The following is a 72089-nucleotide window of genomic DNA, read 5'->3' on the forward strand; positions in this document are numbered from 1 at the left end:
AAGAAGTCTAAAACCAAAAACATGAAATTAACAAATAAAAATAGATAAGAATTATCACTAAAAACAAAAATAAAATAGAATAAAAATTATTCAAAAATTTGGTGTCTACAGTTTGCCCCTCTTTGTCTGAGTTTTGGAAAAACTTGAGACAAAGAAATAGACACCAAATACTTACCTGTGGTTATCCGGCTGCAAACTAGTCAAACGACTGACGCTTTTGGAATGAGGACTGACCTGAAACAGGAATTTACAATCGGGACTGACCTGAGACAGGAATTTAAAATCGAGACTGACCCAAGACAGGAATTTGAAATCGGGACTGACCCGAGACAGGAATTTAAAATCAGGACTGACCCGAGACAGGAATTTAAAATCGGGACTGATCCGAGACAGGAATTTGAAATCGGGACTGACCCGAGACAGAAATTTAAAATCGGAGAAATTCCAGTATACTTACCTGAAAAAAACCCAAAAATTTTTTTTTTTTTATTTTCAAGGTTAAGTTTTTGCTTCTGAGCCAAAGGTTGATTCTACATTACCGTTTTGTTGTGCCTTTGATCAAACCTGCTTGCAACTTTTCCGATCCGCCTTTGTTTGCTGGAAAACTTTCCGATACCGACTCCAGTGCGAGATGTGATTATTTTCATCCATGCATAAAATTTTTCTGCAAAAGAGAAAGAATAAGGAAATTGCCACCATCATTTGATCCGGTTCCCTTTGAGAATCGTGTAAACATGAGTCTTTTGATGCCTTTGTCAATCTTTTGCTGTGGTATCTGATTTAGTTGGATTTGTCACTTCCAAACGTTTCTGCTTTTCTCAGACTGACCGGGTATGCATTTTGTCATATTGTGAAATCTGCGTAGCCAGCTTTGCTGGATCTCAACCATTTTCAAGAGATGACTGTATCCAAGTATGCTTCGAATAAACCACGGGGATTGTTATTCACCCAAATTCAATGACCAAAAACGACGTGTGCAAGGTAACTTCACATGTCATGCAGGAATGAATATGCAAAAGAATGAAAACACAACCAACTGTGCCTAATCCTACAAAATGCCATGAATACAAGCAATTGAGGAAAAAATGAGTTTCATAAGAATGTATTTGCAAAAGAATATTTTTTTACAAAGTGACACAGTTTTTGGCCAACGGATGTCATATTTGAAACTCTGGATATCTTTGTTCCGGAATTCAATATTGACAGAAGTATTATAAAACGAAGAGAAATCCGAATGAACCAAGTCACCAACTATTTTTCCTCGTGCTTGCTTGTTGCAACCCTACCTCGGCGCCCTTTCAGGTTTTCACCAAGGTTGCCCCCACCCTTTTTGCTCTTGTTTTTTTTTTCTTTTTTTTTCTTCTTTTTCTCTTTTTCCTTCTTCTTCTTCTTCTTTTTTTTTTTTTCTTTCTTTCTTTTTCGAGGTGCCCTTTCGGATTTTCACCTATAGAACAAAGGAAAATCTCGACCATAATCGACTCAGGAATATAAGTTGAAGATCGCTGGCATCAGTAAAATGCGCTTCCCTTATAAGCTTAGGCGAAGGCATTATGGACATCACTTGCCAGTTGATTAGCAATTTCTTAATAGAAATACAGCAAATGACGAAAGCCAGGACTTTGGGCTTTTATAATGAGGCCAGGTGGGGTGTTTTCAAAAAAAGTTGAGGCTTGAAAGTAGATTTGATGAGGTGTGAAATAACCTGAGATTGCAATCATTTTGAAATGATTTCCACTTTTGAACAAAGCTAAGGAAAATTTGCCCCAGTTTGATTGGATTTTCTCTCTTTGCATTTTTCATTGCATTTTCCTTACTTTTGCATTTTTCTTTAGAGAACTAAATTTGCCCCAGTGTGGGGGTTTTCTTTTTTCCTGATCATCTCTCTTTCACAATAAATTTGCTCCAGTGTGGGGTTTGCAATCCTCATGGGTTGCCAAACGAAAATTATTAGTCTGATAGCTCAAAAGGGACGACTAGAGATTGAATGTTTCAAGTGAAAAAGAAGATGGCCTGACTTGCATTTCATCATTTGCACGAATTTCTAAAAGAAGTTTTGCATAATCAAATGAAGAATTTCTTGCACATGTCTGAGTTGATAGGTTGAGGAAATGTTTGTCCATCCATTTCTGCCAAAATGAGTGCTCCGCCAGGTAATACCTTCTGAACAATGAATGGCCCTTGCCAATTCGGAGCAAATTTGCCTTTGGCCTCATCTTGCACTAGCAAAATCCGTTTCAGCACTTTGTCGCCTTCCTCAAACGTACGCTGATGGACTTTCTTATTGTAGGCCCGGGCCATGCGATTTTGATAACATTGACCGTGACAAATAACATTAAGCCGTTTTTCATCAATCAAAGATAGTTGTTCATGACGCTGCTTTATCCAATCAGCTTCTTCCAACTTAGTTTCCATAAGAATACGCAGTGAGGGTATTTCAACTTTGGCTGGTAGTATGGCCTCCATCCCATACATGAGTGAGTACGGGGTTGCCCCAGTCGATGTTCGGATAGAAGTCCGATATGCCATTAGTGCATAAGGGAGCTTTTCATGCCAATCACGGTGCCTTTCAGTCATTTTGCTAATGATCTTCTTCAAATTCTTGTTTGCGGCCTCCACGGCTCCGTTCATCTGCGGTCTATAGATGGCAGAGTTGCGATATTTGATTTTGAACTGTTCGCATAGCCCGTCCACCATATCATTGTTGAGATTCTTGGCATTGTCTGTAATCAACGTTTCTGGCACCCCAAATCGGCATATGATGTGATCTCTTAAGAAATTCGCCACCACCTTCTTTGTCACGTGCTTGAACGATTCCGCTTCGACCCATTTGGTGAAGTACTCAATTGCCACCAATATAAATCGATGCCCATTTGAAGCAGGAGGGTCAATTGTGCCAATCACATCCATACCCCACATCGAGCAGGGCCATGGGGCAATCATACTGTGCAATTCGGTGGGAGGAGCGCGTATGATGTCGCCATGCACTTGACATCTAATACATCTCCGGACAAAATCTATGCAATCGCGTTCCATTGTAAGCCAAAAATACCCAGTTCTCATGATTTTCTTTGCCAACAAATGTCCATTCATGTGAGGTCCGCAGACACCGCTATGCACCTCCTTCATCATGTATTGAGCTTCATCTTCATCGATGCACCTTAAGAGGTTCAAATCTGAGGTCCTTTTGTATAATACCTCTCCATTTAAGAAAAACTTCGAGGCCATTCTGCGCAGGAAACCCTTGTCATTTGCACTAGCTTCTGGAGGGTAAGACCCGGTTTTGATGAATTCCTTAATATCATTGTACCAAGGGTTTTTGTCAGATGTTTTGTCTACGACCCAACAATGAGCAGGCTTGTCTTGGAGTTGAATTCGGATAGGCTCGATTTCTAATTCGTCCGGATATTGTATCATAGAAGATAAGGTGGCTAAAGCATCGGCAAATACATTTCGGGTTCGTGGGAGATGTCTGAATTCCAAACTTTGAAATTGTCTAGCCAAATTAAGCAAATTACAATGGTATGACAGGATCTTTGAATCTTTAGTTATCCATTGTTTCAATGTTTGGTGTACGAGTAAATCTGAATCACTGAAGGCTATTAACTCTTTAACTTCCATTTTCAAAGCCATTTTAAGACCAAAAATACATGCTTTATACTCGGCCATATTATTTGTGCAAGCAAATTGCAATTTAGGGGCTCCAGGATAATGCTTCCCTTCCGGGGATACAAGAACTGCTCCGATTCCAACTCCAAAAGAATTAGCTGCACCATCGAAAAACAATCTCCATTCAGGGCACCGCTCACTCATATCTTCTACGGCACCAACAAATAAAATCTCCTCATCAGGGAAATAGGTATGGAGCGGTTGATAATCATCGTCCTTTGGATTTTCTGCCAAATGATCGGCTATCTTGTCCCTTGACGGCCTTTTGCAAAGTGAAAACAATATCAAACTCTGAAAGAATCATCTGTCATTTGGCCAGACGCCCAGTTGGCATCGGCTTCTCCAAGAGGTATTTCAGAGGATCGGAGCGGGAGATGAGATAGGTGGTGTGATTTAGCAGGTAGTGTCAAAATTTTTGAGCTGCCCAAGCCAATGCACAGCAGTTTTTCTCAATAAATGAATAATTAGCCTCATACTGCGTGAATTTCTTGCTAAGATAGTAGATGGCTTGCTCTTTCCTTCTAGAGTCATCGTGCTGCCCCAGAACACACCCTACTGCTCCGTCGAGCACAGATAAGTATATGATCAAAGGCCGGCCCGGTTTGGGTGGCACTAGAACCGGAGGCTGCAGCAAATAATCTTTAATCTTGTCAAAAGCTTGTTGGCACTCCTCATTCCAATGCAACGGCACATTCTTTTTTAACAACTTGAACAGCGGTTCACACGTCACGGTTAATTGGGCAATGAATCTCCCAATGAAATTAATCTTCCCCAAAAAACTTTTCACATTTTTCTGCGTCTTTGGCACTGGCATGTCTCGAATTGCCTTGATCTTTACCGGGTCTATCTCTATGTCCTTTTTGCTGACAATGAAGCTTAACAATTTACCAGCTGGTGCTCCAAAGGCGCACTTTGCGGGATTTAACTTCAAATTGTACTTTCGCAACCTTTCAAACAACTTTCTTAAATCAATCAAATGGTCCTCGGCTTTCTTGGATTTGATTATAATGTCATCCACGTAGACCTCCATCTCCTTGTGGATCATATCGTGAAACAAAGTAGTCATAGTCCTTTGATAAGTAGCTCCGGCATTCTTTAAACCAAACGGCATTACTCGATAGCAAAAGGTGCCCCAAGGGGTGATAAAGCAGTCTTTTCTCTATCCTCCTCAGCCATTAAAATCTGATGATATCCAGCAAAATAATCACAAAAAGATTCAATTTCATGTCCGGCAGTGTTGTCTAGAATGATATGGATATTTGGCAAAGAAAAGTCATCTTTAGGGCTGGCCTTATTAAGGTCCCTATAATCAACACAGACTCGCACTTCTCCATTTTTCTTTGGAACAGGGACTGGATTCGAGAGCCAAACAGGGTAATGGGATACAATGATAATATTAGTCTTAAGCTGCTTTTCAATTTGCTCTTTTATTTTGAGGCTCATATCTGGTTTGAATTTACGGGGTTTTTGCTTCACTGGTGGAAAAGCTGGGTTTGTGGGTAATCTGTGCACCACTACATCAGTCGAAATGCCAGTCATATCGTCATAAGACCATACAAACACATCTTGAAACATAGACAAAAATTCAATCATCTCCTCTTTCTGCTTTTTGTTCAAATGAATGCTGATTTGTATCTCCTTAACCTCAGTCTCAGTGCCAATGTTAACAACTTCTGTTTCTTCTAGGTTCGGTTTAGATTTCTCCTCATATTGTTCAAAATCTTTTAAAAAAGAATCAAATACTTCCTCACTATCACTCTCGCTTTGAAATTCGGATTCCATAACTTCCAAGTCGTGAGTGATATAGAGATTGTCATCATCAGATTCCAAAACAGTGATATCCAAAGGGTCAAATAATTTTATTTTTGGCCATCTGAAAGAATTAAGAAATTCGAGACAATAAGCAAATAAACACATAAATGAACAACATGATAAAACAAACTATGTACTTTTCATAAAAACTTCAAATCAAAGCGGAAACAAGCTACGAGTATAAGTGCAAAAAATGCCTTCATTGAACTATTTACATATGCAAGAAAAAGTTTTCATGAACTTTAGTAAACGACAACCCCCTTTAGATTTACCGAAACTCCTTTCGTACGGGGAGGTACTCGGCAGTCCAATTGTGTATAGCTCCTTCGGGAATGTTTGGAAATTCCGCATCATTTGATGGACCATCTTCGGATATTGCTCCCACAAACAATTGAGTCAGGCTTGTCTCCACTTCGTCAATTGGACTAAACTCAGATGTAATCATTTCAGCTGGCCTTGGAAAGGTATAGCGTAATGGCGGAATGTCTAAAGCACCTTGCTTGCCTTCTTTTTCTGCCCTTTTGCGTGCTTTCATCTCTTGTATATCGCTGGCAGTCGGACGGAATCCCAAACCAAATAGGTCCTTCTTTTCGATGAGTTCCATGGGCTTCAGAATGCCTTGTAGATTACGTCCCAATCCCTTATCAAATTCATATCCTCCGCGAATCATCTCCTTGGCCATCATAACACTGGCCGCCGGCAAAACCATTTCGTCTTTTGAATCCTCACTTGTTATCCAACTCACGGAGACAATATCAACTGTACGGTAAGAAGACACTGAAGCATTTCGGTTACCATCCTCCTCAGGCTCAGAATCGGAAATTACAATGCAATCTTCTTCAGCAAAAATGGTTATCAGCTGGTCATTCACTACAAATTTCAATACTTGATGCAAGGAAGAGGGCACAGCACCAGAGCTATGAATCCACGGCCGCCCGAGTAAAACATTATAGACACTAGGAAAGTGCATAACTTGGCAGGCTATCTGAAATTGAGCGGGCCCCATTTTAACCACCAAATTTACTTCTCCTATGGACTCCCTCCGGGCTCCATCGAATCCTCGTACTACGGTCTCTGAGGGTTTTAATTTAACATCTTGCAGCCCTAACTTCACCAGAGTGCTCCAGGGACAAATATTGAGAGTAGACCCATTATCAATCAGTACTTTAGGCAACATTTTCCCATTGCACCTCGCGGCTACATATAAGGCTTTGTTATGACCAGTTCCTGCCGCAGGCAGCTCTTCATCGGAAAAAGTGATTTGCTTAGCAGTCAATACATTTCCAACTATGTGCGAGAAATTATTGACCGAAATATCTTTGGGAATCTGAGCCTTAGTCAAAACTTCCAGTAGTGCATCCCTATGCAAGTCGGAGGAGAAAAGCAAGTCTAAGATGGAAATTTGGGCAAGCATTTTGTTCAGCTGTTCAACCACATTGTACTCGCTTCTCTTAAGCCTTTTAAGAAAATCCCATGCTTCTTCTTCGGTAACTGCGGGTTTGGTAGTCGGCTCACGATTGCTTACTTGAGTTGGGGCGCTAGCAGTGGATGAACTTGCAATCCTTCCTGACCTCGTAACAACAGACACTTCTTCATTCAAAACTCGTTTACCCCCAATTTGCAAAACGGGTTCATTATAATTCCACGGCACTTGCCGTAAATTTAAAACCGGCACTTGTTCCGGGAATTCAATTACCACAGGCTCTAAAGCCGCACTTTCGGATGGAGTTAGATCTAAAATGAAGGGTTTTTTGTCTTCCTCATACGATGCTTCCTCCATCACAAAATTTTGATCCATTATCCCAAACACTTCTGTCTCATTTGACATGCTTCGGACAAGCTCTTCGATTTCCTCATCATCCATAATAATTCCGACAGTATCAGTATGCTCCGGCAAGGGGTTCTTGCTCACATTTGGTCCTTGCTCTTCTCTTTTCCTAATCACGATTTCCCCTGCTTCTAACATGTCTTGAATCTTATGTTTGAGGAGTCGACGGCAGTGGAGTGACCAGGTGCTCCTAAATAATAAGCACAAGTAGCCTGTGGATTATACCCAACCGGCATGCCATAAGGGTAAGCTGGAGGGGGAATCACACCTATTTTACCGGCAGCCTTTAATTGCTCATATAACTGATCCAAAGGCCTGCCTAGGTTGGTGAACGTTCAGGTACGATTTTGATTGTAGGTTTCAGTAGGTTGGGGATAGTTGTAGGTGGGTCTGTTTGGTGGGGGAAATCTTTGGTGGTAAGGAGGTCGATGACGAGTTTGTTGAAAGTTAAGTTGAGATATTTGGAAAGGGGCCGTAGGCGGGTTGGCGTAGTTTGGGCAAGGTCGGGGGTAAGAGATATTGGTATTGTAGACAGGGTGGGGATTGGATAGTAGGGATAAGGTGGCGACTATATTGGTTTATGTTGAAATCTGAATCTTGGTGTAGGGTTTTGATCCCAGATAAAGGCAGCTTCCCCCTCTTTCTTTTTAAATTGTGGCTTTTTCCCACTACTCCCTTGTCCCTGCAGAGCATCCAACTGCAATTTGAGGGCAGAGACATTAACGATCTTCCCAACTCTTACAAAGTCATCGTACTCTTCAAGCTTATTGACAATAGCGGCGAACGAGCATCCAGTCATGCGGAAAATTTCTTCAAAATACGGCGAATCATGTGCTTTAATGAAAGTGCGTATGATTTCGTCCTCAGTCATTGGTGGCTCGACTTTTGCAGCTATTTTCCTCCATCTCTTGGCATAAGTCTTATGGTCCTCAGAGGGTTTTCTCTTTGTTCCTTCCAACATGGTTCGTGTCGGAGCAAGCTCACAGTTATACTCGTACTGCCTCACAAAAGCATTGGACAAGTCAAGCCAGGTCTTTACTTCTTCGGGTTTCAAGTTGGAATACCAATCGAGTACATCTCCCTCCAGACTTTCTGGGAACAGCCTTAGAGGTAGATTCTCGTCATCTATGGGCCTTCCCAACTTGTTAGCAAATAGACGGAGGTGCGTTTTGGGATTGCCAGTTCCATCGTACTTGTTAAACTTTGGGGTCTTGAACCCCACAGGCAATTGCACATTTGGGAAGAGACAAAGTTCATCATAGTCTAGCACTCCTTGCTTGTTTAACCCTTGACTTTTCCTCATAAATTCATCGAAACGGTCTAGGCGCTTGAGCAGCTTCATATCAACGGGAGCAGAAGATTCTCCTATCTCTGGTTTAGCTTGGACAGTATGGTCTGGCAGGAAGGGCTCAGCAGCAGTGTGATAAAGGGTATGTGGCTCAGGTGGTATATTTGAAGTGACTTGGGGTTGTGGATCTCGCATGTGAGTAGGAAAAAATGAAGGATTGGGAGGGTAAGTGTATGGCAAATTTGTAGTGGCATAGGTGAAAGTTTCTTCAGGTGAAATAGGGAATGACGGAGTAAAGGTTGTTTGAGTCGAAGGTATGACAAATGGTTCTTGCTCAGGTTGTCTGACGGGTACGGGCTCGGGTTGAACTCCGCTGCTGATAAGCTCATCAATCAATTTCCTTTGGGCCGCCATCTCGGTAGCCATTTCACCAAACTTAGTAAGCATCTCGGTTAGCTGAACCCCTAAATTCGTAGTCTCAGGTTGAGCTGTAGTAGCAGACCTATCCGATGGTTCCGGTTGTGAACTCATGTTTACACGACTCCTCTGGGCTTGACTATGGGATCGTGTTATGATGGGGCTTCGACGAGAAGCTATGTTTAAATATTACCTGAAAATTTTGAAAGGAATCGCCTTTAGATTTAGCCCTTGCTTAGCTTTTCCAACAAAAAATACCAAGAAAAGGAAAAAGACAAGAGTTAGTAAATATCCAAAAATTCGGATGCATGTCCTATTGGGGGGCCCTTTTTACGCCTAGGGTTGTCCTAATATGATGCAACATCTTCAAAATGGGACCTGTGACACAAACCTATTTTTTACAACAATCCTGTATGAATGCAAAGAAAGATCAATTTCATTGATAAACTTGCCAACATGTTTACATCATGTCAAGAAGACGATTCCGTACAAGATTGCCAAAATTTCTGAGCCTATCCAATACAGAATCCCTAGTTTCTCTATCATATGGAATTCTAACATGTTCAGTTTGATCATACAATTCTCCGCATTTCCTTTTCAGCTCTTGACGCTTTCCTCGCTCATTTTCGTACAATTGCTTGTTTTGCTCCGCTATTCCCTTGTATGTTTCGACAGACTTACTTAACTGCAGAATTTCCTTATCCCTTACTTCGATGATGGCTTTCAACTTTTTTACCTCCTCGGCTGGTTCATCTTGTTTTCCTTGTGCAGCGGATCTTCTTACCCAGTCTTCGTATTGTGGAGTCGTCAAACCCTTCTGCTTGAGTTCCGGGGTGTATTTAAAATACTCGTCATCAGATAGCGTCACCCATGCCTCAATAATTCGATCTTTCATAGGGAATTGGCTCGGGCACGTTTCTTCATTAAAAATGATGGTAAACTCACTTACATCAAGTGCAGGCGGCACTTCTTGGGTACGTCCTAACTGTCTGAGAAACCTCTTTGGGGTGTATGCGGTGATTCCTTAGGTACCCAGTAAGAGAACAAATTTGGATGCTTGGGTGCGAAGAACAGGTTTAATACAATTGGTCCAATCCAATACCCATCTAATATTTTGATCGGTCACATTCTTCAAGAAAACCACAAACTCAGATGTATTACATGGTAGACTTTTTCTATTAACCCTCTTGTGATGTGTGACTATCCAGTTGTACGCAAATATTGGTAGACTCTCAGGAATAGACGACCGTCTCATGAAGTGCTCCATACCCCATACATGTAAAATCCAATTTGAACCACAAAAGAACTTTTTTTCTCTCTGATAGGTAGTGCAGGCTACGAAGATATCGGCCAAAATAGTCGAGATAATAGAACACTGCTTATCTTTCACTCCTAGGAATAGGTCATACAAGATTTTAGTGAGCTTAAAGACTATCTTTTTGTCTTTTCTAGGGAAAAGATAGGTTCCAACCATAACCAACCCATACACCCAAACTCTCTTTCGTTTCCACATTTCCTTGAAAGTGAACGAGAAATCTCCTAGGTGCCTCTCAAACCCATCCCTTAACGCGAATCGATCAAATAAGAACTTTGCCTCTATATTTTGGTCCGAATCTCGTATTGCTGATTCCTTTAACCCGGTGAAACGATAAAATTCGGCCTTATTAGACACTAATGGAAATATCACGGCAGTTCCCTGAATCGGCAAATTGAGAAATCCAGCGACCTCCTCAATTGTTATGGTCATTTCCCTTTACCCCTAGTCTAAAAGCGGAACAAGTGGGGTCCCATAGATGCACCAAATCTTCTACCAAATAGCCATCGGACTTAATGTCCTTGAAATCCCCGATGTGTCCTAATCGAGCGGCCACTTGGTTAATCTAGCTGGGTGAAAGCAACGTGGGCCATTTTTGTACCTCAAATGGTACTACTAACATCCGTTGGACTCGGCGAGGACTTTCCATCTAAAAACAAAAAGCTGTTGTCAAGTACCTTACCTACAGGCCCCACTTTTCCGATTGGCAAGAATTTAAACATGCAATCCCTTGAAGGGTTACGTACCCACGGAAAAATCAAGGTGGGTTTAATCCTAACAACGGGATTCCCTAAATGGCATTCCCTTTCTAGGGTTTATGCATGATGCCATTTTACCAAAGCACGTAAACATGTAGTATACAACTGAAAACGTGACCTAAAGGGACCCCTTTTATATGTCGGGGTGAGGCTAAAATGAAATGTATTCATGTTACAAATGTGAAATATTGAATTTAAACATGTCACATCAAACGGGGTAGGCTCCTAGAGAGTACCATGCCAGGACTCTTATTTCCTAGGGTTGATGAATGCAATAGAGACGAAAACCAAGAAAAGTCAGCTCAATCAGATAAATACACATAACACATTGCAGCAAAGCAATACAAAGAGATAAAGCAATAAGAAGGTTTGGATCCCTCCCTTCGTGAATAGTGTCCGTAATAGGGTAAGGCAAACTCTACCCTAGGTAAACTATCATGGATGCATGAGGTATTGGCTCACTAATGCATCTAGACTCAATAGGTTTGAGGTCCCCGAGCCCTCAGACTTGGAAACCAAAGGTCATCAATCCCAAGATTCTTTGTCGGTGGCTCAAGCGATTCCCCAGACACTGCTACGCACACGTCGTGTCACGGCTACATGTCTGAGTGAATCTATCAAAAATCCTCAACCTTCGACTAAAAGCTAAAGGCTATTAACCCAAAGCTTAAAGCGGAAGATTGAGTTACCCCTCGGATCATGCTCCGCACACGTCGTGTCGCGCTCACACGTTCAAGTGGGTCGCCTAATCCTAATAGGGTGGAGTGGCGTGACAAGCCACTAAAAGAAAAATAAATGCGGAATAAATAATAAAGCGTATGCACGTATGCTAGTGCTCAATTTGGAGGGGAAGGATCGAGAACCAACGCGAGACTCTAGGGTAAAGTCCCCCTCATCCCAAATGCAATGCAAATCGTGGGATCACATAGATAAACCATTCATCCATCAAATCAATCGTACGCAAATGTGTGAGGGAGTGAGTTGATACGCGCGAAATGCAAAATCCTAAAAAAGGAAAAATGCAACCCTAAACATCCAAATGCTAAATATGAAAAGGTTAAAAGAAGAAAAAAATTTGACTAAATCAAATTTGCTCGGACTCTCTAAATCCCCAGTGGAGTCGCCAGCAGTCGCGCCCCATTTTTTGAAAAAGAAAAAAGTATGAGTTTAGAAAAATGGCTTTTGATTCAATTTTTGATTAAAAAATGGATTTTTGATTTAAAAAGAAAATGGAAAAATGTGGGTCTAAATGGGACTTGAAAATGCGACGATTTGACCCAAAATAATAGTTTAAAAAGGGTTTTTAAAATAAAGTTGGAGTCGCCACTTGGTATAGAGTTAAGGTGTACCAAATCACCTAAAAATGAATTTTTCAAAGGAAAAAGTAGAAACACCCCTTTTAAACGACTCCTAATCTACGTAAATCAAAGAAAAAGGTTCGGGAGTCACATTTGAAGAAAGGGAAGGCAAGAAAAAAAATCCGAGGCACCCTTTCGACCTAGTCAAGGCTAGTTGCGTGATTTAGTCAAAAATTTTCTTATTTTAACCTAAAAATTTATCACATTTGGATATACTATATGAATGCAAACCCTAGATTTAGGAGGGTATTGGGGGGTCAAAATTTCTCTTCAAAGCTCGAATGGTGCCCATCACATTAATCGTGGCGCCCAATAGTGACTCTTTGGAGAAGTTACGAATAATGCAAAAATATGAGACTCTAAGAAAAGAAAAGGGATAAAATAATTATATAAATATACATGTCTTAAAGGGGTGAATCATGTCGGGTACGGGGGACTAATATTCGTGACTCGATTTTTTCTTTAATAGAGGGAATACGAGCGTGCTAAGGTTAGAAAACCAAACTCGTCTATATCCAATATTCAAGGGGTATTTCCTAATCTAATCAAGCAAATTCACTACCCTAATCTTAATTTTAAAATGAAATGCAATTCTAATGTTATGTATCATACATAGGGGTATATATATAGGAAAATTAGGGATAAGGGTTATACGTATAAGGGGAATATCATACAAAATGATAAAAGACCCTAGAAAGTGAAAAATATGCATGAGATGAAGTGATTTTATCATACAATCATGATCTAACGCGCGAAGGGGTCCTAAGGGTCTAGCGCTGGACTAACCCATATTCCTACTTTCTCACTAGCGTTGGACTAGTGAGAAATCGAATAAGGAAACCACAACTAGCGTTGGACTAGTGTGGTATCGAGAAATGGATCACAACTAGCGTTGGACTAGTGTGATAACGTCACACATTAATTATAATCTCATAAAAACATAATAAAGCGAGTAAACACATAACATCAAATAAACACATAACACATAGTCATGATATCTAGATGCAAGGCCCTAAGAAAGCGGTAACACATAGCACGTAAGCATGCAAATCACACAAGCGAAAAGAAAACGAATAAAACCCTAGTTATTACATTTGAGGGGGGCCTACTACAATCTAACGGAGGAAAAATGAAAATAAATAAAATAAACCTAACTATTACAACTTGGCATTTAAATGCCTTTTAAATAATCAAAATGAACTAAAATAAATATACGAAGTTAAGACGACTAAAGCGAATAAATAAATAAATAAAATGAAAATATCCAAAAGGCATGCGATTAAACACATAAATCACATAAGTACACATAGGGTCAAATAAAGTAAAAATAAGGGATAGAGTGTACCTCCCTTGAGTTGGTGTCCTAATGAAATGAATTTACTTATTTACCCTCCAAAAACAAAGAAAATGTCAAGGCATCACTTTGATTAACAAAATAATCACACGAAATGAAAATAAACATGAAATTGAATCACCCAAACCATTCAAATAAACTAAACAACTCATATTCATCAAGTTGAAACCAACAAGGACCCAATTGAAACAATTAAAGAAGTTAAAGGGGCCAATTTGATTGATTTTTCCAATTTTCTGGCCTATAGTAGAATTAAACACAAATTAAGGGGTTAAAATGCAATTTTTCCTTTTGGTTTTCATGCATGTGCACGTAGAAGAAGCTCTGTTTCTTCAGCGCTATTTTCCTTCTGCAATTTCCTGTTGTAAGCTTATTATTCGTGCCTTCTTGCACAACCAAGGAAAAGGAAACTATAACATGGAATTCCAACAAGAAAATGATTCCGACCCTCCAATATAATGACCAAGAACATCAGCGAAATTACTCAATTCTGTCCATTGAAGCTTCTAAAACAAAAAAGAATCGTGCAATGACAGCAAAGACACCACCGATAAGAAAATGAAGGAAAGAAGAAATAAAACAAACAATCAACACGTATGGCCCAAGATAACTAACGGGAAACTACCTATAACCTGAGTTGATAGAATCCGGAAACATAACAAACCCAAAATAAGAACTATGAAACATCAAAATCTTAAACCCCTTCAAAAATCTGGATTTTTCTGGTTAAAAAAAACTTTGGGAAGGAGAAACCATTTCAACACTCACCCCTGCCAAACAACGAACCCCAAAATAACAGAAAGCAGAGAGGCTACACCCTGCTATGACCAGAACAACTGATTGTGAGCTTCAACCTCAATTAGCACAACTGATGCTTCAAAAAAAAATGCAAGGGACTCTACGGCTGCAACGAATGGGCTTGCCATGTTGCAGCCTGCTGTGACACCGCACCTTGCTGCTTTAAATTGCAGCAAGCATATACACAGCATCACTAACACACAGCAAACAGACCCAAATGAAAACTCAGGCCAAACCAGAACCTCAATCACCAAAAAAGAAATTCAGTTTTGTCTAATCGCTGGAACAAACCAGAAGCTTCGAGCTTGTTGCTTGTTGCAGCAGATTTTCGTGCACGAATCCCAGCCGAATCATGCAGCCGATGCTTTTTATTTCAAAAATCATGCCCAAGATACACAGGACAGAAGAAAAAAGGAAAACAATGGCAAGAGAGACATCAAAGAGTAAACATGATAAAGTTATGGAACAAGCTCAATAAACCAGCGGCAAAAAGGTTTGACAGTTCATGCATCTTCTTAGCAGAAACTTGGTTTCCTACACTGCAATTTCTGGGTTTCATGCCAAAATCCAAACAAGTACCAAACTTCCAACCCAAGCCAACAATCAAAATTGAATCTTGTAGTTTGTACTCCTAAGAATTCTCAGACCCAACTTGTACACACAAACAAGGACCCAAGGTGCGACCTTTAGTTCATCGGATTACATATATGGGAAACATGATCGGTTCATGGATTTTCGAATGGCATTTCTCTGGTTCAGATTCACTTTAAATGAACCAAGGGGGCGCTACCAGGTTTATCAATAGCACAACAACATCAACAAGCAAATCCACAATCATCGCTATCAAGCATTGACAATCACAGAAACTTGAAAAAAAATGAACATCTTCATGCATAGGGGACCCAAAACTCTATAAAAACAGTATTAAACCAAGAGTTTACAATCACCTGATGATGATTCTTTGACGAGGCTGAGGCCAAAGAAGATGAGCCGGAGTTGACTTCTATGGAATTTCTGGAAAAGAAGCCTCCTAGTTTCTTCCTTGCTTCGGTTCTCCTCCTGCAACTTCTTTTCTTCCTTTTGCTTCCACAAAACCCCCTCTCTCTGTTTCACTCTCGGTTCTCTCTAGTTCTTTCCTGTCTCTTCTCTCATTCTATCTCCCAACCCTAAAGCTTCCTCAGCCGTCCGTGTTCCTTTTTCATCCGCCCTCCCTTTCCTTTCTTGCCGTCTCTTTTCTTTTTATAGGGAATCACTAGGTCCCTAAAACCCTCAAAGTTCATCTTGATGGCTCACAAAATGATTTCAACACCCCAACCCCCCTCCTAGCCATTGATCATGGCTTTGAATTGGAGCTCCTAGATGGAGCCAGATGGCCGGTACTTGTCTAATCTAATGGAGCCAGAAAACACAGCAAGAAACTGCAGAAGCTATCTTTTCTTCATTTTTTTTCATTTTCATCATTCATTTCATTTTTCATTTTTTTTAACAAATAAAGCAGTAAAAGTCAAATAAAAATAAGATTAAAACAAATGAAATGCCCTAAAAAATTTAATTTTGATTGATGGTTTTTTTTTCTTTTTCTTTTTTTTTCATGAATCATTTAATTAAACAACAATAACTAAAAATAACAATTTAAATAAAAACTTGAATAAAATGAACAAAACTAGGAACAAAAGATAAAACAAAAGGCTAAGATTTTTTCTGTGTTTGATTAATGATTTTTTCCTCTTTTTTTTCAATTATTAAACAGTAAAAAAGAAATAAAACATATTTTATTTATTATTATTATTATTATTATTTTGTGAATAATTTCTCTTTTAACAAATTTTATGCTAAAAGTCTTAAAAATAAAGATAAACAGCCAAAAGGGCAAAAACGAATACAAAATAATTGTTAGGCCTCTAATCTCTTTTCATCTAAAGTTTCCAATTCTTCAAGGCACAAGTGAACAAAGAAGGAATTTGTTACTCAAGGGGCAAGACAGCTTCTACACCATAGACTAAGGCATATGATGTGGCTTGCGTTAGAGTTCGATATGTGGTGCGATAAGCCCAAAGAGTTTCGTCTATTCTTTCGTGCCAATCCTTCTTTGATTTAGCCATCACTTTCTTCAACAAGTTACATAAAGTTTTGTTGAATACCTCTGCAAGGCCATTGGCGGGGGCATTATACATGGAGGACTTACGTTGCTTGAGATTAAATTTTTCACACAACTTATCCATCAAGCTATTGGAGAAGGATTTTTCGTTATCAGTAATAATGTACCGGGAAACTCCATAACGGTAAATAATATTCACACGAATAAAATTCACCACATCTTCCTTTCTAACTTGCTTGAGCGGTATGGTTTTAGCCCATTTAGAAAAGTAGTCGGTCGCAGCCAATATATATAAATATTGACCGAACGACTTTGGTAATGGTCCCACAACATCAAGACCCCAAGCATCGAAAGGCAAAGAAGCAACGGTCAAGTGTAACGGCTCAGGTGGTTGATGAATGTAATTTGCATGAAACTGGCAAGTTTGACATTTTTGAACATATTCTATGCAATCTTTGACCATAGTAGGTCAATAGTAGCCCATCTTTTTAATCCAAAAATGTAACTTGGGACCGGATTGATGAGCTCCATATATTCCAGAATGTGCCTCGTGCATCGTCCAATATGCCTCGTCTTCGCTCAGACAGTGCAACAACACACCTTCAAATGATTTTCGGTACAGCGTATCCTTGTACAAGATAAAACGAGGGGCATGACGACGGATGTTAGTTTTCCTACGTTACTCTTCAGGTAATTTTTGATACTTGAGATAATCAACGAGGGGTTGTCTCCAATTTTCTTTGTCAATTTCATAGGTTGAAACCACATGAGCATCGCTTCCTTCAATATTTTCATCATCAATTAGTGATGGAACTATTCACTTTTGGCATACATGAACTTGTATATCATGATTCGACATGGTAAGTGAAGAGGCTAGCGCAGCTAATGCATCAACTTACTTATTGTCCCTTCTAGGAACATGGTTAATACTTGCACCTCCAAGCCGCTTCATAAGTCGCGTTGCATATTTGTGATACGGAATTAATTTGGACCTTTTGACTTCGTAACTTCCCAAGAGTTGGTTAACCACCAATTGAGAATCACCATAGATTTGAAGTTTCAATTGTTCCATGTCAACAGCTATTTCAAGTCCGAGTATAAGACCTTGGTACTCAACGACATTGTTTGAACAATGTTGATTTAGAATAAAAGAGTATAACAATATCTCTCCATCAGGAGTCACGAATACAATCCCCGCTCCAACTCTATGACGATGAGCCGCACCATCAAAATACATCTTTCATGGTGGGCGAATCTCAACACGAAGTACATCCTCATCTGATAGGTCATCATTTAACTTCCATTCAGCAAGTATCGAGTGATCAGCAAGAAAATCTGCCAGAACTTGTTCTTTCACAGCCTTTTGAGGCACATAAATAATTTCAAACTGTTGTAGTTGAAGATACCATCTAGTTAGATGGTCGGATAGTACTGGTCTGCTCATCACATATTTTATGGAATTCGCCCTGAAAATGAGTCTTACGCTATATGCTTGAAAGTAGTGTTTTAACTTCTGTATTGCAAAAATAAGAGCTAGACACAAATTTTCAATCGGTGAATAGTTTAGTTCGTTGGGGGTCATCATTCTGCTTAAATAATAAATGGCAACTTCTTTTCCTTCATTATTTTCTTGTGCAAGCAATGCCCCCACTGAGCGTTCCTGGGCAGCAATACAAAGAAGTAATGGCTTTCCATGTATAGGTGCAGCCAAAAAAGGTGCTTTCATAAGATAAGACTTAATGCTATTGAATGCATTACTACATGCCTCATTCCATTGAAATGGCACACCTTTCTTCATCAAGCGACTAAATGGTTGACACCTTCCTGCTAAATTTGAGATAAATCTCCGCAGATAAGCTAATCGCCCTTGAATACTTTTCAATTCATGAATGTCACGAGATTCAGGTATCCTCAATATAGCATTAATTTAGGGCTGATCAATTTCAATACCTCGATGGGGAACCACGAAACCAAGAAATTTCCTCGACGTGACTCCAAATGCACACTTGAGAGGGTTCATTTTGAATTGATACCTTCTCAACCGATCAAATACTTGTCTCAAGTCCTCCAAGTTATTACTTCTTTTCTTTGATTTAACAACTAAATCATCTACATAACACTCGATATTTTTATGAAGCATGTCATCAAAGATGCTTTGCATTGCTCTTTGATATATGGCTCCAGCATTTTTGAGACCAAAGGGCATTATTTTATAATAATAAATACCCTTAGGAGTACGAAATGCAGTGAGCTCTTCATCCTCAGGTGCCAATCGAATTTGATTTATCCAAAAGAGCCATCTATAAACGACAGAACTTCATGCCCAGTAGTTGCATCAATCATGAGCTTAGTGATCGGTAAAGAAAAGTCATCTTTAGGACAAGCATTGTTAAGATCTCTGAAATCGACACAGATACGGATTTTCCTATTCTTCTTTCGCATGGGTACGATACTCGAAATCCATGTGGGATATTTAATTTCACGAATAAATCTGATTTCAATAAGTTTATTGACTTCAATTTTGATCAACGAAATCAAATCGGGTCTAAATCGCCGTTGTGCTTGTTTCACCGGTCGAACTCCCTTTTTAACAGCAAAATGGTGGACGGCCAGCTTTGGGTCTAAACCCGGCATTTCTTTATAAGTCCAAACAAAAACATCTCGATACTCTTGTAAGAGGTCAACATATGCCTTCTCTTCGTCAGGACTCAGTGAAGCACTTACATATATTGGACGTGAGTCCTCTGAAATACCAAAATTGATCTCCTTTAAATCATCCACAGTGAGCTTAACACTTTCTTCCAATTCAGGTGGAGCGTCTTCAGCATCTTCTTCTTCTTCAGGAGAGTTATCGTCAATTATGATTATACGATTGCATGAAACAACACTCTCTTCATCATCCTCTTTTGGTCTTGTGTACACTACGGTATGCTCCCTGACCCTCAATTCAGTCCCACACTTTATTACAAGGCTTGTGCATCTTCTCATTATCGAAGGAATGATGCTACCAAATTTATGAGAAAAATCAGAAGGTTCTTCAAGATTTTGCAATGACATTGCCATTTTTCCTTTACTCTTATGAAAGTTTTGAGGCTTTTGTCTTCTTTGTGGTTCTAATTTCTTAAAAACAGATACCCGTGGAGTTTTATTCTCCTTTTCATGAAAAGTTTCAAATTTACCAACTATTTGAGAAGACTCATCCTCCACAATAATGTATTGCCTACTAACTCTATTGATCTTGATGCGGATTGGTGTAGGGGAGGAATAGCCAAGACCAAATTTAGGATTTTCAATAGCATATTCTTTTTCCTTCAACATATTTTGGGTAGGATTCAACCCATGAAGCATGTCACTAGTAGATTGAGAAGGTGAAACATTTAACACTGCAGATTCTTTGAAATCGTATCCAGTCTTAGCGAGAAGCTTATACGCAATAGGATCAAAACCTTCTTTGGTTCTTGACTTTGGTATGGTGTTTTGGTTGCCTTCAGATTCTTTGCTTAAAAGGTTAGACCTTTTAAATGGAGGAGATGATGTCTTCTTTGTATCAAGATGAGCTACCGGAAGAGTCAAATCTTTTAGAACTTCATGCTGAATTGCAGGTGACTGTCCATGTTCCATTCTTGACTTGATAGGACAGCGAAAGACAACTGATTCATTGTTTAGCAATGAAACATCAGCTTCTTCATGAATTTCCTCTTTTGACTTCGAAATTATCACTTTCTCCCCTTTTACACTTGGAGATTCGGGGTTCTGGATTTTATCCGTAGATAGAGGTTAGTCAGACTTATCCTTCACATTGTGCCTTTTGATATAAAATTTGACATCAGCGATATACGCTTCCGCCTCCATGAAAGGATTGTCATCGGCTTTCACACTTCTTGTCACTCTATTTCCCCAGTATTTGAAATATTGATGAAGTGTTGAAGGTACAACTCCATTTTCATGAATTCAGGGCCTTCCCAACAATACATTGTATGTTGTTTTAGCATCTATCACATACAACAGTGCTCTGGACGTCATGTCATTAATGACTATCTCCAAATTTAGTGATCCAAGAGCTCTTTGTCCTCATTGATTAAAACCTTGAATCATCAGTCGGCTGTTGGAGAGTTCATCAACCGGGATGCCGAGCTCCTTCAGAGTCTTTAAAGGAAGAATATTGACTGCGGAACCTCCATCTATCAAAATTCTATTCACTTTTTGCTTATTTGCATAACCAGTCACAAACAAAGGACGGTTATGCGGTGTTGATCCAAGCAACAAATCTTCACTAGTAAAAGCGATACTTGTGACGTTTACCTCTTTATTGCCGGTAGGCACACGACTCTCTTCATTGCCGGTAGGCACACGGACTATCTCACAGAGAGATTCGCGAGTATTATCTTTTTGTTCTTCGATATGATCTATTCGCGTTGTGTGACTTGCGATCACATCTTTTAAAGTGACCAGAGTTCGCGACTTTTGCTTGAAGATTACGACAGTCGTTATTTTTCTTTACACCTTTCTTTTTTCCCTTCCAGATCACCATACTTCTTGTTAACATCTTGTTAGCCTTACTAAATGGACAAGATTTTCGTCTCTTTTTTCGCGTGACTAGAGTCCATTCTTCATCTTCACATCAGGTCGTAACGCCTTCTCATCTTTATATGCATGTTCTTGAAGAGTTAAAGGAGCACCTTCTTGTTTGATTTTTATGGGATCAAGTGATCCAAATTGAATTATTGGCAATGCAAGTACCCTGACCCTTTTAACCTCTACAGACTACAGAAAATCAATGGACGTTTGGTTCACACTCGTTTTGTCTTCTTCAAGGAGAATTTTTCCTTGTCTAGCCAACTCCATTCTTTGTCTTTGAAGACAAAGCATTTTTGAATGGGATGCCCAACCAATCGGTGATACTTACAGTAGTTTGGATCGTCAGTGTTCCTGGCCTCATCAGATCGCTTCATCTCAGAAAATGTGATCAAATTTATACTTAACAAATCGTCAAACATATCAGGGACATCAGAATCAAGGAAAGGGTACTCTTTGTCTTGCATCTCCTTGAGAGTCGGTTTCCTCTTTCCTTGCTCTTGATACGCATTGATCTTCCTGTCTTCTCTCCTGACAGTTTTGAAAATGACCTTAAAAGGTGTTATACTTGTAGCCATAACCTCCTTCTTTTCACTTTTGATCGGTGGCTTGCCCCCTTCCTCATGTCTTGTCTCTCTTTGGCCTTGTGAGGGTCAGGAACTGGCGGTTCTTGTCCATCAAGATTAATCTCTAACTTATGAGCTTTTGTGGATAATTCATCAAATGTTTCTGGTTGCACACCTTGCAAGATGTATCTGAATCCCCAGTGCATGCCTTGAATACACATCTCGATCGCGAAAGATTCAGAAATTTGATCTTTGCAATTTAAACTTAGATTCCTCCAGCGGTCGATGAAATCAATGACAAGTTCATTCTTTCATTGACATGTATTAGAGAGTTCAGTCATGCTGACAGTTCTCTTTGTGTTATAGAAGCGACTGAGAAATTCATGCTTTAACTGCTCCCAACTGTCAATAGTTCCAGACTCTAGATTTGTATACCGATCAAAGGCATTTCCCTTCAACGAGCGAACAAACTGCTTAACGAGCAAGTCACCATCAGTGCCCGCATTGTTACAGGTTTTCACGAAGTGTGCAATATGTTGCTTAGGGTTGCCCTTACCATCAAATTGTTAAAATTTTGAAGGTTGATACCCTACAGGCATTTTCAAACTTTCCACTCTAGCGGTGTAAGGTTTGGTGTAACCAATATATGACTTGGCATTTCCACCAATCTTGTCCTTTATTGTGCCCTCGATAAATTCCTTCAAATTATCAACATGAATGGTGTCATCAGGGGAGATTGAAAATTCCTTCGCGGCTTGTGACTTCGCATCCTCTTTCTCCTTCTCCTTTGATGATGAGTCCCCTTCATCTTGCACTTTGAATTTCTGTTTGGATATACTAAGGCTATTTTCGCCTATATTTTTCACCATATCCATTAATTTAACTATCTTGACATCTTGACTTTGCGCATGCACTACTAGCCCTTCGACAATTTTGGCTAGATTCGAGATCTGGTATTCCACAGTTGTGGTATTGGTCATCATGACGGGCATCACCACAGAGGCAGCAGAATCACTTGGACTATCAATGGATTCATCATGGGTTCCTTCCTTGTTGGGAAGCATCTTGAGGTTTGTTCTTTCAGTCAAAACGTCCGCCTTAACCCTTTCTGCTAACTTCTTGGCCTTGCTCCTTGTCAGCGGTGCAATATACTGCGTCTCTTAAATTGTTGAGACATCGGCAACTAAGCCTTCAAGAGAAAAGTTCACCTTCTTAAACTCCATTGAATTTTGAGACTGGTAAGTTGTTGGAAGAAAAGAGATGAGAGACAGAGATTGTCCCACCGGGCGTACCAAAAATTCGTAAGCACAAATTTCGTTACCTAAAATAAAAGACAAGAAAACTTGCACAAATATCAAATTTATTATATTAAATAATAAGTAGGTTACAATCTCTGAAAATTCTTGAATCAAAGAAATTAATCCCCTGATTCTTCTCTTCAAATAACTTCAATTGAAGGGCCGAAAAGCTTGTTCTCCAATCGAAAGGGTGTTTCCTACAATTTCGGCGTAGAAAACGATTGACTTGAGGATGACATCGAACACTTGGAACTCTTAAGTTTTCAACACCAATGGCAAGAGGATTTGTTTGACTTGATTTGGACTTGGATAGAAGGAAAAGCTTTTGAGAGAATTTGACAGAATTTCTCCGAATGTTAGAGATTTTTCTATATCTTTGCCTTGAGAGAAGACCTCTATTTATAGCCAAAATATGTAGGCTAAATCTTCAAGAAAACCCTCCAGAAATTTTCCTGCATTTTGGGTAACTTGTAACTCAAGAAACCCATTTAATTTGGGCTTAACTAGTGGGCCAACCCAAATGGTCCATGGTGAATTAATAAAGCAATCAATTCACTCTAATTTAAATGGACACTATGAATTTAATTTGATTTAATAGCCCATATAATATTGGCCCAATTTGCCAGTCCAAAACATAATGGACTTCTATAATTTAATTTAATTTAATCAAGATCGATTTAATTTAAATAAATCTTGACTAAATAAATTAAATAAATTTTCTTTATCTACACCAGTCTCCGCCGCTTCACGAGTGTTACCAAGAACCATCTCGTCAGTAGCAAGAGTAGAAGCAGAAGCTGCATGCATGCCATCAATAGGATCATCTTTTCATCAACCAATCTATGCTCTTTGGACTCTAAGCAGTGCTCCTTTGTTTCTGCTGGTTTTCCCTTTTTTCTTGATCTTTGTGGGCTTAGAGTTAGTGGGACAAACTCGATTCACAGAGTTTTGTTTAGTGTAGAAGTGCCGTTTTTAGGCCTTCAATCTGCAAAGGATGTTGGACTACAACTGGCTTATTAGGATGGGCTTAGTCTTAGGCTCGGGCATGGGCATCATTGGGGTCTGCATTGGTGTCAATATCCAATTGCATATCATTAAAATCTGTTACTGGAGCCCTTCCTGTGCTGCTGCTTGAGCCATGATTTGAGTTATGATCAGTTTCCTTTTCAGAAACGATATTTCCAAAAATTTTAACATTTCTCTATCACATTTCAATCATCATGACAAGTGGATTAACCTTTTCTCAAATGTTAACATGTTTTATTAGTTTTTTTTTTTGTGTCGAATCGTTAGCTTTTATGTTTGATTAGTTAATGGTTAATGCTATCTTCTTCTTCTTTTTTACCTCTAGTCCTCCTGGGAGTCGACACATGGATATCCTAGAAAGCTGATGAAATGCATGTATCAAACCCATAATGAATACCCGAAATGGATATATGCATATATTTGTCTATTTTCTTGAGCACATATGTGATTTAATAATCATTGATACATTTCCTCTATTTTTTTTTTCATTACTAAATGATTACTTTTCTGTTTGAGTCTTAAATTTATTCTGCTTGTAAGCTTGATTATGAGTGGTTGAGAAACTTGAGTCCTTGTCCATCGTGTCGTCTGCCTAGACAAATCAAATGTCAAGATCTTCCCATATCATCTCTTAATTCTATCCTAGGTCAGTTGTCTTTCCCTATTATTCCTAAAAGATTAAATATAGGAGATTGAACCGGGAATAGTCTAATGCTATGCATTACAAGTGTGGGAAAAGGGCTTTAATGGGGTGACATGCAAAAATAGTTCGGACTTTAGTTGCTTCAACTCTAGTATTTGATTATCTTTGTTGACCTTGGTCGATCAATCCTTGGTTTTGATGATTAACAAACCAAAATGTAGATTTGGGCTAATATTTTTATGTGAGCAATTTGTTAGAACAGATTCTTGTGGCACAAAAAAAGAAGCAAAAACAGGGCACTCATGTGGGACGTCCGAAAGGAAGCTATCGGACGTCCGAAAGGATGAAGAACATCAGGAAGGATATTCTGTCGGACGCTCGTGAGGAAGCATCGGACGTCCGGAAGGATCGGACGCACCCCTCGGACGTACATCAATCGCATCGGACGTCCGAGAAATTTCGCAAAGATTTGATGACTCTCTGATGACGTTCGGACGCAGGGTTCAGACGTCCGACAGGTGGTTTGGACGCAGGGTTCGGACGTCCGACAGGTGGTTCGAACGTCCGACAGGCCAACGGCTAGTTTTGACAGCATTTAATATTTGACCGTTGGAGAGCCTTTTGGAGCCATTTCTCACCTTCTATAAACACCCCAAAGCACAAGAAGACATGGGACTTTTGCCAACACAATATACAAGCTTACAAGTGAGATTTTTGAGTAGAAAGATTCTTTGTTGGTTGTATAAGGGGTTGGGGAAGTTGGGTTGTGAGGTTGCTCAAGTGAAGGTTATTCTCTAGGAGAAGTAAAACCTTGGTGAAGGTGAACCTATCACTTGAAGTGGTAAAACCTTGGTGAAGGTTGCCTCATTTGTATAAAATAGTTCTTAATTGGGTGAGTGATCTTTCAAGTGTAGGTTGTTGAGGGTTAACTAGAATTGTTGTAAAACTCCTTGGCTCAACCAAAGTGTGTTTGGGGTGAGGAAGGAGTGAGCTTTCACTTGTACATCTTGGTTAGCATCGCCATCAATTGAAGAGGCTATTGGTTTGATATTTGGTTTGCATTTCTTATCCTTTCTCTTTAATTAAGTTTTCTTTATTGTGCTTAAATTTGATATATCTTTGTGCATCATTGTGAATTTGTTTGTACTCATTGGGTTGCACCGGGCACTTACAATTGGTATCAGAGCTTGGTCTCCTTGAGACTAAGCTCAATCGGCTTGGAGTAAAGATCATGGCAACCATAAAAGTTTCCTTTTTAGAAGGGCAATCTATTGATAGACCACCTATATTTAATGGTTCTCATTTTAGCATGTGGAAACAAAGAATGATGATTTTCTTACAATCCGTTTATATTGAATTATGGTATGTGGTAGAAGATGGTCCTTATGAAGCTAGAATAGTTGACTCTACCACCAATTTGAGTAGATTAAAGACTAGACAAGAATTGAATGAAAAAGACAAGAGATACCTTTCTTTGAATGCCAAGGCCATGTGTATATTGTACAATGCATTAGATGTAAATGAATCTAGTAGGATTAAAGGTTGTAAATCAGCTAAAGATATTTGGGATAAATTGTGTGTATTTCATGAAGGTAACCAAGATATTAAAGAACAAAAGAAATCTTTGCTTTTTTCTCAATATGAATTTTTCAAAATGCATCCTCTTGAAAATGTTGATAAGATGTGTAGTAGATTTTGTGACATTATTCAAGATCTTAAATTGCTTGGAAGAGAATATTCTTTGGGTGAGAAAAATAGAAAGATTTTGAATGCCTTGCCAAAAGAATGGGAAAACAAAATAAATGCTATAGAAGAGGCAAAGGATTTAAATTCTATGTCCATTGAATCTCTTGTGAATTCCCTAACTTCTTATGAATTAAAGCTGCAATTCAAAGTGCAAGAGGAAGAAAATGCAAGAATGTATAAGAGAGGCATAGCTTTTAAAGCATCTCAAGTGGGGGATAACCCATCCTTCATGGGTAATGAAAACATGGAAGTGGACAATGATATAACTCCTCACATCAAAAGTTTCAAGAAGATCTTCAACAAGAGAAGTTCAAGAGGAGATTGCAAAATTACATGGGATGAATACAATTCAAAAAGAGAAAAAGAAGAGTTGGCACAAATGGCACTAATGGCCTTTGGAGAAGATGAGGTAAATTCTTATCACTCTTCTTGTGATGAAGATAATGAAGATGATGATGTGAAAATTCTTATGATTAAAATGCATAAAAGTTTGAGAAAATCTTATGCTAAAAATAAAGATTTGAAAACAAAAATAAATGATTTGTTGGAAGAAAACTCCAAACTTTTTCAGGAAAACAAATGTTTGAGAATGGAAAATGATGATTTAAAAAATCAAAAAAATGTTTTTGATTGCAAAAATAATTTGAAAAGGAAGTTGGAAGAGAAAACAAAGTTTTATGAAAAAATGTTGGAGGAACAAAATTTGTTAAAGAAAAGAATTAATGACTTGAACGAGTTTCTCCAAAATGAAAAACAAAAGTTTTCTCAAACAAAAGAAAGCAAATCTTTTCAAGGCACAAATAAGTTTGCTATGATAAGAAGTAAGAAAATTAGTTGCATTAAATCCACTTATGTGCAAAATACTTCTATCATGTGTCACTTTTGTTGTCAATTTGGACATATGCAAAATGATTGCTATGTAAAGAAAAATATGAGAAAAGGTATGAAATCCATGTGGATTGCTAGATCATGTTGTACTAACTCCCAAGAACCCTATAAAAACTTACAATTGGTATCATGACAGTTTTGTCATTCTATATGGTCTTGATTTGGAAAATAAAGGGGGAGTTTGCTTTTTGATTGATGTCAAAAGGGGGAGTAGGATTTATTGAAATTTCTTTGTATGTTGGCATTTTCTAAGGGGGAGTTTTATTTGAACTTATTTGATCAAAGAAATCTTCATTTTGTTTGTCATCATCAAAAAGGGGGAGATTGTTGACCTTGGTCGATCAATCCTTGGTTTTGATGATTAACAAACCAAAATGTAGATTTGGGCTAATGTTTTTATGTGAGCAATTTGTTAGAACAGATTCTTGTGGCACAAAAGAAGAAGCAAAAACAGGGCACTCATGTGGGACGTCCGAAAGGAAGCTATCGGACGTCCGAAAGGATGAAGAACATCAGGAAGGATATTCTGTCGGACGCTCGTGAGGAAGCATCGGACGTCCGGAAGGATCGGACGCACCCCTCGGACGTACATCAATCGCATCGGACGTCCGAGAAATTTCGCAAAGATTTGATGACTCTCTGACGACGTTCGGACGCAGGGTTCGGACGTCCGACAGGTGGTTCGAACGTCCGACAGGCCAACGGCTAGTTTTGACAGCATTTAATATTTGACCGTTGGAGAGCCTTTTGGAGCCATTTCTCACCTTCTATAAACACCCCAAAGCACAAGAAGACATGGGACTTTTGCCAACACAATATACAAGCTTACAAGTGAGATTTTTGAGTAGAAAGATTCTTTGTTGGTTGTATAAGGGGTTGGGGAAGTTGGGTTGTGAGGTTGCTCAAGTGAAGGTTATTCTCTAGGAGAAGTAAAACCTTGGTGAAGGTGAACCTATCACTTGAAGTGGTAAAACCTTGGTGAAGGTTGCCTCATTTGTATAAAATAGTTCTTAATTGGGTGAGTGATCTTTCAAGTGTAGGTTGTTGAGGGTTAACTAGAATTGTTGTAAAACTCCTTGGCTCAACCAAAGTGTGTTTGGGGTGAGGAAGGAGTGAGCCTTCACTTGTACATCTTGGTTAGCATCGCCATCAATTGAAGAGGCTATTGGTTTGATATTTGGTTTGCATTTCTTATCCTTTCTCTTTAATTAAGTTTTCTTTATTGTGCTTAAATTTGATATATCTGTGTGCATCATTGTGAATTTGTTTGTACTCATTGGGTTGCACCGGGCACTTACAATCTTTATTTTTCGCTTGTCTACCTTTTTTAACTCTACATTTAAATCTCTTAAATTGTTGTTTGTTGGACTGGTATTTTCGTCTTCGATTGCTTCATCGGATTAGTATCTAATAATTCTATATCAGCGTTTTTTGGCAACAGATATGCCTAATGGGTTTGAATAAAGAGCACTTCTAATTGAATGATTGTGTTATGTTGTCTAAGAACTGAATAGATGTAGGTATTTAGGTTTTCAATGACTTGATAACAAGTCAATTGCAGAGTTGACACAAGCCTGAGCTGTAATTCTGATACTATTGCAGTGGTAATTTCCATTAAATTAGACTGATTTTTAAGCAAAAATCTCGTTAAAGTATTAGCCGGAAGAAGATTTGGATTTCGTAATCTATTATATTATTGGGCTCTAAAAGTGATGAAGCTTCCCTAGTTTAGTTAATGGTACAGGGACTGGTGAACCTCATAACAGAGTAAGTGACCAATAATTCAGAATTGCTTATCAGAAGATTGACATTATTTATACTTGACATGGTTTCTTGTAATTACATTGTACTTTTCTTGAGATCGGCATTACAAAATATGACTAATAATCCATACAAGACAAACCTAGCAACACCTTATTTTATGCTAAAATTATAAAAAATATAAAGGGGTAATTTTAGAAAAACTCTGCCCTGGATTTCTAATAATTTCATCTAATACTCTAAAGGAGGTTTCGATATTACACTCACCTTCCTTGGCCGAATAAACTGCCATAATAAACTTAACATATTTCATGAAATTAGACAATTCGTTTCTTGTGCATGTGAATGCTTTTCACACAATTAGATGTTTAATGAATAACAAAACAAGTTTCACTCTTGAAATAATCAATTATATCCTAAACATAATTCAAAAATATTTACAAATTAATTTTGGCTTTCCTTGGAGTAAAGATGAATAGAAGAAGGTGCAGGCTAAAGGTTTAAGAAGGATGAGCCCTGTGTTGTTACTTCAACATTTGGAGGATAGGGAGTCTTAATTGATTAGTGCAGTCCGTGAAGCTTTTTGGGTTTAATACTACTTTTTTTCAAGTAGTTTGAGGTTTTAGAATTTAGGGGCTGATAGTGGAGATAATTTGAGAAATGGGAATGTGAACTTTTAGAACGGTAGAGAGGAAGGATGAAAGTGGATTTCTGGTTTTGTGAATGTTCTAAATTTTTTTTAATAATTTTATAGAAAAGTAAAATTAACTTCACAATGAGCCATTTTGAAATATTCATTCAAACTTTTGACTGTTGAGTAGCTTTTGCTACTAAAATTATAACATTAGAGGAGTTACATATAATTTTGAAAGTCTCAAGAGTTCTAGATAAGACTGTTGAAAACCACAAGGGAGGTTCATGAAATTATCCCAAAGAAAGAACCGTGTAAAAGTTTGTCTTTTGCTCGGGTTCAAGAAGTTGATAGAAGAAGAAGACTTTAGAGCTTAAAAGAAGCTCCACGTAGCTCCTCATCTTGACCCACCGAATACTACTTATATAATTCTTGATTCCTCGGCATTATAGATCCTTCTCGTCCTTCAGCTTGTTCATTGAGTAAAGGTAGAAACAAAACTGGCAAATCACAAGCAATAGTAGCCATGGGTAGAAGTAAGTGTTCTTCTCTTCCCAAATTCGCATGCTTTTTTTTAAGTCTGAACCTTGAAGTTTAATATTTTTTGCTCTTTTATTTATTTTATCTGCTCATTTTTAGCTTTCCTTGTGTTTCCGGTTATGCAACTTTTTAATTCATTTCAGGCAGAAGTTTTTTAACTTCTAATTTCTGTAAAATTGAAAATTTAAAGCTTCAGAATTTTTAAATACTTGCGCTGTTTGAAGTAGGATTCTGAAAAGAGCACATACGTTGATTTTTCTGTACGTAATATGGGTCCTATTATTATTTTTTTTTTTGTTTCAACAATGATTAGCGGTATAGAGACAAAATATGGTACTCTGATTGTGGTTTTCTAGTAATTTCTCATGTGTTCAGCCTTTGGGATTATTTAAGTTTTGAATACTTTATTGCAAGATGCTACCGTTCTGTTTGTTGGAATCAGATAAATGGTATGATATTGGATATTGGTAATGTTAGATTATCTTGGATGTGCTTGTATTGTTTAACATAAACATAATTACATTCTCAAGTGACTAATTCACTTTATTCTTCGCAACCAGTTTTATCTCTTGAATCATACTCTTGCCATTATGATAAATTAGCAACTTTTTAAACATGGCGATTGTGAAAATTAAGAGATTCTTTTACATAATGTTAGGATGTGGAGTTTACGCTATAAAAGATTATGAGGAAACTGTTAAAAAGCCAAAATTTCAATACGGAGTAATAAAACATCAGCAACTAGAAAAGGTTGAAGAAAATTTGGACAACCATGCTTCTATCCAATGAATTCAGTTTGTTAACATTTTGATCAAACTGAAACTATGTTTTGGTTCTGGTTTTATATTTGGAATATGCAGGACCAGCAAGATGTTATCGCCAGATAAAGGGCAAGCCTTATCCAAAATCTCGATTTAATCGTGGAGTACCGGATCCAAAAATCAGGATTTATGATGTTGGAATGAAGAAAAGAGGGGTTGATGAGTTTCCCTGTTGTGTGCATTTGGTCAGCTGGGAAAAGGAGAATGTTTCTAGCGAGGCACTGGAAGCTGCGCGCATCGCGTGTAACAAGTACATGGCAAAATATGCTGGAAAGGATTCTTTCCATCTCAGGGTCCGAGTGCACCCTTACCATGTACTCCGCATCAATAAAATGCTGTCCTGTGCTGGAGCTGATAGGCTTCAAACAGGCATGAGGGGAGCTTTTGGTAAGCCTTTAGGCACTGCTGCTCGTGTAGCAATTGGTCAAATTTTGCTTTCAGTCCGATGCAAAGATGCCAATTGTAATCATGCTCAGGAGGCCTTGCGCCGTGCAAAGTTCAAGTTTCCCGGTCGTCAGAAGATAATAGTCAGTGGGAAATGGTATTTTTCCAATCCATCTTTCAAATCTTGGCACCCCAATTAGATTTTCTGTCTTTCTTCCTCCGTATTCATTTTTAAAGTTAATTTGGAATTACTTTTCGTTATTGAGTAGTAGTTTCGTTTTGTAATTTGTTGTATCGCTGTCTACATTTGTGGTAATGGTACACCCGCAATCTTGGGCAATTGTCTCTATTTGGTGTCAAGGCCCGTGATCCTCAATTAAAGTTCACTATATTGATGCTTGATAAAATCACAGTTTGCTCTCTTCAATTAAAGTTCAAACGAGGGCTCCTACGCATATTTTCAAGTTAAATATTTACCATTTCATTGTACGCAGGAGTTTTGTTTTGTTTTGTTAGTTACTATATATGCTGTGCTTTTAAGTTCTGTGGATTGCAAATTAACTTTTCTTTTTCAAAGAACCATAGAAAATGTATCCTTAGTCATTTTGCAATACCGAATTGCAGGGGTTTCACTAAATTCAAGCGTGCTGACTACATTAGATTCAAGCGGGAGAACCGCATTCTACCTGATGGTGTCAATGCCAAGGTTTGCACCACCACTATTAGCCGCTTCACTTCACGTTCCCTTCTATGAAAGTTTCAGTTTTGATTCCACATTCTTTGAACAATATAAACTCAAATCTCTTGCATTTCAATTTTACCAATTATGGCAATTATATTTTTAGTTAATTAACAGTACAGTCCTCAATTACTTTCGAGTTTTAACACATTTTTTTTTATAAAATATTTGTGTTATTTTAATAAGGGATGTGTGAGATTTACAAAGCGAATAGCGACAGAGATTTGGATATTAATTTTAACCACTAAAGTAAAGTATCCTCAGCTGCACTTGTCATTAAAATTTGTAGCATGCCTGACATGAATTTGGAAGCACATACAAAACACTAAATATGTCAAGATTAAAATATGAATTGATCAAACTTCAATAGTTGACCATATGAACTTAAGTTGCATTGTTCAATTCCTTTTTATTTGGGCATGATGAAAAGTAATGTGATTAATTTCTTGATGCAGTTGTAATAAAGTTTGGATTCCTTCATGTAAATTTATGCAAGGCTTTGCTGTAAATTAGCTTTTCATTTCAGTCTGGTTTACCTTGTTCAATTTATGAGAGGATTAATACATTGGCCTTTTACAGTTCCTTACTTGCCATGGACCTCTGTCTGAAAGGGAGCCTGGACGAGCATTTTTGCCTGCGACTGCTTAAGAATTCAATAGAATAAACGACACGGTATCACGAGGTTGCAAACTTGATTATGTTTGATTATATTTGGGTAGTTGAAGCTTTTGAAATGGCATGTAATCTAAGCTTTTTGCTGGTGTTTTTAGAAATATATATTTGTGTTTAACTTTTACTGAGTGGGGTGTTAGTGTTAATTATTGCAGAAAGCCAAATAATGCAAAACTCAAGAGTTTGGATAGCCAAATGGTTTGGGTTAATTCTACTTTGTCCCCTCAAACTACAGCTGAAATTTCACTTCAGTTCCTAAATTTCAAAATAGGAGACTTAAGTGCTTAAACTACAAAATCCATTTCGGTTAAGTAAAATCAATGATAGAATCCAAAAAACTAGCGGTGTATTAGAAGACCTCCTTTAGTGTGACTGAGTAAATTTTATAAACCAAATAGTAGGGGACATAAAGGTAACTTTGCCATTTTTCTCCTCATTCATCCTTTTTTTCCTTTTTTTTTTTTCTTTTTTCTATTCTTCTTCTTCTGTCAAACACTTTTTCAAGTGAAGTTATCTTTACACAAAATTGCATCTAATCACAAATTGTGGCTAGTACAGCCTAGAGGACCCAAAATGACATCCTCCGGTTAGCTATTCTTCATTTCTGGAAACGTATCATCTTTTTTTCCTTTTTGGCAAGCCAAAAACCTTAGTTGATTGCCATAAAATTGAATCCCTACAATTACCAATAAGAATAATAGATACCAATGATTCAGCAAGTTCCCTAATACTCTGAACCACAAAATCTTTTAGACCAACTCTATGATGAAATTTTAAGAGTTCAATATAGAGGGATATGTTTTAGTTAAATCCAAATTAATATCATGGCAGATCCCTATGTTTTGTTCTTTCCATTTAGGTATTTGTACAGATCACCAAACCTTAGAAAGGAGAAGACGAGAGGAGGACACTAGGAATCATCTTTTAGTTCTGCTCCTCATTCTCCGGATAATCTCTTTACTCTGTTTCACCTACCATCAATTCATCAAACTTATGCGTCTTGCCCCGCACAATCTCGATCTTTGCTTTAGGGAATGGTTGTGCTACGAACTCATCCCTCATATCCACAATCAAGGTTCTTATCTTCTTTTCAGCAGCAAATCCATTGTTCTTTAACCACAGTGGCAATTTCTGGGTGGTTTCATTCAGACCTTCTTCACTCCTTCCATTATCCTTTCCATCCCTTCTGATTCTTTTTCCAACAAAGTATCAATCTCAAAAACCTTCAAATGTAAACTTCAAATTTGATGGTGTTTTAATTAAATTGAAATTTGATGAGTTGCAACAAATTAGATCTATGGATCTCATGGGGTATCAGTTTAGAAAGGGGAATGGCTTTCATGGGAGATTGAGCATACATGAAAGAATGGTGATATTTGGCCCAAGCTTACTGCCTTTTTCTTTCAACATCTAGCAGTTTAATAGAGGGTTTGTTGAGGTGTGTGTGGCTGGAAAAGTTGAGAAACCGGTTGAAAGAAGGAGAAGAATAGGAAAAAGGGTAGGAACGAAAAAGGGCGGATGAAGCTGAAGGGGAAAAGGATATTTTGGGAAAAAAATAAAGGGGCCAAAATTACCTTTTTATCCCTATTTTTTGTGGTTCATAACACTTGCATAACCGCACAAGCGGGGCGTGTGCTAATTAATATACGTTAATTTTCTAGATTTCGTCGTCGATTGTACGTAATTGAAATGGATTTTGCAGTTTAGGAATTTAATTGTCTCATTTTAAAGTTTAGGAATTAAAGTGGATTTTCGAATATTGTGTTGAGGGAACAAAGTGGAATTAACCAAAATGGTTTTAAATAGTTCTTGAAAATTTTTTTAGTTCTCTCCTTTTACAACCAACTTGAAAGAGGAATTAACAACACAAAAGCCATGATAATGGAACTGAAACTAGAATAAAAATTGATTATCATTATAAGTAGCCTAAATATTTCTATGTAAGCTAGCGTCATTGGCGGTTTGGATGGTTATAGTTTTTCTTGCACTAACTTCACTTTGCACCCTTCAATTTGTACCACTTTTTCACTTTGCATCTTAAACTTTAATTTTGATCACTTGTACTTTAAACTCTTAATTTTGAACATTCTGGATTCTAAACTTTCAAGTTTTTATCATTTAAGTCCAATCAATAAATATATTTGCAAAATTAATGAGATAAAGGATGTTAAAAATTAATTACAATGTACTATTTTGTTCTAATTGTGATACCTTTGTTTTTTTTTACAACTTTCAGCATATTTTTATTAATTTGTATGGTTTCAATCACTAATATTGTCAACAAAATTAATGAAATAAAAGATTATGCAAATTAATGAAAAATTATTATTTTATTTTTTCTATAATATCTTGGTACTTTTTTGACCACTTTGGCTATATTATCATTGATTTATTGGATACTCTATTTTGTTAATTTTGTTGAAATTGTCATTCATTGGATTTTAATTCATGAACTTAATTAGGGTGCAAAGTATCCAAAATTGAGCATTTAGGGTGCAATGTGTTCAAAATTAAAATTTGTAGTGCAAATTGAGAAAGTAATACAAGTTTAGAAGTACAAGTGAAGTTAGTCCGTTTTCTTATATTCGATTTTATAATGTAAGGGTGCAATACTTCTTTTTTAGTGTTTTTTTTCTCATGTGACGGAGGCTAGGCCTATTACTTTGTAAAAGCTTTACAACCTTACAACTCGATGAAGGTAATTCGATATGTATTGAAGTATGGGCAAATTTTGACAAAGAGCAAAAAAAAAAAAGGATGATTAAAGAATTGTCAAATTAAATTTTTCTTTAAGTTTTATTTCGGCTGTGATTTACAATGGTAATAATTTTTACAATTTCTTTCATCTGTTTATCCGGATAAATATGTCTTTTCACCAGAGACAGTTAAGCAAATATTGTGCAACTTCTGGGACATTTGTCTTCTTGTAACCAGATCATGCATTCCTCACATTAACTTCTTTCCATTTAGCTGGCACTTGATGATTTATCTAGTTGGTACTAATGAATCACTTCTGATATTTATCCCCTATTGATGTTAGCTCATTATATTTGTGGATAATCTGTGAAGATGCTGCAAATGACATGTGGTTGTAACTAGAGAAAGGTGGGCGGCAAAGATTCAAAGAGGCAGGTCGGCACGGCCCCGCCCTTCCCAAGTTCTAGAAATCTTATATTCTTCTTTCAAAAAGTTAAAAATTTTCAATACTATCCTTTATAAATTAAAATTTTTGCCACCGCAAAAATTTGTAGATATTCTTATGTGATGTGCTGAATTTTAGACACGTCAAAATTCATCCTCTCAAGATAAAGTTTGTGGTCCACCTATGCGGTGAATTGCCCCCTAACAAAGAAACAAACGAGAAAAATATTTCTTCACATTAACACCTGCACTACTAAAATAAGAGTGAACAAGACAAAGGGCTATTATCATACTCTGCTTTTCTTTTTCCTTTTTTCTTATTTTTTTTTTCCTCTAAAAGGGCAATAGACCAACAGCTTTTTTTTTTTAATAGGAAAAGGGATAGACAATAAATAAAGTTTAAGTGTTTACAAGCCGGACAAGAATAGATCCTACAATCAGCATTCAAAAGACTATTTAAGGGCACGGGGCATGGGGTACAAAACAAATTCTTCGCAAGCTTCGTGCTCAATTTTACCAAATGGTCCGCGCAGTTGTTAGCTTTACGAAAAACATGGCTAACGATACAAAGTTTGGAAGCTCTCCATAATGATCCTGAAATCAGAAAGAAGAGGGGAGGCATAGAAGAGGGGAAGCTCTCCATGGGCCAATAGCTGTAACTTTAGTTTTGCACTCATTCCTGGTCAATAAGCAGCAAGTCCAATCATTGTTCCCCCACTGCCCCAGGACCAGGATGAGACTGCCCATTTGCTTTTGGGCTTGGACCTGTCTCAAATCATCTTGGTACAGGTACAGAGCAGCGTCAACAACTATGTCCTAAACAGGAAAAAAGAAAAAAAAAAATGAAGGAAAAAAGATATTTTCATACAGACACACATATATTATATAATATATATGAGCGCGTGGCGGGTGTGTGTCTCTCTCTAATGCCGCACTATTAGGAGCCATGGTCTCTGGCAAACGTGGGTGTTCGTCTTCATTGGGTAATTTTGCAAAACTACATGGTTGCATAGATTCTTTCCAATCATCTTGTAGAATTTTGCTTAGGCTGGAGTGGCAAAATTAAACTTACCGCTTCCTTAATTTTCAATCAAGCTCCAGCAAATCAATGACGAATTTGACATACAAAGCAAAAAAGGTAAAATATCCGATAATTGCACAAAAAGTGTGCAAGGGAGGTTGAAATATTTACCATGGATGTGATGGCAAAATAATTACAACATCAAAACAAATGCCTCACATATCAATCTTTAATTTAGTACATAGCTCATATTAGCTATTCATACTAAGTAGTTTTATGGTACTACTTCTAGAATGTTACTTTTTTTTAATATATATCTTTACCACTATTTAACATTCTAAACTCCTCGTTTATTCATTCTTATCTCTTATATACTAATTCTAGACTTATTTATTTCTGTGGAGCCTTGTTAATGATGTAGTCTTGAAGTTATCAGTTACAAGACCAAATGACTCATCTTTATCTAGTTTGCTAAATGTGTACTTATTCCAACAATTCATCTCAATTTTATTGCCTAATTTATTGCTTTGCTATTGACTTTACTTAGTGGAAATCAATTACAAAATGGACTATTACTTTTCATCTACTCACGTGAAAATCCCCACCCACTACTAATTAATTTAATTTGCAGTCTTGAAAGGGAATTTACAACTAGCAAAGTAAAATTAGCCTCCAAATTTCAACAAATTTTAAATTTATATGCTAAGAATTTAAAATTTAAAAAAATGTGAGGTGTCACAGCATATGTTAATTTATTTATTCTTTTTGTGTGAGACAAAGATTACAATGTAGAATTATGATGTTTAGCCATCTCACCAAATGTACATATTATTAATGAGTTTTATCTTTGGTGTAAGAAAGCTTCAAGGTGGATTACTAACTTCTTTGGTTTCTAAGAATAAATATTTCTTAGGAAACAGTCAGTCTATCTTTTTGCAAGATATCACTTTGATGCTATAATGAAGCTGTCTCTAAGTCTGTAAACTTTGTAACTGCTTTTAAACATTTTTACATCAAATGTTTGTAACATTTCTGAAAAATGTGATGATATGCATTAAACGGGCAGAAAGCTTGATTTATATAAAGGAGAATGAAAAACATATTGGTAATTTGCACAAAGATTTAATGTAATGGTACGTAAACTTGATTAAATGTGGTCTTCATATTTGTAAGGCTAAAGATGAGTATTAATACAAAGTACGCACAACTACCATATTAACTGTTAGAATAATTAAACCAAACTATTTAGAAGTTTAGTAGTTTTAGAATTGGATTTATTATTTGGTAATTATATTGGAATTAGCATCAATGTTAGTTTAGAAAATAGAGTTGAGCCAAGTTTTACTATTACAATTAGAATCGATTGCATGATTATGTTTCTCTATTTAAGGACTTGAAGTCCGATGCTTATAATAGAGGAAAATTGGTGTTAATAGTATAATAGTCTTTAATTCTTGCAGTACCTTCCTTCTCACTTCTGTGATTAATCAACTAATAGTTTTGCTCTTATACTCTCTTTCTTGTTTCTTGATTATTAGAATTGCAATGTTGAAATAACTTCCGTTATGTGATTTTGTGCTACCAAGTGATATTAGATCTCTTGATTCAAGAGTTTGATTTTGGAGTGTCTATGGTGCTTGGAGTTTGTGATAGAGTTAGGACTGTCAATGGAGTTGAGCCAACCCAAACTCAGCTTGTTTAACTCGAGAAAAAGCCCGATAAGTTCGATTATTTAGTGAGTCAGTCTGAGTTTGGACCTAAAAATTAGGCTCGAATTGAATATAAGCCAAGCTCAAGCCTCATTGGGCTCAAACTCAATATAGGCCCAGCCCTTTAATTATCTCTTATATATAATAATATATATAATATTTATATTTTGATATTATATATAATTATATATCCAAAAATATTATTACTAAATACTAAATATATACAAATTACAAAACACAAAAAATATATCTGAAAATATCTCTACTAACTTTCTTGAGAGCCCATATTGGTAATGCATAATTGAAGTTCCAAGTTTTCTTATTGATTGAGTAAATTTTTGTATTTACATAATATTTATTGATTTTTTTTGGCCTAGAATTTCTAGCAGAAACAAAAATTATCAAGCATGTTTGAATTCAAGTTACTAGGCTATGAAGAAATTCCACCCTCTGAAGATGTATTGACTTATGACCACATGTTTTATTACCATTGTCCATGTACTTTGAATGAATTAAATATAAATATTGTTGAAAAATTCTTGGTTTATGTACTTTTTAAGAACTATTACTTGTTCATATTTAGTTTTAATGTTGTAGTCCTGTGAATGTTAAATTAGTTTTACAACTTCATAGTTATAGTAATTATATTAAGAAAATTGAGGAATAAGAAGTGAGATTGAGCTAAACCCGAATAAGGTTCAAAATCTGAATATTTTGTGAGTTGAGTATAATCTTCATATTTATTAACTCGAATCTCATGGCTCGAAACCCAAAAGTGTTACAAATTAAATGAGTTAAACTTAAATTTATGAAAGTCTAGCTTATATGGCCCAATTGAAAGGCCTAGGTAGAGTACTTGTATATTGAAGAATTAGACCAAGAGAATTGGTCTTCGGGTACTCGTTCGTTGATTAAGGGAAAAATTGACCCTAATTGGATAGAAATCTAGACTTTGTCGTGATGTTGTTGGTATTGGCAGTGATAAGAAAATCATGTCAAATAATTGTATTGTGCAGAGATCAGAGAAAAAGACCTACCCAATTATTGATTGTGATTGTTCCCACAATGAAGTTTGATCAAGGCTGAAGTCAGGGAAGCCAAGAAATTCAAGTTGGGAAGAAAAATATTTGTGAAGGTATGTAAATCATTTTGAGTTGCCATGCATAGAGATTTTCTCAATGATGAAAATTTTAAAATTTTGCACACATTGAGTATGTATGAAGAAAATTTTGAATGGTTAAGAGTAATGCAAAAATATCTTAAAAAGTGTGGTTTGGGTGAGTTTCTTGAAATAAGTTTATGCTCTTGTTCTTCAAAAGAAACTAAGAAAAGGAAGGCCAAATTGTTTTTCAAAATAATGTGAAAATCAATGGTTGAAGAGTTTTACAAGAGGCTTATTGTTTACTCTCAATCACTTCAGTAGTTTTGGTCAGATTTCTTCTATATTTTGATACAATATGAATATGAGTCTAATCATAAGTCAAAAATTAGTTTCACATGGAAAGTTAATTTGAAAGAAGACGTGTTTATTGATGGTGGAGAAAGTACATGTGAAAATTTTAATATAGTTGAAGATTTTGATTTGCATACATTATTTGAAGTGATTGATGAAGAGAATTTGTCAATGAAAGTTTTGACTTGAATGAAGATGTGCATGAAAACATCCATAGAGTGGATGGATTTATTGAAAAATTTTGTGGTGAAAATTGTTGGCAAAAAGAAAGACATAATTTATTAGTTGAAAAATGTGTGAATTTTGGCTCTAGTCATGAATGGGTCAATAAGGAGGAATTTTTTTTATCAAGGAGAATTAGTAGCAAAATTGTATGCAGATAGTCCACTTTCATGCATAAATATGAAGATGGGTACCAATTATAAATTGAAGTTGCATGTCAACCATATTGTTGCATACATTGGAGATAATAACATCAAAAGTTTAGTTTAAGGAAGGCAATATTGGGATAATTAAGCCAAATATTTAAAAGTTTAGTAGTCTTAGAATTGGATTTATTGTTTTGGTAACTATATTGGAATCAGTATCAAAGTTAATTTTAGAAAATAGAGTTGAGTTATGTTTTGGTATTGCAGTTAGAATAGGTTTTGTAGTTTTGCTCTTATATTCTCCTTACTTCTTATTTCTTGATTATCATAATTGCAAAGTTGAAATAACCTCCTCGATATGATTTTTTGTGCTAGAATTAACACATATATGTGTAGTAGTGGCGATTGAACTTTAGAGCCATGTTTTTCAATTCATTTTTATTTTATTTTATTTATTATTATTATTATTATTATTATTATTTTGTTGTTTGGGTAAGTATGGTTTTCAATCTTTTGTAGGGTTAAAGTTCAATTACATAAGAACTTGATGTATTGAATTTGTATTCAGGTAGATCTTGGGAATGCTTATGTTAAACTAACTAGTTATGGATGTTTATATTTATGGTTGAAATTAATTGCTATATTTAATTGTATTAGTTGCTTTGATCTTTAGTACTTTTGTGGTTTTCTGGCTGTATTATAAGGCAGATCAATGTTATATTATGGCTTCAGAGTTTGACGACATCCCTCCCACACTCCAAACTACCCTACGATACTACTTAGGGATGGCAGTGGGTTAATTACCTTAAAAAATACATCTTACCAAATCCTAACCCTCTTATTTAAGACTTTTACCAAACCCTATCAGGTAACAATACTAGTTTCCATTCCTATTATCAAACCGTCTTGCTAGCGAGTTCAGATTACCTATTAGGTATTCTTTACCCCCCTATCTGAATAGTTTAAGAAAAGAGAATCAGCTTTTATCAAACTAAAATCAATATGCATATCATGTTAAATCAACATATTACTTTGAGTCTTAAATTTGGATAGAACCATAGAACCCGAGTGAGAAAATCTAACATTTTATGAAGGGTTGAATTAACATTATTTTATTTTTATTCGCAATTGTCTCTATTTGAAACACTTGATTAAATTATGTCTCTAGATTTTAGCAATTTCAGCAAATGTCCACAAAAAAAGATTCAAACAACTGTTTGTGTGTGTGTGTGTATTTATATACTCGATTTAGGTGCATAATATATAACTCTTTAGCTCTTGCTCCTTCAAGCACAACCAAAGCCAGCTATGGAGTTTATTAAAATATAATTTTTATTTTGTCAGCGAGTTTATTTCCATGTAAGTGTGTGTGTATATGTATATGTATATAGACTATTGGGTTTTTAAAATTCTCTTATCTAATCCTTTCGGATTTTCCATCGATAACCCTTCAGTAATACCAAATCCTAACGGATTTAACCCAACAGTCATCTAATCGAATTAACTATCAGGTTGGGTAACTAGAAGTATTGAGTTTTACCCTAACTATTGGCATTCGTAACATTGTCTATGATTTTTTGTTTTTTAATTTCCCTTATTATATAACACTGATAACAACTTTACTAATTATTCTTTTTGAATTCTTAGACAAAATGTACAGTGAAATCAAGTTTAAAAATACTTTGATCTTTTTAATTTGTTTCTCCATTTCTGATTCCATATTCAACCTAAACCTATAGGTATTACTTGTTCATAAACAACATGCAATGTAGTACATAAAACATAAAAATCAAGTAAATTAATGTTCCAATTTCATACTTTTATTACAACCAATTAAATTTATGTCATGTCATACAATATTTATATTTACATTTAAATAGGCTAGGATGAGGGACTAGATTGAGGCATTATCCGCCGTTCTCTTGGCCCTATCTAAAGTGGCAGAGAAAAATTTCTTTGCTTTCGCCTAAGAAATCTATATCAATATGTATTAGAGGCAGCTTTTTCATGAAAAGCCTCCACAAGTCTCAAAAATCTAAATCTCTTTTTCCTACAATTTAGATTTATTGTAATTTAGTAATCCTTATCCCTTCTCACTTTCCAATTTACGTGACCCACTCATCAATAAAATCACAACTCTAAAATTTAACTATTCGAATCCCTTTTTCCTGCAATTTCAAATTTATTTTAATTTAGTAATCCAACCTTAAGCTAACCAAAACCAACCTTCTGCTAAGCTACAGAATGTTAAGCTGGCTCTTAAGCGTTGGTCCAAGGAGTCATTTGGGGACATCTTCAAGGCTATTAGGGATGCTGAGAGGTTGGTTTTGGAGGTTGAAATTTCATATGACAATGATCCTACGGAACAGTCTATGTTGAGCTTGCAGTCAGCCCACTCAAAGCTCCGACATACATTCACATTGGAAGAAGGTTTTTGGAAGTAGAAGGCAAGGGTGAAGTGGTTTAGGGATGGTGACAGGAATTCGAAGCACTTCCATACAGTGGCGGCCTAGAAGAGATGCAAGGCTATTATTCATCACATTTGAAAAGCCGATGGCGATAGGGCAGAGTCGGAACCACAAATCTGTAATGAAGCGGTTTCCGTCTTTCAAGAGTTATTCACGGCAGAGCCTTGTCTGCTTTCGTGGGACTTGTTGAATGTTATTCCAAAAGTTGTGACTAAACAAGATAACTCAAGGTTGACGGAGATCCCATCGTTACAAGAATTAAAAGCTGTTGTCTTTTCCATGGATGAGGAGAGTGCAGCAGGTCTCGATAGTTTCACAAGAAAATTTTTTACTTTTGCATGGGAGGTGGTAGCTGAGGATATGCTTCAAGCGGTATCTAGTTTTTTCTGTGGGACGGAGTTGCCGAAAAGTATTACTGCGATGTCGATTGTCTTGAACCCAAAAGTGCAATACCCTCAAGATTTTACACAATATCGCCCTATTAGCTTGTGCAATTTCATTAATAAAGTCATCACTTGGCTATGATTCTTCCTTGTATTACTTCTCTGCAACAAAGTGGTTTTGTTAAGGGAAGGCAGATTTCTGATAATTTCCTACTGGCCCAGGAGTTGCTAATTGATATAAAAAATGCCAATCAGGGAGGCAATGTGGTGGTGGAATTGGATATCATAAAGGTGTATGACAGAGTGTCGTGGTGTTTTTTTTACTTCAAGTCCTGCATCGTTTTGGGTTTAATGAGGTTTGAATTGATATGATTTAATGGCTAATTTCTAATGTGTGGTTCTCAGTGCTTATAAATGGTTCACCGCAAGGTTTTTTAAATCCACACGGGGGTTGAGACAAGAGGATCCAATTTCACCAACTTATCTAGATCTTTGAATGGGCTGATCATGCAGAGCCATTTTAATCCCTTTAAAGTACCTGATGGTTGTCTAGCTATTACACATTTAGCCTATGCAAATGATGTGATCATCTTTTCTAGTGACTTGAAGTCGTCTCTACAAATAGTGATGAGTGTCTTGAGGGATTATTGTGCGGTTTCGGGTCAGAAGGTTAATCACCAAAAGAGTTGCTATCTGATGAGCCCTAGTTCACCCCTTCCACAGAAAATTTTGATAGTACAGGTGACTGGGTTTCAACAAAAGTCCTTTCCAATTAAATACTTTGGGTGCCCATTATATATTGGCAGAATGAAAAAGGTATACTTTGCAGAAATTTGCAGTGCCGTGGCCAGTTGGATTTTATCGTGGTCGCTCGGGCGTAGAATTGTTCTAATTAAAAGCACATTTTCTTCAATTTCGATCCACATATTAGTAGCTGCCTCAGCTCCTCTGGGGGTGCTACGGGAGCTAGAAAACTTAATGGTAGCATTGTTATGGGGGACGTCAGAATTTGGTGCCAAGTTTTATTGGATGAAATGGCTTGACCTTTGTAGGCCTTGCAATGAGAGGGGATTAGGTTTTCAGAGCCTTAAGGATGTTGTCAATGCCTTTTTGTTGAAGCTTTGGTGGATATTTAGGAGAAAACGCTCTCTTTGGGTAGAGTTCATGTCTTTAAAATATTGTGGAGGGATGCATCCTTGCCTGGCAGAGGAGGGCTCCGTATGTTCTTATACTTGGCGAAGGATGCGGTCAGTGCAGAATCTAGCGGAGGAATACATTGGCTGGATTATTCATGAGGGTTCGATTATTGACTTTTGGCATGATAATTGGATGGGCTCAGGAGCGTTGTGCCAGCTGGTGGAGATTTTTCATGAACATAGGGTGGCTAATTTTGTAGAGGAGAGTGAGTGGAATAGCCGAATGCTATGTCAATTTTTGGAACCAGAGGTTGTTGTGCAAGTAATTGGCATTGTGCCACCTGCTATACATGGGGACGATAGGATGGTGTGGACGTTGATTCTTAGTGGTGAGTTTTTGGTCTCCTTTTCTTACTCCATTGTTAGGCAGGCCTTGAATTCTTCTTGGTTGGCTGCAAGTACGTGGCATAAGGCCCTCCCGATCAAGATATCCTTTTTCATGCTTAGATTACTACTTTGTAAGTTTCAATTTGTGGAACAGTTGAGAAATTTTGGAGTTCAGGGACCCTCTAGGTGTGTTTGTTACCAAGAGTCTCAAGAAGAGTATTTGAATCATGTATCTTGCACAGGTGAAGTTGCACAGCAAGTGTTGAAGGCTTTTGAGGTTCAGGCTGGAGAATTATCCTAAATTAGCATTATTCAACATGTGGTGCTATTTTGGTGGATTCGACCCTCAAAAAATTCATACTTAGCATTTGTTTACCGAGTTCTCCCTTTGCTGATTTGTTGGGAGTTGTGGAGGGCAAGGAATGGTGTGGTCTTTGAAGGGCGAAGTTTGGGATGGAATAGGATTGCTGGTTGGATTCTCACCCAGGTGCAAGAGCTTTTCCAGGAGCATTTTCCAGCATTGTCGTGCTCTTCTATCTCTTGGGAGGGCTTTCATTGTTTTTTGGCTGGTCAGCCGAGGGTTATCTTGATGAGACCGGTCAATTGGATTGCTTCCATAGTGGGGTACTAGTTGAATACCGATGGCTGCTCTACGGGGAACCTGGGGATGAGTGGAGGAGGGGGATTGGTACGTGATTGTAATGGGCATTTCATGTTTGGATATTCTTGCTTCTTTGGCTCATTGACAAGCTTACATCTAGAACTCAAGGCGATGGTGTTTAGAGTCCAACAGTGTCTCTCTCAGGGCTTCTTGGATTTGCATATTGAGTCGGATTCTCTTGTTCTAGTTCAGATGATTTAGGGTACTTGCACTTGCCCATGGTGGCTGCAGTGGGAATTGCAGGAGCTTCTTCGATTTCGAAATCATTTTCAAGGTATCTCTCATTGCTTTAGGGAGGTGAATAGGGTAGCTGATAGGTTAGCAAATCATGGTGTTGCGTCGGAGCAGGAATGTTTATTTCATAGCTTTGCCGAGCTGCCAGGTTTGGTTTGGGGTGAAGTTCGACTTGATCTATTGGGACTCCCAAGCATTCGGAGGATAGTTTGCTAGGTTTCTCTTGTTTTTTGAATTTGAATGTATTTGAGATGGGCCTGAATAAATAAATTGGGGCTGGCATCCCACCCAAGTGTACGAGGTTTGCCGTTTAAAAGAAAATTAATTCAGTAATCCTTATTCCTTCTGATTTTTCAATATACATGACCCACTAACCTACAAAATCACAATCCCAAAATCACATCATGACAATTACCACGACTGATAATAACTAACTGATCATTTAAGGAACTACCACTAAGCAAAAATCACATACCCAAAATTTTAGAAGTCAATTTGAATTACAATTCCCACATTTTTACGTATCATACTCTCACCATGGACGAATCCCACCTACAAGCATTTCAACAGCATCTCAATTTCAAACTTGCAAGATTTCAAAGGTAAAAATAATTGATCACAAAATGGAGTCTATATCGCAGTGATTTCACTAAAGTACTCCAAAAGGTTCAATAACTTCACTTCCAAGAAAGACAAATCTCACGTGAAAGGAAATAAATTAAATCGCAAATACACCTATTAAAATGTCGAAGCCATCAAATTACCTGTCATTCTTTTATTTGTCAAATATGATTGGCATCTGTGTGCAAATATTTTGTATTCAATTTTTGGAGTCCTTTAATTTAACTTATTTATTATTCATGATATGCATACATTTATTTATTTATCATGGAATCTTAAAATATAGTTTATTTTTATTGAATAAATATTTTATGCATACATTTATTTATTTATTCCTCATGATGTGTCAAAATATGCTTTTTCTTCTCTTGGATACATGTTTTTCTTTGACCCTTTTTTGTTTGTTGAACTTGCCTAATTGGAGTGGACCATATAAAAGACTTAAAAAAAATAGAGTGTTTTAACTCTTATCACATTTTACTTAGCGAGTTTAGTTTTTGGCAAAATGATCTCAAAATTTAAAAAATGTATATATTATATTGTAATTCACAAACAATTCTAATAGGTATTTAAAAATTTGGCCCTTTTTGGTTTGTTAAACTTGCCTGATTGGACCATAAAAAAGAAAAAAAAATGCTTATAGTCAATTTCAAATGGAGTAGTAAATATCAAGTATGATGCTAACAAACTAGATCTCTCTATTTCTTCATAACTCACAAAGATGTTAGCAACAGTCGCATTTTCCTGACTTTTCTTCTTCAAATTATGGAATACTCAAATTTATAGGTATCCAACTATTACACATTTTTGGTTGAATAATAATAGTACAAAATACATAAAAAAGAATGTTCCTCTCAAATACAGAAGTACTAAAATTAAATAACTTAAAAGACTTGTTAGAAATACTGCAAAATAACCATTTAGGCCATCGTTAAGAGGTGTTCTAATTTTGGCTATAAAATGAGAATGAACACTTTTATTGGCATTTCATGGCAAAAACTAGGATATAACCACCATTGCATTTATTGATAGCGGATAATAAAATCCTCTAAGTTGAACAATGCCATGCCATGATGACTTCTGTTTGTTAACCGAATCATGCATATTTGTTCATAAAACAAAGCTAAAGCAACAACTACAAAACAAAGATGTGGTCCTCAATCCGATGTGTTTAATTCTTGTTCCGTCCAATTAAAGACCAAAATCATGGGTAATTATAAATCTCAATCATAGAGTTTTGCGCATCTGTCCATGTGTATTTTGGATTAAACAAACACAAGTACTACTGCTCCTTAAAATGTTCAATCCACTGAGGACCCATCCTTCAACCAAGCTTTTTGTCCCCCATCGTTCAACTTCTTTTCTATCAAATATCATAGTTGATGGTACTCTATTTAATTTTATTTTATATTTTGGGTGAAATTTGAATGTGCTATAAATTCAAACTATGGTTCATCTTTTATCATTCTAAAGATGGCATGATTCATCCCCTAGAAAATTTTTTATTTTCACTCATGATCAATAAGTGGCAAACTCGTATACAAGTTTATATTGACAAATAAAAATGATAGTATATATATTGTAAGAAATGACAGAAGGTAAAAAAAAATCTTTCCAAATTCTAATACCTATATATTAATTTCATTTAAAAAAACTGTATAAAAAATTAACTTTCTCAATTTAAATATTTCAAATAAATTGAAATCAAAATTTGTTTACCTAATTGACATGATCAATACGTGGCAAACTCATATTATGTATCATGTGACAATAATGCAATAATACTAACTTTTTCTGTCAGACATATTAAATTAAGATTCACAATTCTTATTACTAAATTCACATATTATGCTTCATCATGGAAGTAACTATATTTTGTCAATCTAAAATACTTTCCTTTACTTTTTAAATATTTCCATACACTTTTGCTTTGTATGATAACATCCCTAGTATCTAAGCAATAATTTATCTCACTTTAATTATGATAAAAATTCACAAGTGAATACATATGCAACAAATTTTTGTTTATTTGATTGCTTCAATTATGCAAATTTTCTCCCATTTACACTTTAATTAATATATGTAGCGAAACATATTTTTGTAAATATATTTATAAATCTTTGCATACACTTTTGTTTTGTATGATAACATTCACAGTACCTGAACAATAATTTATCTCACTTTAATTATGATACAAATTCACAAGTGAATACGTATGCAACTAATTATTGCTTATTTTATTGTTTTAATTATGTTAATTTTCTCCTATTTATATTTTAATTTGTACATATAGTAAAATATAATTATGTAAGGTTACTTTATAAGTTATGAAAACTAACAACAACTATATTGTTATGTAATATTCGTTTGATCACGACACAATTGTATATATAACTACTAATGCAATTTTTCTTTAACTATTGTACTTCTTTGGTTTACATCTTTACAGAATATATTACATCATCATACTTTAAAAATGATACAACAATTATTTTTTTTTAAAATTAAATTTTGGTCTTTTATTGGAAAAGCAAAATAAACACAGGAGGGGGACATGGACCTTACCTCCAAATAATACCAATTATTACTTCTTAGTTTAATATATATTTTGATACATTTCTGGATCAAAGTAATGAATACACTGCCTCTTCTCAAGTTCAACAGCCATCAACTTCACCATTGATTTTGCATGATCATGGTAAATGCAAACTTAATTATATTTTCGAGGTTATCCTGCAATTATACTTTTTTGTCACAACATATTGTTAAATCACCTATTTATACGACATCATGTTAGATGGTATACATAATATCTCAACAACTATTGAAGTTCTTCGTATACCAGCGTCACCATCTAATGGCCATGATGATGGTAAATTCAAGCCTTCTCTTTTATTTTTAAGACATATTAATTTTGTATTTCAAATTCTTTTAATATAGCTTATATTCTAATTCTCTTTTTACTATTAAAAATTGTTAGTCTTATTAAGCTCTTAAATTCATGGTCCTTATGTTCTTGGAATATAAACTACATAATTTATTCTTCAATATGCGATGCAAAAACCCGATAACACAATATAATATCAAAGTACAAAATCTCATATCAGTGCAAATTAAATATCATCTTTTTCACGATGAACTTTTGAATAGAAATATGCAGCATACTTCGAGTAGAGATACTCTTTATAGAGTGGTTCTTCTCTAGTGCTCTCAAGCACCTCTTCAAAAGGTCCAATAATTGCATAATATATTGTACCTGCAAAAAATGCATTGAAATCCTATTGTGATCTTTGGTAACAGTCAGAAATGCTCGATATTGCTATAACGTCTATTATCATGAGTTTTGGAGCATCACCAACATCTATCACCAAAGCTCCATTTATTGGAAAGACATGTATCCATGGATAACTTTCTGATTTTCAAACTCAAAAACCTCTTATCACATCTTGAGGAAGGATGGTGATAGTTGATATGTCGGAGTGATGGCCTATGTCAATAGCAAATTCAGGTTAGGGACATTTTGTATAATAATTTAAATTGACTCCGTCTGTACCCATAAGCATTAAGTGTTTTTTTTATCAATCTCTTTCGCATTCAACCGCTTCAGGAGAATTTTTAGTAGTTTTTTCGACAAAAACTTTGCATGATTTTATATATTTGAACACTTTTTTCTTTCAAATTGGAAGCCAAAACCCCTAGATCTTTCCATCAAAACATATATAAACGTAAGTTTGTCATTCCACTCGTGAATCTTTTCAATTTCTGAGAGAAAACTTGCTCGAAGAGAAATATTTCTTCTTGGAGAGTTGATTTTGGTATATTTCAATTTCTTAGTTGGTGGCAATTTAAAGAATTCACGAGCTGCATTCCTAAATTTGAAAGTGCCTTAGTAGAAATCCCATGATTAACAATTTGGATTAATCCCCATTCTTTAGTTACATCAAACACCATGTTCTCAATATTATGATCATTCCAATTTGATATATCAATCACATGTATGTATTCATCAATTTTGTATTTCGAAATTTTTTAATGTAACTTTTATTCCCATTCTTTTTTTTACTATTAAAAATTGTTAGTATTATCAAGTTCTTAAATTCATGGTTCTTATGTTCTTGGATTGTAAACTACATGATTTATTTTTCAATATGCGATGCAAACACCCGATAACACAATATAACATCAAAGTACAGAATCTCATATCAGCGTAAATTGAATATTACCTTTTCCACGATCAACTTTTGAATAGAAATGTATTGCATACTTCGAGTAGAGAAGCTCTTTATAGAGTGGTTCTTCTCCAGTGCTCTCAAGCACTTCTTCAAAAGGTCTGATAATTGCACAAGGTATTTTACTTGCAAAAAATTGCATTGAAATCCTATTGTGATTTTTGATAACAGTCACAAAATGCTCAATACTCCTATAGCGTCCATTATCATGATTTTTCAGCATCATCAACATTTATCACCAAAATCCCATTTATTGGAAAGACATGTATCCATATTTTCAAATCCAAAAATCTCTTATCACACTTTGAGGAATGATGGTAATAGTTGATATGTCGGCGTGATGGTCTATGTCAGTAGCAAATTCAAATTGGCGACATTTAGGATAATAATTTAAATTGACTCTTTCTTCACCCATAAGCATTAAGTATTTTTTTTTATCAATCCCTTTCGTATTCAATAGTTTCAAGAGAATTTTTAATAGTTTTTTTGACAAGTAATTTTCAAGATTTTATATATTTCAACACTTCTTTTCTACAAATTGGAAGCCAAAATTCCTGGACTTTTTCATCAAAAACATACATAAACGCAAGTTTGTCAGTCCACTCGTGAATCTTTTCAATTTCTGGGATAAAGCTTGTTCGAAGAGAAATATTTCTTTTTGTAGAGTTGATTTTGGTATATTTCAATTTCTTGGTTGGTGGTAATTCAAAAAATTCACGAGCTGCACTCCTAAACTTGAAAGTGCATCAGTAGAAATCTCATGATTAATAATTTGGATCAATCTCCATTCTTTAGCTACACAAACACCATATTCTCAATATTAGGATAATTCTAATTTGATATATCGATCACATGTATGTATTCATTAATTTTGTATTTTGAATTCTTTTAATGTAACTTTTATTCTCATTCTTTTTTTTTACTATTAAAAATTGTTAGTCTTATTAAGTTCTTAAAGTAATGGTCCTTATGTTCTTGGATTATAAACTACATGATTTATTTTTTGATATGGGATGCAAATACCCGATAACACAATATAACAACAAAATACAGAATCTCATATAAGCGAAAATTGAATATCGTCTTTTTCACGATGAACTTTTGAATGAAAATATGCAGCATACTTCGAGTAGAGACACTCTTTTATAAAGTGGTTCTTCTCCAGTGCTCTCAAGCACCTCTTCAAAAGGTCCAATAATTGCATAATATATTGTACATGCAAAAAATTGCATTGAAATCCTATTGTGATCTTTGGTAACAGTCACAAATCCTTGATATTGCTATAGCGTCTATTATCATAATTTTTGGAACATCACCAACATTTACCATCAAGACTCCATTTATTGGAAAAACATGTATCCATGGATCATTTTCTGATTTTCAAACCCAAAAACCTCTTGTCACATCTTGAGGAAGGATGGAGATAGTTGATATGTCGGAGTGATGACTTATGTCAATAGCAAATTCAGGTTGGGGACATTTTGTATAATAATTTAAATTGACTCTTTCTGTACCCATAAGCATTAAGTGTTTTTTTATCAATCTCTTTCGCATTCAACCGCTTCAGGAGAATTTTCAATAGTTTTTTCGACAAAATCTTTGCATGATTTTATATATTTGAAAACTTTTTTCTTTCAAATTGGAAGCCAAAACCCCTAGACCTTTTCAAAAAAAACATACATAAACATAAGTTTGTCATGTCACTCATGAATCTTTTTAATTTTTGAGAGAAAGCTTGTTATAAGAGAAATATTTTTTTTGGAGAGTTGATTTTGGTATATTTCAAATTCTTAGTTGGTGGCAATTCAAAAAATTCACGAGCTGTATTCCTAAATTTGAAAGTGCCTCAATAGAAATCTCATGATTAACAATTTAAAATAATCTCCATTCTTCAATAACATCACACACCATGTTCTCAATATTAGGATCATTTCAATTTGATATATCGATCACATGTATACATTCTTTTAAAATATTGTCAACATTAAATCGTTTTTCAGGTGGTAGAATGAATTTCTATGACAAAATTTTAAAGTCCGTTTCAGACAAGTTATTGACACCATGACCTTCGTTTATTAGTGATTTGATACTATTTGAATTCAAGGCAATTGTTGTCCTTTTGAAATCGGCCATTGAAATTTATGAAACTAGAATGATACTTGCCACTAGTTTATCAAGCCGTCAATATCTATCAACTTTTTCTTTTTCACTTGCAAGAGCCTATTTGGACCAGCGTCAACAAAGTGCAGATATTGTTGAAAAGTTAGGTCGGTAGCAGAGATGGTCCGATAGAGAGAAACGAAACAAAAGACATAAAACATAGTAAAAGTTGGACTTTTGGCAACAAGACGAATTCATCAATCTATCTGGATATAAAGTTGATATTTCATAAGAAACCCTCTATCTGGACAGTATATCTCTCAATCTATAATCATAACTACTATCTATGATATGATGTTATTTCATTTGATCACGATACAATTGTATATCTAACCACTAATGCAATTTTTCTTTAACTATTGTGTTTCTTTAATTTATATCTTTATAGAACATGTGACATCTTCACACTTTAAAAACGATATAATAATTATTGTTTCTTAGTTTAATATATATTTTAATGCATTTCTGGATCAAAGTAATGAACACACTGCCTCTTCTCAAATTCAACAGCTATCAATTTCACCAATGATTTTGCATGATCATGGTAAATGCAAATCTAATTATATGTTTGAGATTATCATACAATTATACATTTTTACGATAGCATATTGTTAAATCGCCTATTTATATGACATAATGTTAGATGGTATACACAATAACTCAACAACTGTTGAAGTTCTCCTTATACCAACGTTACCATCTAATGGTCATGATGATGGTAAATTCGAGCCTTCTCTTTTATGTTTAATACATATCATTAATTTTGCAATTCGAATTCTTTTAATGTAAGTTTTATTCTCATCCTTTTTTTTACTATAAAAAATTGTTAGTTTTATTAAACTCATAAATTCACGGTTCTTATGTTCTTGAAATATAAACTACATGATTTATTCTTCAATATGCGATGCAACACCCAATAACACAATATAACATCAAGGTAAAAAATCTCATATCGGCGCAAATTGAATATCGTCTTTTCCCCGATGACCTTTTGAATAAAAATGTGATGCATACTTCGAGTAGAGACACTCTTTATAGAATGATTTCTTCTCCAATGCTCTCAAACATTTCTTCAAAAGATCCGATAATTGTACAATATATTGTACCTACAAAAAATTGCATTGAAATATTATTGTGATCTTTGGTAGCAGTCACAAATGCTCAATACTCCTATAGCATCAATTATCATAATTTTTGGAGTATCTCCAATATTTATCATCAAAACTCCATTTATTGGAAAAACATGTATCCATGGATCACTTTCTGATTTTCGAATCCAAAAACCTCTTATCACTCTTTTTATAAAATTTTTTACTTTTCTTTTTATCATATTTTTCATCTTTGTTAGAATTTCTATGTCTTTTATATTTTTTATCTTTTATATTTTTCTTTTTGTATGCTGAAGGTGATTTAATTCTTTTGATACCAAATGCTTCACAAAATGATCCTACTTCTTTTGTTTTGGAACCGTATTTAATTTGAAGTTTTAATTCTGAACATAATATTAAACCTTCTTTTTTAACAAAAGCAAATAATTGTCCAAAAGTAATATTTTCGAATGAAATAACATCTGTTCCCATTTCTTTTTGTAAATTGTCCATTATTCTTTGTGAAAATAAACTTGGTAATCCTGTAATAAATCTTTCTTTCCAAAATGAAGCATTACAATCTGGTCTTCTTAATACATTTGTTAAAAACATATCTTTATACCATCTAAAATCTGACAAAGTTGGACATCTTAAATTTGTTAAAAATGTTTTATTTGCATTTAACTCTTCTTTTGGATTTCCTACAAAATACATTACTATGGTAACAATTAAAAATTCTGCAGCATCTGATTGTACTTGGATATTACCTTGATCATCTTCTACTTCTATTGTATGATCTAATATTGATAATTTATCTTGAAGTGTTAAGGCATTGTCCCACCAATTTTTTAATTGTCCGGTAAATCCTGATACTAATAATGTTGCAATATTTCTTTCTTGAATATTTTTTAACTTATAAGCTAGTCTAGCCATTCCCATTTCTTGTAAAGTGTTTAATACTTCATATTCTGCTCTTCCATCTTTATTCCATTCATAAATTGAATTTCCATCATATTTTGTGGTATGAAATTTTGATCTTTCTTCATATTGAATATCTGGGGGACTAGGTCTTGGATAATAATTTCTAGTGCTTACTGTTTGCCAATCTTTTTTATTACTTTTAAAAGGTCTTCTTCTTCTTATTTTATTTATTTGATTGTTATCTTCTTCTTTAAATTGCTCTTCTATAGGTAAAATTATATCTTCATCATTTTCCGAGTAGCTTGATTCTTCTGATGATATTTCTTCATTTATTATATTATCTAATGTATTTATTCTAGGAGTTTGAGTCTGAGCTTCTGTTGTTAGGCTTTGCAATGTTTGAGATATTCTATTTAATATATTATCTGTATTATTTATTCTTTGAGTATTAACACTTTGAATTAATTCTTGCTCTCTATCTCTTGTTAAGCTTCTAGGTTGAAAATGTGGTGCTAAAACATCATTAGGAAATTTTGTAACTGGTTTCTGAATACTGTCTATTTTAGTACTTATTACTTCTATATGTTGTAATATAGTATGAAGAATTTGATTTGTGTAATTATTTTGCTGATATAATTTTTTAATATCATCTAGATTCACATTATTGCTAGTACTACTTGCTTCTGCTTCTCGTCCTTTTTTGAAAGGGGATGCAATAACTTCTCCTTGTCCTAAATTAATTTTTACTTCTTGTAATGGAGGATGAATTGAGGTTACTACTTGATCGTCTTTTAATTTCCATTTTTTATATAAACTAGTTTGAACATTTATCTGTGGCGTATTATATATATCAATTATTCCTATTTTTGAAATATAGAATGATAACCAAGTAAAGAAGGGAAAATCAAATTTTCTATTTTCTAATTCTTTTTTCCATTCTAATATTAATTTTTCTTTACATTCTGGCGATAATTGAAAAAACCAAATTCTTTTTTCTGTATTTTCTTCATCATCAAAATCTTCTTGTAAATATTTATGATTTATTCTATATTCTTTACTTATTACATTTATTTCACCTCGCATTTGAGAATGAGTTGGGGAAAATTCTGATTTATTTTGATTGATTACTTCTGGAACAGGAGTTTTAAATTTAAATGTTGAGGAACTTTCTGAAATAAAAGTTGTATCAATTGATTCATAACTAGATCTTCTAGCCGGAATCCATGAATGTCTTGAAGTTGAAGATCTTTCTCTAAATGAAGAAAATCTTAACAAAACTTTTCCATCAGGTTCTTCTATAATATCTTCTATATTTGTCTGCTCTATGTTTCTTGGTGCTTGTGGATTTTGAATTATAAATTCATTAGGTATACTTATTTCGTTCCATTTTAATCTTTTAGGAGTATAAGTAGTAGGTCTATCTGCATCAACTTGTAATAATGTTGTTTCATCTTTTAAAGTTGGAGTCATGATAAATTTTGGATTTAATTGAGAAGACAATGGTCTATAATACATTCTATAAATTATAGCAAAATTCTTAGTATGTTTTTCAAATTCATCACCTTGTAAATGAATATCTAATATTACTGAATTCAAAACATGTGGATCTATTAAATCAACTGAAAAATTTGGAGCACAATTAAAGTAAATTGGTCCATTACATACATTTGTTTGAATCATAGATAAAAGAGAGGTTTTATATCTTTTGAGTCTCGTATCTCTTAAAGCTAGATATATAGGAGCATCTACTCCTAGATGGAATAAAGGTTTAACTGCAACTTGAATTAAGCCTATATGAATATATCTATATCCTTTACTAAGATATTTTTGAATTGTATTATGATTTAATAACGGAATTGTTTGATATTCCTCTTGAATAGAAATTGTTTCTTCATGTGTTTTAACTGATAAAGCTGTTTTGAAATCTAAGGGTCCTATTCTGTAAATATGTTCTATTTTTTCTTCTGGAATAGTCCAATCTGAATTATTTACAGGCATATGATATTCATGACTTTGTACTGTATTTGCTTGTTTTGAATTAGATCCTATCTTAAATTGTCTAAGAAATGCAGCCATGTTTAATATTTTATTTAGTCTTTTATCTTATCAGGAACAACCGAGCCTATGCGTGGAACATCCTATCTTGGACTTACCAACCGACTTACAAAGCTTCAAAATCTTACCAATGATAAGATAAAATCGTAAATGAAATATATAACATAAAAGCATAAATTAGAAATTTAATATAAGAAATAATTCAAAATTTAGCAATAACTGTAATCTGGCTCTGATACCAGAACCAACCCAGGCATATGAAAGCATATAAAATTTTTATAAACTTGAGAAATAAGACTTACAAATAATCAGAGTGACCTTTGCAATGGAAGCTTTATATTTCAGAGGCTTTTGGATGAGATCAAACTTCGAACTTTTATTGAACTTCTTGAATTAAAGGCCGTACAAAGAAATATAAAAACTGGAAGAGGAAGGTTTACAGAGAGAAATTCTTAGAATTGCTAAAAGACTCGATGCCCTTCCTTTTGATATTGAATCCTATTTATAGAGACTTCTTTCTTTGAATTTCATTTGCATTTTCATGCCGACACTTTCATTTGAACGTCATTTGCTTTTCTTGCCGACACCTTATCTTCTTGTAATTGGTCCTTTTGAGATTCTTATCTTATCTTGAAATCGGCATCTTTGAGATTGGCCGACAACTTTATCAAAAGTCTGTCGGGTCTTGAGCACATGGGCCACCGAAAGGATCAAAAGTGGATTCTGATGATGATCCGGCTGACTCACCTTTTTTGTCTTCTTCCTTTTTATCTTGATTTTGCAAATAATTCAGATATTCTTTGAGCATTTCTGGGTTTTACATCATCTTTTTCATCAGGAAATCATTTGCAACTGTTTCCGTTGTTGAGCAGCTTTCTTTTTCTTTCTTTTGTGGGGTTGTTGGAATGTTAACTCGTTTGGTATTTTGCTGATTTGGATTGGTCCATTTGAGCTTATCTCCTGTTTCCAAGAATCTTAAAACATTTCTCTGGTCACAGAATTCTTGATTGAATCCTATCCACCATTTGATCTTGAATTCTCGAACTAGTGACATTGGAAGTGGTTTTTCAAGTTCTTGATGAATTTTTATACTAGCAAAAAGTCAGATGGTATATTTTTTGAAATAACTAGAAGATCTAGTTATGAATCAATTGATACAACTTTTATTCTAGAAAGTTCCTCAACATTTAAATTTGCTTGTGAGGGATGGAAAAATTCATTTTTTGAAATGTGAGGAACGAAACAATTCATTTTGTAAAATGTTAGGGACGAAAAAATTCATTTTGTGAAATGTGAGGGGCTATGAATCAGATTATGTAAAAATTTGATTTGACTATATAGCATTTGTAAATAATAGATAAAAATTCATCAGAATCCACTTTTGATCCTTTCGGTGGCCCATGTGCTCAAGACCCGACAGACTTTTGATAAAGTTGTCGGCCAATCTCAAAGATGCCGATTTCAAGATAAGATAAGAATCTCAAAAGGACCAATTATGGGAAAATTTATTAGATCCTATCTTAAATTTTATATTAACAAATGCTATATGAATTACAAAATTGATGAATACATACATGTGATTGATATAAATTGTCCCTTGTACAGTACTTCTTGTTAGAAAAATTTCAACTACAACTACAGAAAATGGTTTTGACGTGAAGATTCACTTTCCTTAAGAAAATTTGCCCCCACTATTCTACTACCGAGTTTCCGACAATTCCCTTCAGGAATAACAAAGCCAACCAGAATTTCCACACAGTAGATGGAACAAATTCTCCCAAGAATGGTTTAGAGAATTATTGTTTTGATAAGAAGTAGAAGAATAGTAAATCTAGAAGTAAAAAGTATATATCTTCTAATATCTGAACATCCTTATTTATAACTTTTAAACACCCTAAAAAAAATATCATGTCTTTTGGAAACATACTTATTCCTGAATAGACACCTTTAAATGAATGGACACTTAATGGGCACTTAAGAGTTGTATCATTAGACACAACTCCTAAATGAAACCGCTTAGTTAAGACGAAATATTAACATGAAATTAATTGAAATTAATTCCGGTTCTTAAGACCCAATTGCCCAAGTGCCAATCTTTGATAATTACATTTATATTCTAATTCAATAGTCAACATGACAAATATATGTGTAATATTGAAGTTTCCCTCCAAAATTTTTCACCATCCAAATTTATTTGAATAGGTGTGAAATTGACTATAAATCTCTTTCATTCTTCACACACTTTCAATGTAAGATTCATCATTAACTATTTCCTACAATCTCCCACTTAGTTAGTGATGAATCAAAATCAAAACATTTTAACATTAATGCATATAATATGTGTCTTTCAGTTTAAACCTATTATTAGTATAATTATTTCGAAACCTCATTGAAATTGATGGTCATTATAATTTTAAACTACATTTCCTTTGTAACAAGATCGAAAAAATCATACACATAAATCTTACTTATATCTCGTAAAACGTTCACCATGAGTTTTAGCACCGTATTATGACCTTGTGTCACCTCCTGATTCATAAACTCTAACAAAAGTTTTAGTCTAAACTTTTAATAGAAGCGGCACCACCTCTTGAGTTCATGTAGGTGAAGTCTACCTTGGAGTCTTGTAACTAGACTACCTTGTTCTTATACCAAACATGTTTACTTCATTAAGAATAATTTATTCAACCTCCTTATTTCATAAGTACTTTTAATTACTAGCACTTGCTAACAGTCAAATGACAAGTTGTTATTACCTATTAAACTTTTAGAATTATTTGGTAATAAGAAAGGTTAGGTTACCATTACCATTGACAATTTTAAAATAATTTTAGACCCATAGCACTTGTAGTGCTTTTGATCATTTTTCTTGAGTCCTTTAGTTAAAGGATCAACAAGATTATTATCAGATTTTACATAGATAATTGTTATAATTTCATCAAAACTTAATTGTCTTACATACTCGTGTCTTAAACTAATATGTCTAAATTTACCATTATAAATTTTGCTAAATGCTTTAACATAGTTGCTTCACTGTCCCATTGCAAAGGAATGGCTGGCATTGATTGTGGCCACAATTCTAAATCTAGCAATAAATTTCTTAGTCATTCTGCTTCTTGCCTGCTGCTGCTAGTGCAACAAATTCTGATTTCAAAGTCAAATGAGTAAAACACATCTGTTTCTTAAAAGCTCACGAGATAGTTCCTCCGTCTATTTTAAAAATCCAACCAGACATTGATTTATTATCATTTACACTAATTATCCAACCAACATCACAATAACTTTCAAGTACCGAAGGAAACGTGTTATAATACAATCTAAAAAACTTTGTCTTTTGAAGGTAACCTAGTACTTGTCCAATTGCTGTTCAATGGTCAGTACTAGATGTTAGAGTGGTTATTTATATTTAACCTTTTGGTGAAAATCATTACCTATTAAACCCAAAATCTATACGGTAATTATTAAGAAATAAATTAACAGTAAAATTGCAGAAGCGTATCTGGATTCATGTTGACAAACTGGTATTTGAATCTTTAGAAATATTAGGGTGGCCTTCCAGATCAACACGTGTTTACCAATCTTTAAAAGAGTCCTTTAATTTCTCTTTGGTATCTTTCCTGACGATGGGATATCAGGAAAAAAGTTATTTTGTGGTATTAGAAAATATGAAAATAAGAATACATGTGACTTGGGGATTATAACTCTATTTATAGATAACATTCCTGTCACCTTTTGAATTCCTATTTCAACTCATCATAGAAATAGAAAATACTCTTAAGTCTCTACACATTAAAAAATCATACTCTATTAGATATATTAAGTTCAAACCATATTTAAACACTTTAATTGGATTTAACCCTATTTGACAGTCTGCAACACATAATCATCCACATATAAGCCAAAATTGGATTAATGATCTAACAATTTCCCACTTAGACTATATGTGTAAACTTATAATTATGTTTTGTAATTAATTGTATGAGATAAACTTTACTGACATTATCAAAATGTATCTGTAGCCAATTTAGTACTTCAATTACATCAACATAGGATCAAAGCGGCATTTGTTACAGTTTCGTAACTCGACCCATCAATGGTCACATATATTGATATAATTGAATGACATGAATCATGTAGTATATAAATTTCATGTAATGTGATCATAAATGCTTATTTTCAATTGATCCATCTTAAATTTTTCATGAGATTAAATCATATCAAAATCGGAGCGTAAATAAATTCAAACTTTATTTATGTATAAAATATCCTTAAAACATTAATAATCGAAAATTATCGTAAGAGCATTTAAAATAATAAACTTCCACTAAAACTATACATCATTTAATAATATGACACTCATACGAGCAGTATACTCATGAAACATTTTGGGTAGCAATCCCTTAATAAGCGGATCCGCAACCATGAAATTTGTCCCAATATGTTCTATCAATAACTGTCCACTCTGTACTCTTTCTTTAACAATCAAGAATTTGATATTTATGTATTTAGATTTTGTTGAGTTATTGTTGTTATTGGAATATAGGACTATTGACTTATTATCACAAAATAATTTGAGTGGTGCTTCTACACTATCCATTGCACATAACTGTGTGACAAAATTTCGCAGTCAAATTCTATGGTTAGACGTCTCATAACAAGTTATAAAATCTGTGGCCATAGTAGAAGGTACTATAAGAGACTGTTTAGCACTCTTCTAGGATATGACACCTCCAATCAACAAGTAGATATAATCTGATGTTGACTTCATAGTATCTTGGTATCCAACATAATCGGAATTAGTATACACAATGATTTTGAATTTATCTGATCTCCGATAGTGAGCATATAGTTTTTAATTTCTGTAAATACCACAAAATCTGTTTGGTTACTTTCCAATGAGCTAATCAAGAATTACTTAAATATCTGCCTAACATCCCAATAATATATGTAATATCTGGACACGTACAAACTTGAACATACATCAAACTCTCTATTGCTGATGCATAAGGAATCTTTTGCATCTGTTTTTACTCAAAAGCATTCTTAGAACACTGGTCGAGACTAAATTTGTTTCCTTTAGGCACAGGGGTGTCACCTGATTTATAATTTTTCATATCATATCTTTTAAGAACTTTTTCAATATAGCTCTTTCGTGATAGTTCCAAAATACCCCAAAAGTGATTCTGGTGCATCTGTATGCCTAACACAAAAGATGCATCATGAAAATCTTTTATTTCAAAATTGTTAGTTAAAAATCTTTTAGTTTCATGCAATAGACTCATATCGTTGTTGGCAAGCAAAATGTCATCAATATGCAATACCAAGAAAATATACTTGCTCCCACAAAACTTATGGTATATATAATCATCTACTAAATTTATCTCAAAATTAAATGAGATAATCACTTGATAAATTTGAAATACCATTGTCGAGATACTTGTTTGATCCTATAGATGAATTTTTTAATTTTGCAAATCATATTTTTTGAATCTCTCGATACAAAATTTTCTGATTGTACCATATAAATTGTCTCATTAATGTCACAATTAAGAAACGTTGTCTTTACATCCATTATTTCATATGGAATTCAAAGTACCATGTATTTTTTGCTGGAGTTTCAAAATTCATCAAGAACTTGAAAAATCACTTCCAATGTCACTAGTTCGAGAATTCAAGATCAAATGGTGGATAGGATTCAATCAAGAATTCTGTGACCAGAGAAATATTTTAAGATTCTTGGAAACAGGAGAGAAGCTCAAATGGACCAATCCAAATCAGCAAAATACCAAAGGAGTTAACATTCCAACAACCCCACAAAAGAAAGAAAAAGAAAGTTGCTCAACAACGGAAACAGTTGCAAATGATTTCCTGATGAAAAAGATGATGCAAAACCCAGAAATGCTCAAAGAATATCTGAATTATTTGCAAAATCAAGATAAAAAGGAAGAAGACAAAAAATCTGGCTCTGAGATAATTGTAGAATTTTTATTCATTGTAGTTGATATGAATTACAAAATTCCCTTCAGGATGCTATATGAATTACAAAACACTTTACAGAAGTACTTCAAGGATGGTGATAGTTGATATGTCGGAGTGATGGCCTATGTAAATAGCAAATTCAGGTTGGGAACATTTTGTATAATAATTTAAATTGACTCTTTCTGTACCCATAAGTATTAGGTATTTTTTTATCAATCTCTTTCGCATTCAACCGCTTTAGGAGAATTTTCAGTAGTTTTTTCGACAAAATCTTTGCATGATTTTATATATTTGAAAACTTTTTTCTTTCAAATTGGAAGCCAAAACCCCTAGACCTTTTCAAAAAAAACATACATAAACATAAGTTTGTCATGTCACTCATGAATCTTTTTAATTTTTGAGAGAAAGTTTGTTATAAGAGAAATATTTTTTTTGGAGAGTTGATTTTGGTATATTTCAAATTCTTAGTTGGTGGCAATTCAAAAAATTCACGAGCTGTATTCCTAAATTTGAAAGTGCCTCAACAGAAATCTCATGATTAACAATTTAAAATAATCTCTATTCTTCAATAACATCACACACCATGTTCTCAATATTAGGATCATTTCAATTTGATATATCGATCACATGTATACATTCTTTTAAAATATTGTCAACATTAAATCGTTTTTCAGGTGGTAGAATGAATTTCTATGACAAAATTTTAAAGTCCGTTTCAGACAAGTTATTGACACCATGACCTTCATTTATTAGTGATTTGATACTATTTGAATTCAAGGCAATTGTTGTCCTTTTGAAATCGGCCATTGAAATTTATGAAACTAGAATGATACTTGCCACTAGTTTATCAAGCCGTCAATATCTATCACCTTTTTCTTTTTCACTTGCAAGAGCCTATTTGGACCAGCGTCAACAAAGTGCAGATATTGTTGAAAATTTAGGTCGGTAGCAGAGATGGTCCGATAGAGAGAAACGAAACAAAAGACATAAAACATAGTAAAAGTTGGACTTTTGGCAACAAGACGAATTCATCAATCTATCTGGATATAAAGTTGATATTTCATAAGAAACCCTCTATCTGGACAGTATATCTCTCAATCTATAATCATAACTACTATCTATGATATGATGTTATTTCATTTGATCACGATACAATTGTATATCTAACCACTAATGCAATTTTTCTTTAACTATTGTGTTTCTTTAATTTATATCTTTATAGAACATGTGACATCTTCACACTTTAAAAACGATATAATAATTATTGTTTCTTAGTTTAATATATATTTTAATGCATTTCTGGATCAAAGTAATGAACACACTGCCTCTTCTCAAATTCAACAGCTATCAATTTCACCAATGATTTTGCATGATCATGGTAAATGCAAATCTAATTATATGTTTGAGATTATCATACAATTACACATTTTTACGACAGCATATTGTTAAATCGCCTATTTGTATGACATAATGTTAGATGGTTTACACAATAACTCAACAACTGTTGAAGTTCTCCTTATACCAACGTTACCATCTAATGATCATGATGATGGTAAATTCAAGCCTTCTCATTTATGTTTAATACATATCATTAATTTTGCAATTCGAATTCTTTTAATGTAAGTTTTATTCTCATTCTTTTTTTTACTATAAAAAATTGTTAGTTTTATTAAACTCATAAATTCACGGTTCTTATGTTCTTGAAATATAAACTACATGATTTATTCTTCAATATGCGATGCAACACCCAATAACACAATATAACATCAAGGTAAAAAATCTCATATCGGCGCATTTTGAATATCGTCTTTTCCCCGATGACCTTTTGAATAAAAATGTGATGCATACTTCGAGTAGAGACACTCTTTATAGAATGATTTATTCTCCAATGCTCTCAGACATTTCTTCAAAAGATCCGATAATTGTACAATATATTGTACCTACAAAAAATTGCATTGAAATATTATTGTGATCTTTGGTAGCAGTCACAAATGCTCAATACTCCTATAGCATCAATTATCATGATTTTTGGAGTATCTCCAACATTTATCATCAAAACTCCATTTATTGGAAAAACATGTATCCATGGATCACTTTCTGATTTTCGAATCCAAAAACCTCTTATCACTCTTTGAGGAATGATGGTGATAGTTGATATGTCGGAGTGATGGCCTATATCAATAACAAATTCTGGTTGGAGACCTTTAGGATAATAATTTAAATTGACTCTTTCAGCACCCATAAGTATTAAGTGTTTTTTTTTATCAATCTCTTTCATATTCAACAATTTCAGAAGAATTTTTAGTAGTTTTTTTAACAAGTACTTTGTATGGTTTTATATATTTGAACACTTCTTTCTTTCAAATTGAAAACCAAAACCCCTAGACCTTTTCATAAAAAACATACATAAACATAAGTTTATCATGTCACTCATGAATCTTTCCAATTTTTGAGTGAAATCTTGTTCGAAAAGAAATATTTTTTCTTGAAAAGTTGATTTTTGTATATTTCAAACTCTTAGTTGGTGGCAATTCAAAAAATTCACGAGCTGCATTCCTAAATTTGAAAGTGCCTCAGTAGAAATCTCATGATTAACAATTTAAATCAATCTCCATTCTTCAATAACATCACACACCATGTTCTCAATATTAGGATCATTTCAATTTGATATATCGATCACATGTATATATTCTTTTAAAATATTGTCAACATTAAATCGTTTTTCAGGTGGTAGAATGAATTTCTATGACAAAATTTTAAAGTCTGTTTCAGACAAGTTATTGCCACAATAACCTTTGTTTATTAGTGCTTTGATACTATTTGAATTCAAGGCAATTGTTGTCCTTTTGAAATCGGCCATGAAACTAGAATGATACTTGCCACTAGTTTATCAAGCCGTCAATATCTATCACCTTTTTCTTTTCCACTTGCAAGAGCCTATTTGGACCAGCGTCAACAAAGTGCAGATATTGTTGAAAAGTTAGGTCGGTATCAGATATGGTCCGATGGAGAGAAACGAAACGAAAGACATAAAACATAGTAGAAGTTGAACTTTTGGCAACAAGACAAATTCATCAATCTATCTGGATATAAAATTGATATTTCATAAGAAACCCTCTATCTGGACAGTATATCTCTCAATCTATATTCATAACTACTGTCTATGATATGATGTTATTTCATTTGATCACGATACAATTATATATCTAACTACTAATGTAATTTTTCTTTAACTATTGTATTTCTTTAGTTTATATTTTTATAGAATACGTTACATCTTCACACTTTAAAAACAATACTATAATTATTGCTTGTTAGTTTAATATATATTTTAATGCATTTCTGGATCAAAGTAATGAATACACTGTCTCTTCTCAAGTTCAACAGCCATCAATTTCACCAATGATTTTGTATGATCATGGTAAATACAAATCTAATTATATTTTCAAGATTATCTTACAATTATACTTTTTTACGACAGCATATTGTTAAATCGCCTATTTGTATGACATAGTGTTAGATGGTTTACATAATAACTCAACAATTACTGAAATTTTCCTTATACCAACGTCACCATATAATGATCATGATGGTGATAAATTCGATCATTCTCTTTTATGTTTAACACATATAATTAATTTAGTACTTCGAATTCTTTTAATGTAACTTTTATTCTCATTTTTTTTTACTATTAAAAATTGTTATTCTTATTAAACTCGTAAATTCATGGTCCTTATATTTTTGGAATATAAATTACATTATTGATTCTTCAATATGCGATGCAAACATCCGATAACACAATATAACATCAAAGTACAAAATCTTATATCAGTGCAAATTGAATATCATCTTTTTCACGATGAACTTTTGAATAGAAATGTGCTGCATACTTCGAGTAAAAATACTCTTTATAGAGTGATTCTTCTCCAATACTCTCAAGCACTTCTTCAAAAGGTCCGATAGTTGTACAAGATATTGTATCTATAAAAAATTGCATTGAAATGTTACTATGATTTTTAGTAACAGTTACAAATGTTTGCTACTCCTACAGTGTCCATTATCATGATTTTTAGAGCATCAGCAACATTTATCATCAAGACTCCATTTATTGGAAAGACATGTATCCATGTATCATTTTCTGATTTTTCAAATTCAAAAACTTCTTATCACATTTTGAGGAATGATGGTGATAGTTGATATGTCGGAATGATGGCTTATGTGATCAAAGGCTAGTGTAGTTAAATTGGCAAATTCAGGTTGGGGACATTTAGGATAATAATTTAAATTAATTCTTTCCGCGCCCATAAGCATTAAGTGTTTTTTTTATCAATCTCTTTCGTATTCAAAAATTTCAGGATAATTTTTAGTAGTTTTTTTGACAAGTTCTTCGCATGATTTTATATATTTCAACACTTCTTTCCTACAAATTGGAAATAAAAATCTTTGAACCTTTTCATCAAAAACATACATAAACATAAGTTTGTCATTCCACTCGTAAATCTTTTCAATTTCTGAGAGAAAGCTTGTTCGAAGAGAAATATTTTTTCTTGGTGAATTGATTTTGGCATATTTCAATTTCTTAATTGGTGGCAATTCAAAGAATTCACGAGCTGCATTCCTAAATATGAAAGTGTCTCAATAAAAATCTCATGATTAACAATTTAAATCAATCCCCATTCTTCAACTACAACACGCCCCATGTTCTTAATATTATGATCATTCCAATTTGATATATCGATCACATGTATGTATTCTTTTAAAATATTGTCAACATTAAACCATTTTTCAGGTGGTAAAATGAATTTCTATGACAAAATTTTAAAGTCCATTTCAGACAAGTTATTGACACCATGACCTTCATTTATTAGTGCTTTGATATTATTTGAATTCAAAGCAATTGTTGTCTTTTTCAAATCGGCAATTGAAATTTACAAAATTAGAATGGTACTTGTCACTAACTTATCAAGCCGTTAATATCTGTCACCTTTTTCTTTTCCTCTTGTAAGAGTCTATTTGAACAACGTCAACAAAGTGCAGATATTGTTAAGGAAGTTAGGTCGGTAGTAGAGATGGTCAAATGGAGAGAAACGAAATGAAAGACATAAAACAGAGCAGAAGTTGGACTTTTGGCAACAAGACGAATTCACCAATCTATATGGGTATAAAATTGATATTTCATAAGAAACTCTCTATCTGGACAGGATATCTCTCAATCTATATTCATAACTACTATCTATGATATCATGTTAATTTTATATTCATTTGATCACGATACAATTGTATATCTAACTACTAATGCAATTTTTTCTTTAACTATTGTATTTCTTTGATTTATATTTTTATAGAATATGGTACATCATCACACTTTAAAAATGATTCAATAATATTGCGTTTTAGTTTAATATATATTTTAATGCATTTCTGGATCAATGTAATGATTACAATGCCTCTTCTCAAGTTCAACAGCCATCAATTTCACCAACGATTTTGCATGATCATTATAAATGCAAATCTAATTATATTTTTGAGGTTATCCTACAATTAAACTTTTTTACGACGGCAGATTTTTAAATTACCTATTTATATGACATAATGTTAGATGGTATAAATAATCACTCAACATCTACTGAAGTTCTCCTTATACCAACGTCGCCATCTAATGGTCATGATGATGGTAAATTCGAGCCTTCTCTTTTATGTTTAAACATATCATTAATTTTGTATTTTGAATTCTTTTAATGTAACTTTTATTCTCATTCTTTTTTTTACTATTAAAAATTGTTAGTCTTATTAAACTTATAAATTCATGGTCCTTACGTTCTTGGAATATAAACTACATGATTTGTTCTTAAATATGCGATGTAAACACTCGATAATACAATATAACATCAAAATACAAAATCTCATATCAGCGCAAATTGAATATCCTCTTTTTCATGATGAACTTTTGAATAAAAATGTGCTGCATACTTCAACTAGAAACATTCTTTATAGGGCTGTTCTTCTCCAGTGCTCTCAAGCACTTTTTCAAAAGGTCCGATAATTGCACAAGATATTGTATCTACAAAAAATTGCATTGAAATGCTATTGTGATCTTTGGTAACAGTCACAAATGCTCGATACTCTTATAGCGTCCATTATCATGATTTCAGAGCATCACCAATATTTATTATCAAGACTCAATTTATTGTAAAGACATGTATCCCTGGATCACTTTTTTGATTTTCAAACCCAAAAATCTCTTATCATACTTTGAGGAATGATGGTGATAATTGATATGTCGGAGTGATGGCCTATATCAATAGCAAATTCAGGTTGGAAATATTTAGGATAATAATTTAAATTGACTTTTTTCTGCACTCACAAGCATTAAGTATTTTTTTTATCAATCTCTTTCGTATTCAACAGTCTCAGGAGAATTTTTAGCAGTTTTTTGACAAGTACTTTGCATGATTTTATATATTTCAACACTTCTTTCCTACAAATTGGAGACCAAAATGCCTGGATCTTTTCATAAAAAACATATATAAATGTAAGTTTGTCATTCCACTCGTGAATCTTTTCAATTTCTGGGGAAAAGCTTGTTCAAAGACAAATATTTCTTCTTGGAGAGTTGATTTTGGTATATTTCAATTTCTTAGTTGGTGGCAATTCAAAGAATTCACGAGTTGCATTCCTAAATTTGAAAGTGCCTCAGTAGAAATCCCACGATTAAAATTTTTATTAATCCCCATTCTTTAGCTACATCAAACACCATGTTTTCAATATTAGGATCACTCCAATTTGATATATTGATCACATGTATGTATTTATTAATTTCGTATTTCGAATTCTTTTAATGTAACTTTTATTCTTATTTTTTTTCCTATTAAGAATTGTTAGTCTTATTAAACTCTTAAATTCATGGTTCTTATATTCTTGAAATATAAACTACATGATTTATTCTTCAATATACGATGCAAACACCCGATAACACAATATAACATCAAAGTACAGAATCTCATATCAGTGCAAATTGAATATCGCCTTTTGCACGATGAACTTTTGAATAGAAATGTGTTGCATATTTCAAGTAGAGAAACTCTTTATAGAGTGGTTCTTCTCCAGTGCTTTCAAGCATTTCTTCAAAAGATCTGATAATTGCACAAGATATTTTATTTGCAAAAAATTGCATTGAAATCATATTGTAATATTTGGTAACAATCACAAATGCTCGATACTCCTATAGTGTCCATTATCATGATTTTTAGAGTATCACCAACATTTATCACCAAAATTTTATTTATTGAAAAGACATGTATCCATGGATCACTTTCTAATTTTCAAATCCAAAAACCTCCTATCATATTTTGAGGAAGGATGGTGATAGTTGATATGTCAGAGTGATGGCCTATATCAATAGCAAATTCAGGTTGAGGACATTTAGGATAATAATTTAAATTGACTGTTTCTGTATCCATAAGCATTAAGTTTTTTTTTATCAATCTCTTTCATATTCAACAGTTTTAGGAGAATTTTTAGTAGTTTTTTTTACAAGTATTTCGCATGATTTTATGTATTTCAACACTTCTTTCCTACAAATTGGAAGCCAAAACCCATGGACTTTTCATCAAAAACATACATAAACATAAGTTTGTCATTCCACTCGTGAATCTTTTCAATTTTTGAGATAAAGCTTGTTTGAAGAGAAATATTTCTTCTTGTAAAGTTGATTTGGGTATATTTCAATTTCTTAGTTAGTGACAATTCAAAAAATTCACGAGCTGCATCCCTAAATTTGAAAATGCATCAGTAGAAATTTCATGATTAACAATTTGGATCAATCGCCATTCTTTAACTACATCACACACCATGTTCTCAATATTAGGATCATTCTAATTTGATATATCGATCATATGTATGTATTTATTAATTTTGTATTTTGAATTCTTTTAATGTAACTTTTATTCTCATTTTTTTTACTATTAAAAATTATTAGTCTTATTAAGCTCTTAAATTCATGGTCCGTGTGTTTTTGGAATATAAACTATATGATTTATTTTTCAATATGGGATGCGACCATCCTATAATACTATATAACATCAAAGTATAGAATTTCATATCAGCGCAAATTAAATTTTATCTTTTTCACGATGAACTTTTGAATGAAAATGTGCTGCATAGTTCGAGTAGAGACACTCTTCATAGAGTGGTTCTTCTCCAATGCTCTCAAACACTTCTTCAAAAGATTCGATAATTGCACAATGTATTGTACCTGCAAAAAATTGCATTGAAATCCTATTGTGATCTTTGGTAACAGTCACAGATGCTCGATACTCCTATAGCGTCCATTATCATTATTTTTAGAGCATCACCAATATTTATCACTCAAACTCCATTTATTGGAAAGACATGTATCCATGGATCAATTTCTGATTTTCAAACCTAAAAACCTCCTATCATACCGTGAGAAATGATGGTGATAGTTGATATATCGGAGTGATGGCCTATGTCAATAGCAAATTCATGTTGGGGACATTTTGGATAATAATTTAAATTGACTCTTTTTGTACCCATAAACATTAAGTGTTTTTTTTATCAATCTCTTTCGCATTCAATCGTTTCAGGAGATTTTTTAGTAGTTTTTTTTACCTGTATTTTGGATGATTTTATATATTTGAACATTTCTTTCTTTCAAATTGGAAGCCAAAACCCCGGGGTCTTTTCATCAAAAACATACATAAACGTAAGTTTGTCATTCCACTTGTGAATCTTTTCAATTTCTGAGAGAAAGGTTGTTCGAAGAGAAATATTTTTTCTTGAAGAGTTGATTTTGGTATATTTCAATTTCTTAGTTGGTGGCAATTCAAAGAATTCACGAGTTGTATTCCTAAATTTGAAGTGCCTCAGTAGAAATCCCATGATTAACAATTTGGATCAATTTTCTTTCTTTAGCTACATCACACACTATGTTTTCAGTATTAGTTTCATTCCAATTTGATATATCGATTACATGTATGTATTCTTTTTAAGCATTGTCAACATTGAACTGTTCTTCAAGTGGTAGATTGAATTTCTATTGCAAAATTGTAAGGTCCATTTCAAAAAAGTTCT

General features: G+C 34.4%; 1 protein-coding gene across 1 annotated transcript; it reads left to right on the plus strand.

Annotated features, from left to right (window-relative positions):
* Positions 1 to 30192: 30192 nt before the first annotated feature.
* LOC113772345 (60S ribosomal protein L10-like) lies at positions 30193 to 33875 on the plus strand. Its single transcript, XM_027316937.1, has 4 exons — positions 30193 to 30362; positions 31227 to 31728; positions 32196 to 32277; positions 32890 to 33875. Exons 1-4 carry the CDS (start codon positions 30353 to 30355, stop codon positions 32956 to 32958), a joined length of 663 nt encoding a protein of 220 aa, XP_027172738.1. The 5' UTR covers positions 30193 to 30352; the 3' UTR covers positions 32959 to 33875.
* Positions 33876 to 72089: the final 38214 nt, after the last annotated feature.

This window comes from Coffea eugenioides, chromosome 5 (genome assembly GCF_003713205.1).
Source record: "Coffea eugenioides isolate CCC68of chromosome 5, Ceug_1.0, whole genome shotgun sequence".
NCBI classification, from domain to species: Eukaryota; Viridiplantae; Streptophyta; class Magnoliopsida; order Gentianales; family Rubiaceae; genus Coffea; species Coffea eugenioides.

Excerpts from the sequence above, each read along its gene's own strand:
- LOC113772345 (XM_027316937.1), top strand. Across the intron at positions 31,729-32,195 it reads ATAATAGTCAGTGGGAAATG|GGGTTTCACTAAATTCAAGC; the intron begins GTATTTTTCCAA and ends ACCGAATTGCAG. Across the intron at positions 32,278-32,889 it reads CTGATGGTGTCAATGCCAAG|TTCCTTACTTGCCATGGACC; the intron begins GTTTGCACCACC and ends GGCCTTTTACAG.